Source organism: Arachis hypogaea, chromosome 13 (genome assembly GCF_003086295.3).
Source record: "Arachis hypogaea cultivar Tifrunner chromosome 13, arahy.Tifrunner.gnm2.J5K5, whole genome shotgun sequence".
In the NCBI taxonomy this organism is placed as follows: Eukaryota; Viridiplantae; Streptophyta; class Magnoliopsida; order Fabales; family Fabaceae; genus Arachis; species Arachis hypogaea.
Window position 1 is genome coordinate 22,637,311 of NC_092048.1, and position 72,089 is coordinate 22,709,399.

Consider the following 72,089-nt stretch of genomic DNA (forward strand, 5'->3'; position numbering starts at 1 on the left):
GTCATCGAAAGATGTTTCAGAGTTCTAAAGAAAAGATTCCCAATTATAGCCGGCGACACAGAATCTTATTATTCATTTGAAACTATGCGAGACATTTTTTTGGCATGTTGCATACTGCATAACTTTTTAATGGGTGTCGATGTTGATCAGTCTATAATTGATGCGGTTGATCGAAAGTTGCTACAAGAACAAAGCATAGATAGATCACAATCAAATCAACCACGTGATGAGGAATATAGGCATGCATCGTTGTTAAGAGATAACATTGCATTCGAAACATGGAATGTGTATCAATCATTATAGGTGATTATGTTTCTTATATGTGAATATGTATATATATGTATGTATAGTTTCCACTGAAAATTGTTTGATTGGATTTTTTATGGGATTGTTACAGGTTACATAATGCCAAATAAGGAAAATAAAACAGCAGAAACCAATCAACCTTCGAAAGACAATTTAAGATGGTCTGGTGATATGGATGAAGTTTTGCTAAATGCATTAGCAAAGGAAGCATCGAAAGGTAATAGGTACGATGGCTCGTGGACAACTGAAGCATATGCCAATGTTGTGAGGACTTTGAGCATAGCAATAGGCCCTCACATAACAAAGAATCACATAAAGAATAGAATGAAGACATTGAAAGATCATTTTGCTGAGGCATATGAATTATTTCATCACTTAAGTGGATTTGCATGGAATCCTATAACTAGAAAGTTTGAAGCTGAAGATCGAGGAAGTGTGGCAAGACTTCATTAAGGTATCTTAAACTTTGCTTTTATTACTTATACTATTGATGAAGTTAGTCAACGAGAAATCACAAGCAGAAAAATGGAAAAAAATGCAAATTAAGCATTATGATACTTTGAAGGAGTTGTTCGGAGCTGATAGAGCTACTGGTAAAGGGGCTGCTACGTCACGAGAAAGGATTTAAGAAATTGATAGAGATCACATTGATTTGAATGACTCATTTGGAAACATTGGATTTTCTGACATAGATGTTAATATGGGACATGATACCCCAACGTTTTTTGCTAATTTAGATTCACCAAGTGCTCCTCATAGTCAACCAAATCAATTAGGTGGGACTTCAACGTCAAGAGGAACAAAGCGCAAGTCTCCTATGAATAATTTTTTGGAGGCACAATATGAGAAAGTTGCTTTGGGAATTACTACCATGACCGATGCTGTCAAAGAGGGTACTTATCTGTCTAGCAAGCTACATGACGTAGCTCAGAGGCAAGTTGAATCAGCTGAGAGACAAACTTCTGTGGCTGAGAGGCAAGTTTCGGTTGCCGAAAAGCAAGTCTCGTTAATTGAAAGACAAGTTGCAATTGCTGAAAAGGGGTTGGCTATTATGCAACAAAGTAGGCCTCGCCTTTATAGCGAATCAGATGTGTGGGATATGTTGACTGAATTGGGTCTGATAGGTTTAGCTTGGATGCAGTGTTATCAGTTTTTATGTGAAAATGAACAGAAAAAGCGCCAAATTTTTGGGATCCCACCTGAAATGCGATTGGATGCTCTTTTTCATTTCATGACAGCTGCTGGTGTTCGCTTAGGAGATATGGTACTTTCATAAAATATTAACCATTACAGGTATAACTTTTATACGCACTTAATTTCTGATTAATTTGAGATTATTTCTTTCATTAATTGATTATGGGTTTCTGAGTGTCATATACTATGGGTATATCTTCATGTATTTAAAGAAGATATCATTTTCTATTTTATTTATGTTAACCATGGTTGGAAATCACTTTATGTATATATACTTTGAGATTGATTGGTTGTTTAAATAGAAAGTCATCGATATAATAGATTATCATGATCAAAGTTGATCTTTGAATTAATTTGTCTTTGTTGTATATGCTCGTGCAAGATTCATAATTTGAAAATGTTTGGGAACAAGAAGTACACTACTTAGTACAAGTAAAAATCGATCATGTGTTAATATTTTTGACTCGGAGAAACTTTATTTTTTTGACGTAAATGGATACAGATGGCTCAGACTATGTAGAATTGATTTTTTGGAAGTAGGCGATGTCGCTGACCATGAAGAATTACCCTTTTAAAAAGTGTTGGCTGATGATAAAATAGTACTCTTTAGGAGTTCTTTTAGTTATTACTTTTTTGGCGTTTTGTTAATGTTTATAAAAATTGTATATGATTTTTGATCGCACATACTTAAAAAGAAATGCTACCAACTTTTGATAATATTTTATTTTGTAAATACAATTTAGTGACTTTTTTTAAATATGCTTAAGGAGATTAATGATGTAAAGTATGAGTAGTTTTTATTATTCTTTTACGAGATTATTTATTTATATATTTTTTAAAAATATATATATATTTTTATTTATGACATTAAAAGATAATAGAAAAGAATAAATTCATAAAAATAAATTCAAAAAATATTAATTTTAATAAAGAAAACACGTTAAAATTTTGAATTATAATTTGGATAATTTATTTATTAAAAAAATAATTTAAATACATTGGTATATTATAATTTATATATAATATAAAGAAGGGTATTAATATAATTTCACTTGATTATGATTTTCTCTCATTTTACTTTTCCTTTCATCCAAACACAAGAAAAAATTTTTTCTATTTTTTTTTTCATCCATTTTCTTTTTATCTAAACAACATAAAAGAAAATCAACTTTTTCTTTCATTTTCTTTCCTTCCATTTTCTTTTCTTTCATTTTCTTTTCTCTCATTTTCCATCTTCCATCTAAACAAAGTGTAAAGTACCATTTGTCTGAGTCCTAAACATGTGTCAATCATAAATTACCCAAAAAAAAAAAATGATGACTCGTAATCTTACTAAACCTAGAAAACATATTATTAAATTTTTACATGATCTTAGAAATACAATTTTTTTTTTAATATTAGTTTTGGTCCGTAAAAATATACAATAATAAACCTCTACATTTAACACACTTTCCTCCAATATCTAAAATATTCAGTTTTATAATATTATTGCCCATCATTTAAAGTTTGTGAAACCATGTAAATTTGAGATAATACGTAAAAGATTGAAGTAATGCATGGTGTAATTTATATATTTATGTATAATTTTATACACTAAAAATATTTACAAATTGCATCCGTATTATAATGCAAGTTTATCTTTTGAAATTTAAATTTAATTTATTTGTTTAAATAAATTGTCGGAATGTAACCAATTTATGAAATTATTTTTAGTTGATAAAATAATCTATAAAATAAATATATTTATAATTTTATTGTTTAATAATAAAAATATAATTTTAATTTTTTATGCTGAAAATTAATTTAAAAATAAATCAACAAAAGATATATTCATTATTTTCTCTGTTTAAAAACAAATCCACTTCAACAAACTAATGGTATTTTCTAAAAGAATAAAAATAAAAATATTAAGATGCCCCTAATTTGTCCTAGAATAATAAAGTAAGAATGGTAATAGTTTTGCCAAAATGTATTTAGCATTTGAAAGATTTTATTGTCATTGACAAGATAATTTCTTATAGAATAAAATTTATGCAATATTCTAAATGCCAAATTTAATCCTTAAAATTTTACACTATAATCATCATCAAGATGGTTTTTGATTTTTTTTTTTTAATATAAAACTAGTATCCGAACTTTTCTCCATGAAACATAATAGTCCCTGCGAGTACTTCTGTTTCATAGTTATTAATGGCGTGTCGTGCCTCAGTGGAATGTTCAGGGGACATTATTGGAAGAAGATTTGAGAGGGAAGAAGGAGAAGCGTTGGAAGAGAATGCTTTGTTGTATTTGTTGGTAAACAGTAAGTGTGAAGTGTTAACAAAATGTAGGCTAAAAAGTTTTGATAACAATTTGATGTCAAACTTAAACAAATTTCGATGACCAACTAAATTTAAATGTGAAATTTATCAGGTACTAAAAAGTTGAACATTTATTTCTAAATTTATCGACAATTTAATAAAATAGCTAGTTCGAAAAAAAAACTATATTATCCATGAGACTCAAAAGTATTAATTATTTAATAAAATAGTCAAATATAAAAAAAATTAGAAAAATTAAGACATCAATGATGATGGTTTAGAAAACTAAGAATTTCTTAATTAAAAATGAGCTATTTATTGTTAATGAAAATAATCTATATTCGTTTAAATATTGTGAGATTATGATTTAATAATGCACCACATAATCCTTACTGTTAACAAGAATAAAAATGAGTTAATACTTAAACTATCTCGTTATTAAATGTTTATATTTTTTAGAATTCATGTTACTTTTATATAAGAATATTCAATTATATATTACTATATTAGTAAAAATAATAGTTTTTTTATTTATTATATAAATAATTATTTAAAAAATTAAATATAATAAAATATAAAAATATTATTTATACAATAAAATCAATTATTATGTATTTGTGTATAAATACATGTATAATTTAATTTAATTTAATTTATTTTTAGTTTATATTTTATATTTTAATGTATATTTTATTTTGATGATTAATTTTGGTGTATATCTAATAGAGTTGAATCGAATAGTACTTAAATAAATAATGTTATTATATCAAAATTAAAATCCAGTTTTCTTCCGTTATTTATTTTAGGTTGTGAGTAACTTGGATATATGATTCCCTGAATGAATTGAAAACGTACAGCGTAGCTAAGACACAACACGGAAATTCTCCTAAACGTCACGTTTGTATATTCCAAGGTTGAAAATTTCTAATGCGACGGCAAACGACTCGGTAGTAACTACTAAGTACTAACATAAACAAAACAAAAGAGAAGATGGATTCAAAAAAGTGACGTCTCCGAAGTGACGTTTAAATTTCTTTTCCATTCTCTTCTCTTTCTCCTGGCTTGTGTTGTGTTCTACGATTCCATTATATATTTTCTCACTTGCTTTTTACGATCACTGTACACTGTTCCATTTCCAAACTATTTTATTCCCTGAATGCCACGTCACAATCGCACACTCCATTTTTCTAAGCTTATAAATACCTCCTTCCAAGTCCCGCACACAAATGAATTCACTAGTTTTTCATTATATACCAATAATAATGGATCGTGGAAGTCAACCCTCATCTTCAACCACCAACAAGATTGAAAGAAGGCTCATTGAGAAAAACAGAAGGAACCACATGAAGATGCTTTACTCCAAACTCAACTCTCTTCTCCCTAACTATAACCCCAAGGTTTCCTTCATTTTCCAATTTCTCTTGTAAATCTCTATTTCATTTTTACAAATTCTCATATTTATTTGAATTTTTGGTGTGGATGATTACGAAGGAAGCGTTGCCACTGCCGGATCAAGTGGACGAAGCTATAAACTACATAAAGAGCTTAGAGGAGAAGGTGAAGACAGCGAAGGAAAAGAAAGAGGACTTATTGGAAAGAATGGGAAGGAAAAGGACACGTGGCAGTGGCGGTGGCGGCGATGGTAGTGGTTGCAGCAACACGAAACCGCCACAACTTGAAATTCATGAAACTGGTTCATGTCTTGAAATTGTAATGACATGCGGGTTAGACAACCAGTTCATATTCTATGAAATAATTCGCATACTCAATGAAGAGAACATCGATGTTAAGAGTGCTAATTCCTCACTCCTCGGAGATTCCATGCTCCATGTTCTCCATGCAGAGGTATATAAATATATCAACTATGTTATGTATACACAAAAAAAAAAAAAAAACATAAAATTAATTTTTTTTATAAAATAGTTATTAAAATATTGAATATATTAGTATTTTTGTAAATTTATATACTATCCACCACCTCCTTTATTTTCTCCTTTTTCGATTCCTCAAAATTGAAGGCCATGAATGCATCTTTCATGTTTAATTTCAATCTCAAATAACCCTAGAGTGTGTTTGGATGTAATTTTATCATTTTATCTTTTAAGTTGCGGTTGTAATTATAATTATGTGCGATTTAGTACAATTGTGACATAATTAAAGTTGCACACCCCAATTTAAAATTATTCAAACAACTTAAAACATAAAACAGTTAGGAGAATAACATACATGGATGATTTTTAATTTTTTATCCCTTAATTAACACTATTTTTGTTATTGTATATAATTAAGCAATAAAATAGTTATTTAATTGAATAAATTTTAATGATTTCTCTCTGGGTTTTGTGCAGATTCCTCAGCTATTGATTCAATTTGGGGCGACTAAAGTGAGTGAGAGATTGAAAAGGTTTGTGAATGGATCAGCCAGTGATATTGAATTATTGCAACCAGAGTTCTGGGATTTAGAGATTGACACTGATATCTGGAGCTTCTAGATCTCTTGCAAATTCAAATAAGCAAGGATTTAGTACCTATATCTAGATGCTATGTAAAACATGCTTACATAACCATAAGCATTTCATACCAATAATAATAATAGAGGTATCTTTAATTTCCTGACAAAAAATGACTTAATAATAAACAGCATATTTTAATTTCCAATGTAAATAATATAGATTTGAAGGTATTATTTTGACCTAGTTAGCTCCTAATGACTACAAAGCTAAGAGTTTTTTTGCTATGGTTTATGACTAATTATTCAGTTTCAACATTAATTCAGAAACATATATAAGACCCAAGAGATATATAGAGAAAGGAGTGAGAGAAGATCTGTTCATATCTTTTCAATTCAGAAGCTAGCTACTTTTTTTTTTTTTTTTGCTTAAAATTAAAGTAAATGACTTCCAAGTTCTAAAACAACTCTATATGTGTGAGTATTCGTTGCTGGATTAATCAATTTATAGTAATTAAGAAACATTTAGGGGAATATATGTTGATTCCCATTTTCATACTAATTAATTAGGGATTCCCTTAATTTCATAAACAAAATTTTGTCCTAGGTTTGCTTCAAATCATTATTGCATTAGGCAGTCTTTTGCCAACAGCATATTTAGCTAATTTAGTTTAATTAGGTAATATATATGTTATGTATATGCATGTATCCATCATGAACTCCTAAGCGAGATCATCAAATTATTGTTTAAATGAACGCAAAATTTGTATTTTATGTGGAGTTGCCTAGAACCTAGAAGGTCTATAATGATAGAGGAAAATATAGTTTTCATTGAATCTTTTTTCTTAGTAAATATATAGTAATTATATTATGAGTAATGTTAGGTAGATAAAATATTATAGATAATAAATAAAAATATATAATTAAAATATTTATATGTTAATTTTTTTTAATTATTTTTTTTATTTAGTTATACTAAAAGTTAATTCTAAATTTAATGTGAATTAAATTTTAAAAAATATTATTTTATTATTATTATATTTATAATTTTATAAATTTGTTCTCAAATAAAAATTTTGATATTTTAATCTTAAAAAAAATCTCAAATCACCTCAATATATTTTATTAAAAATAAAAATATTTTATATTTAATTAGTCTCTATTTATTAAAAATATCTGAAATTATTAATTTTTAACCTACAGAATAAAATAATAAGTAATAAATTAATACCAATTTATTAATTATAAATATTATGTGTTTAAAATTATACATGTTATACATATAAAATTATGGATGTTAAATTAAAAATTTTAACAACTTCTACTATAAAATTCATATTTTACATATAGACTATTAGAAAATAAAAAATAAAATATAAACTATAAACAAAAATTAAGAAATAAATTTTTAAAAATAATTATTAACTCATTAATTAAAATCAATAAATAAACTTATATATTAATATTAAATAAAAATATTAAAATAATTAAAATTATGATCTATTAATACACATATGAGATAATAATTTAAAAAATATAATAAGACACATAGTTTAAAATTTGGTAATATTAATTATAAAAATTTATTAATTATTGCCATCATATGTATGAAATTATGAATGCTATAAATATAAAATTGTTATTGATATGAAATTATATATGTTATGTGTATAAACTTATGAATGTTACGAGTAAATTTGTCATTGGATAAATTAATTTAAGTATTCGATATTTTTTTAAATCTAATTATGATAAAATTTAAAAATATTTGTATTGACAAATCAGAATAAATTATTATTCAATTTTAAAAAATATGAAACAAATATTATATAAGTGAAACAATAAATTAGTAATTACAAAAAATTAATTAAAATTAAAATTTAGATTACTCTAATTTTTACAATATTACGTAAGTACAGTAAAATAATAAAAAAAATCAATTAATGATTAAAAAAATCAATTAACATTAATAATATTCAAAGTATATTATATATTATGATTACTCTTTAATGCAATAGTATATATATGAAAATTAAATTATAAAATATCTCATTAATATATGGTATGTTATATTCTAATAATTAGAAATATAATATGATAAGTTGAATGATAAAAGAGTGAGATAAAAAGTTAAAATATAAAAAAATGATATAAATAAAATTAAATTAAAAAATTTTTAATTAATTATGGTTGAATTAATTTAGTCCCACATATTTTCGTTATATTATTTACACTATTGAAGAGAAAGAGCGATAGAGCGCCTTAGCTTGCATATTTTTCTTTTTTTGTTTTTTTTTTCATTTAACTCAAATAGAGTGGTAATAAGTTTAGTATATGCTTACATTTCCCTATTACATATTATCATCCTAAGCAAGTCATCATATTATACTTATTCACAAAATCATTATCACCTTATCTAATTCAGTATTTTATGAAAACAATCCTTTTGCTTGCATAATTATGAGAACAAAAATAATATTTATATGCTAAATTATTAGTCATTATATATTTATATATAAATACATGTAGTTTAATTTATTTTTAATATATATTTAATATATATCTTATATTATTAATTAATTTTAATAATTAATTTTAATATATATTTAACATGATTAAAATATATATATATATATATATATATATATAGACCGAGAGACACAATAAGTCTTAAAGATTTTTCACATGATTAGTAAATGGTTCAAAAACTTTTGGGTTTAACATTAAGTATTGAAGAAAATATTCAACATCATGTCCGTGTTGATTTCAATTAGAGTCATAATTTAAATATATGTACATTTCCGTTATGATATGTTTCCGTTCCAAAAAAAAAAAAATAGTCAAAAGCTAAAGTCTATTTGATTTTCGTTCTTATTTTTTAATTTTAATTTTATTATATATTTTTTTAACAAAAATATTATGAAAATTAATAAAATTCTTAACTTTTACACAGCTTTTTTTAAAAACAAAATTCTAAAAAATAAAATAAATAAAAATACTGGCAATATATATATATATATATATATATATATATAGACAGAAAATTAAATGTCTCCTCCTTGTGAGATATCATCTACATACTAAAGAGGAAGGGTAAAAAATCACCAGTCAAAATTGAATTTAGATCAACAACAATTTAATGGTTTCATTCCTTTTATAAATTCTCAGATAAAATGCTTCGACATTCTCGTCAACTCTTTTACTGGTCATTTTCTTTTTATCTTTACAAAGCCATCTTCAAGGCATTTTCCATTTTAATTCCCCTCATATATGAGATGATCTTACAAATCTATATTAAATAAATATTCTTCTCACAATAATATAGCTTTGCTATAATCATCAATTTTCAAGCATTTCCAATTTCCGAAATTTTGTTCCATATTGTGTATGTTATCACAAACCCTAAACAGAAAATATTTTGAAATTTATTATGTTATAGGAAGATTTAAGCTAATTTTCTTCTTATTGTTAATCATATAATCATTCATATTACCTCTTTCTATCAATTTAAATTTTTTGGATGAATGATTTCATAATACTCATCGCTCATCATGTCTGACGTTTATCTATTTTTTGCAAGTATTTTAATTTTAAAAAAAAAAAGAAAAATGGTGTAGAATATTTCATATTCAAAAGTTAGATTTCGCATTTTTGGTCAAGTTGTAGTCCGTAACTGTTCTTTTCCTTCTTTTTTGTTCTGTTTATTTTTGAAGTCTAATTTTTCCTTTTTGGTCAAGTCTTGTTTTGCTTTTATTTGCATTGCATTGGTAGTTTCCACTATGATACATGCATTGATATAAATAGTTGTATTCAGAAAAGAAAATGTTTAGGGATCAACTAGTGGTGCAATCAAGATAAATTAGATCCCAATAAAATTGTTTTATAAGAGTCCACTTAATTTTATTTTAATTTTATTGACAGTACACAATAAAAAATTAATCACACAAATTTTAATCTCTCTATTTTCATATTTACGTGAAAATTTTTAATCTCTCTCCATATTTTTGCCCACCACCACCGCAGGGTTTTTTTTTTTTTTTTTTTTGTCATCTCTCTCCATATTTGTCTGCTAGTCTTTGCTCATCTTTCTCTTTGTAAATCCACCAAAGAATTTTTGTGAGACTATTTACAGTTTTTTTTTTCCTTGTCCTATTATTTAACAACTTGTATGTGAAGATTTAAAGGGTTCGAAAAAAGCATTTTGAAAAGAAAATTATAAAATTAAGTCACTAGAAGTGGTCTGACAATTATTTATATAAAATTGATTATATATATAATTGATTGTACAACAAAAATATATAATATCTTTAAGAATTTAATTCTAATACATTTAAAATAATTTTATACATATATCTAATTACGTAATATTATATCAGTAAAAATAATTATTTTTTATATTAATTGCTGTCAATAATATCCGAAAAAACTAATATAATTAATTGATTATATAAAATATTTTACACTATTAATATATTAAAATTAGACTGTATTTTTTAAGTATGATTTTTATGTTCTAAACTGTTGAGCTAAGAATAAAATTAAGTCAAATGATAATGACAAACATTGAGTTATTGGGTTAATATCTAATTAGGTTTGAAATGTTTTATTTTAGTGTTGCAGGCCTAGGTGATAGAACAGAAGCCCAAACCAACTAGAAACAAACAAATTAATTGGGCTGAGCTGGAAGTCAAGCCAATCCAAACCCAAGTTGACACATTCAAGATAAATCAAACCAAAGCCAACGCTCACAAGCTTTCTTCGAACAAATTCAAGAAGAAAAAAAGAGAACAGTAAATAAAGAAAGCAAATGTCTAATCGTCCAAATCAATGCATGTTAAGCTAAGTCAGAAGATAAAAGTGATTTATTTCTTTTTGCATGCATGTTAATTTCTTCACTCCGCCTTCTCTAATTTTTTGCGATACCATTTTTGGATTAATAAAGAAAGAGGTGTCTGATTACTTCTGCTGAAAAATCAATGGCTTACAATATTATTTGGAGTCAAAGCACATTTATAAAGGTCTGAATTTGGTACTATCACTGAGGAAGATCATCTCTACCGCTTTGTTGACCTCAGTCAAGTAAGAAAATCAGATTTAAAATCCCTAATTTAGGGGTTAATTGAAGAAAGATAATGGATGATTTAACAAAACTCAAACTCCAAGAAGTTGACTTAAAAAACCTTAACTGAGACTTAGAATAAGGTACAAAAAGAAAAATATTTGGGACTTGGACTCAAGGAGAGAGAACCTGAATAGAGAGCTGTGTGTGAAACCTCACTACTGAGTTTGAAGTCTTGGAAGCATTGCACCTACACTAAAGAAAGCACTCCACCAAGATGAAGAATAAAGTCCTGAGAAATGTTGTTGGGTTCTGTTTATAGTATTAAAACTGTTATTCATCATCTCCTTCATGTTTTATAATTTTGTAACTCCAGTTTTAATGTATATCTTTTTGTAATTTTTTTAGAGAAAAAAGGCTAGAAAGAGAGGTATTGAGAAAAAGCCAAAGAGTTAAAAAGAGTGAGAGAAACACTTAAAAGAAAAGGCAAGAGTGATTTCAAATTTTCTTTGGTTGTAATTTTCTATCTTGTATCTTGTACCTGTGAGGTGTTCCATGCTAAGTTGGGTAAGCACGTAGTATAAAGAGTTTATGTATTAATATCACCAAGTCAAGTTTAGATTAAAACTTATGTGCCTATATAGGATTATGTGAGTCATTGGGATTGGTGTATGTAATACCGTGATTATAGTGAAAATTCCATCAATGTTGTGGTGGAGACTGGATATAGATTGTATTGCATAAGACAATCGAATCAAGATACATATAACTGTGTCATTTTCTTTCTTTCTGTTCTATTTTGTTTTCTAAATTTTATGAGACAAAAAAAAAATTATTTTCTAAATATTTCGCTATACAGTTCAGACAAAATTCTGATTTTAAAAGCTTAATAAATTAAAACAAAAGAATACCACAAATTCAACCAGTTTTTTTTAAGTCTTCTATAACCTTCCTAAACATATGGTAAAAATATCAAAATGATAGTCTTCTTAAGGATGTTGGGCAAATAAATATCACCTATAGAAGAAATACTCATGCATTATGTAACAGTCCGTTCTGCATGTTGTTTGTGTTAAAAAGTCAAACAATAATGTTTGAGAGATAATATAAATTCAACTCAAATAATATATTTTTGTCTTATTTAAATTTTTAACGTTTTAAAATTGTTTTAATTTTATTTCACTGTCAATTTTGTTAATAGATCACTAACGACAAGATAACATTAAGATGATTTAAAATATTAGTGACTTAAATAAAATAATTTAAATATTAGAGGCGACTTTAATATTTACACTAAATATTAGAGACAAACACAATATGTTTCTCACTACAAAGAATGTAAATAGTATTTGTTAGATTATAAAGGCAAGAAAAAAAGACAAAACATACACAAAACACTAACTAAAACAAATTTGAGTAAGGTTATATGTACAAGTATTTTTGTAACAAAATTCAATTAAGTTGATGCAAAGTTCAGCATAAAAAATTCGTGCATATGTTATTACTTTTTTTTCTACATTTTTGCAATACACATATTTTTGTTAGAGAACACAATAACTTATTGATATAGAACATAAATTTCAAAGCATAGCACAAAAAATTTTTGCACGTAACAAATTTAACGATATAGCACACAAATTTTTACACATAACACACAAATCTTTGTACATAGTACACAAATTTTTGTTGTGAATACATTTTGTTAGTTGGGTGAGTCAATATTCTGGCATCCGGGTATGTGGTCCTCTAAAATTTTTAGATTGTACATAAAAATTTCTATGCTATACACTAAAATTTTGTACTATATACCAAAATTTATGTATTGTATGTATTTCATTGGTATAATATATAGATTTTTGCATATAACACACAAATCTTTGTAATGGAACTCGAATTGCAAATGTATTTTGTTAGTTGGGTGGGTCAATGTTTTAAATATGTAATCCTCCAAAATTTTATATATTGCACATCAAAATTTGTGTACAATGCACTAAGATTTTTGTATTGTATAGTAAAATTTGTATGTTGTGCGTATTTTATTAGTACAACACACAAATTTTTGCACATAGTACATAAATTTTTACTGCAAATGTATTTTGTTATTTGAGTACTATGCATATTTTATTGATTAGGAGAATAAGATGAAAATGACGAAGATGATGATGATGATAATAAAAGAGAGTTAAAAAAAAAAAAAGACAAAGATACTCACCTATGTCCCAAAAAAAAGAGCGCCCAGCAGCGCAAGGACATGTAATTTAATTTAAAAAAATACTTTCTTTTTTATCCAAATAAAATTAAAAGTTCATTTAACATTTAAATCTTTTTTTAAAAATTTGTTCAAATATAAAATAATTTTTTTATTAAAAAACATTATTTTCAAAAAAGATAAAACTAATAATTTTTTTTCTAAAAACCAATCCAAACTTACACATTAACTGGTTTTTAGCTTAAAATTATTAGTTATGATTATGATCTATTTTAAAAGTTCTCCTTGAACATAATTTTCTTTCTAGCGAAAAGATTTCTTGCGAAAAAACTCTTTTTTCGTTTCCCAAATATACTATTAGTTTGGGTTTTAATATAAGAATTCTCACTCCTACTTACTAGTCACTATATTCAGATTGAGGATTAGGATTACTTTAGTTCAACAACAATAATAAGTGAATGAATATTGTCATTTCTAATTTTGATAATGCTACTTTTTTTTTTTTTTCATAAATCTATGTAACCACATACTACAAAAAAATAATGTATAAAGTAACGTTATAAAAAATAAGAGTGATAGTTTCATCATCTTAATAATAATAAATAAAAATAATGAAAAAGTGAAACTCCAATTAAGGTCCTAACAATTGTTGGAAGAGAGCCATGAAAGGCTATGCACTCTAAGCTATTATACAAAGAAATGTTCACGTAAAAGTTCATGAACACTTTCTCAATATATTTTCTTACAGTTTCTTTAATTAAACTTGACTTTGCTAGTGATATAAGGAAAGTGGATGAAATTTAAACTATGAAGTATGACTAAGCTTAATTTCTTGCTAGCATATAGAAGGAAACATGAGAAATATTCAACTCAAAACAGGTACATGTAGCTACACTTGCGTTCTTTCATGATCTTGCCACACAAATTCTTACTAGTTTACTCTGCAAAACTTAAGGTTCTTTCAGCCTGTAAAAGCAACAGGCAAATCTCAACAAATAAGATTCTTTTCCGAATTAAAAACTCAAGCATCAAAGTTCTTGTGAGCATGATCAATTGATCACCAGTAGGTGGAAATCAAGTTTACTTAAAAAAAGATTTTTAATGTTTACTTATATGTAGAAACACTAGGTAATTGAATCCATTCTTGTTTTGATAAGTCCATTTTACCATACATAAATTGTAAAGAAGATCAATTGAGTTCTTATCACCAATTCACCAAAATAATATTTTGACATAAATCAATGGAAGCACCAGAAATACTTCGTGACTAATTTATTTCAGCATTCTGGATGCTTCGATCTTGAAGGAAATAAATGGAAGTTTAATGAGTGTTTCTAGCCATTAGTAAAGCTAGCTGCTGAACAAAGTTATGCCTTTCACCGTTTCACGAATAGTAGCAGTAGCAGCGAACTCACTGATATGATATCAAGGTTCATCCTGAACTTGGTGAACCTGTCAAAATTAATGTAAATTACGTAGGAGTTAGTATGCAATCTGAATATAAACTACGATAATGAAGGCAGAAACATGCAGAATAAGGATAATGACTTGACATGAAAGGCCTGAATCATTGATATGAAAATGTCAAATTATGCCATATAATGAGCATAAAGCAAGACTTTTAAGGTATTCACTTCTAGCAAACAAGGTTTTATTTCGATTGCTTAATTTTAGAGGAACTGAACTTGGAGGGGGAAAAGGTGTAAAATCAAATATTTTGTTGTTTTTAATAAGGAAATATATCAATTCATTTAGCAATGACAATTGGTGTTAAGACTCAAAAATACTGCGTAAGTTCTTGGGATGTGACATTTCTCTCTGACTTCTGGAGCTTTTGAATTACTTTGTTCAAATTCTATGTCGTGTATGTGAAGACATTACGTAATATAGCTGCATCCATTTCTAGAACATTTCTAGAACATACTAATATAGCTGCATTTGACAAATATAGCTGCATCCATTTCTAGAACATACTAATACTAACAACTACTGCAGCAACAATAACAGCAACAATAAATTCTTTTTAGGCTTGAAAACATTGAAATTTTGGTATCTTTCAGGACAGGTTTCATTAATGAATCCCTTTTATCCTATCAATTAAAAGAACAGATGATTGCACACATAATATAAGGATGAATGAGCCGTGAAAGAACTTACTGGTGCTTGAAAGCTGAAACTCGAAGGTAGTGTGCTCGATGTACTATAATCCTTGCTTTCCTTCAGATCACCTTTTTGGACAGAAGGTTCTGCTAAGGACAGGAAAAACTGCGGAATAGGAGGAATACCTACATCAAGATTTCCTTCCAAAGCTTGAACAACCTCTTTCATTGTTGGTCTATCATTCTCATCATCTTGAATGCACCAACAACCAACCTTGCATGCTCTATTTACCTCTTCTGCGCTGAATTTGCCTTGTAGTTTGGAATCTACTAAAGGCAGAACATCCTCCCCATTGTTCAATGCATTGAAAACAATTGACGGGAAATAACTAGCTAGATCATCATTTACTAGATCCATGTTCCTTCTACCTGAAATGATCTCAAGAAGGACTTGACCATAGCTATATACATCAACTTTTGCAGTGATTGGAACGCCGGAGAACCACTCTGTTGCAAGATAGCCTCTTGTTCCTCTCATGGTAGTAAGAACTCGACTAAAGTCTCGGCCTAGAAGCTTTGCCAAGCCAAAGTCCGCGACTTGAGGATTAAACTCGGCATCCAACAAAATGTTCTCCGGCTTGATGTCGCAATGAATGATGCAGTCTCTACAATGCTCATGTAGGTAAGCTAAACCTTTGGCAGTGCCAAGAGCAATATTGTATCTAGTTCCCCAATCTAAGACATTAGAATCACTCTGGAACAAGTGAGATTCTAGAGAACCATTTGGCATGTAATCATAAATTATGAATCTCTGGGAACCTTGTAAGCAGAATCCAAGTAAGCGAACAAGATTTTTGTGCTGGATCAGCCCTACCGTATTGAGTTCTGCTCGAAGCTGTTTTTCTTCTTGAAAGTGTCCTCGAAGTTCCTTGACAGCTACGAAAGTTGAATCAGGGAATTCCCCTTTGTAAACAGTGCTGAAACCACCGTTTCCAAGCTTAATTGTGAAGTTTCTAGTTGCTTTTCTCAAATCTCTGTAGTTGTACTGCTTCAATGTATCTCCTCCCATTACCTTAGATGAAGTGGTGGTGCCTCTCTTCCATAGCCTTATCAGCAAAATGGCAATAGCAACCATCACACTAGTAAGCCCAATCGCCACCTCCACAACCACCCAAGTAGCATTCTTCCTTCCACTATGTTTGGCATTCACTCTTGTATCCTCATTACGACCGTGAAAGTCACATTTTTTGTGGTCCATGTTGATGGTAACCCATTCGTTTGACCACCCTAAAAGTTTGAGCTTTCCAGATCCATCTAAAACATATCTTGCAAGATTGTATGAGTTGCCATATGAAAACAAAACATACGAGTAAATGTCCACATATCCTATAAAGTGAAATTCAAAATCATACACGTAATCTTTAGTTTCATGAAACCGATTTATGCAGAATTTAGACTCAGTAAAACCATCATTTTGCAACAATTGAACCTCAGCTAAATCCACAGAAACTGTAGTTACCTCGGCAGAGAAGTTGCCAGTTGATGGATTACTTGTAGCTAGCCAAGATTTCAGAACCCTTTTAATACCTCTGTCGTTATCATATTCCAAATACGCATTAGGCAGCAAGGTATCAGTTGGGTAATCAAAGCTTTGCCAATCATATTTATCAAATGAGCTGCTTATAATAAAGTTTCCATCTTCCCGAAGCTTAGCAGCTTTCGAATCCAAAGGATCATCCAAACTAAAGGAAGAGTTCGCTGACCAAACTGCATGACCGGTGGAAGTATAGAGAGATAGATTGCCATGCTTGTCAAGTTCTAACCATGAAGAGTATGGATCAGATATAGGATGATCCCTGTTGGCTACCCACACCACTGTTCTTTCTGGCGTTGGTAACCCTTTGTACCATATCCCTAGGTAATAATTGCGAGAGTTGTTACCTGAACCTGATGGTGAGAAGAAACCCATTTCAAATATTTGTCCATAGGAAACTAGAGTTTGATTTCCTGAAAGTCTCTGCCCTGGAAAGATGCTATCAGATTCAATGGATACATGGAACTGGAATGACATGAGAAAGAGCAGAACAAGATCAAAATTGAACATCCATGACCCCATTCCTCCTCCTCTCTATGATTTAGTTATCTTCTTGTTGAATGCCAGAATAAAAATATGCATAGCATGCAAGTCATTGACTTGCTAGTTGACTTGTGTCGCCTAGTAGAATTACCCTAATATAAAATACAGAAAAGTCATGCATGCTGGCTTATTATTTCATACCTGGATGAGCATGCGTCATGTAGTTGTGGCCAAAACAACTGAGATTAATTTAAACATTTAATCAAACTAGAATGAAAATAAAAAAGAGAATGCAATTTGGACTTGTGGGAAGAAGAGAAAAGTCATACGCTGGACAGATATGATTATTTAAAGCAGAAGTGCAGCATGGAGCAGCGGCAACACCGAGTTTCGCCTCCAGCTGACGGCCCCTCCTGAGGCCGGTGGTCAGCGTTGTGCCTGTATATCGAGATGGGGTTCCCTTTCTCCATAAGTGGTTTGGGTGAGTGTGGAATAATGAGAACAGGTAGACGAATCCAACTACTGGTAATTGCTGACAGTTCCGTCGGGTCAGATTGCTGTCATGCACAGTTCAGTGAATGATAAACGGTGCATCGAGTAAGAGTATTCTTTGCCAGACAGAGACAGAGAGAGACAGGAATTAATAAATAAAAAAAGTGTCAGTATTATGTTTAGTGTAGAAGTGCACAGAATTAAATTATATCTCAATTTCATTTGAATTAAAATTAGAGGATGAAATAGTTAAATTTACAAAAATACCCTTAACTTCAATATGCAACTCTAACCCCAAACTCAAATTCAATTTTTCAAAAATGTAGCCCTAGCCCACTTCAGATCCCTTCTCGTCTCCTCTTTCCAAATCTTCCGGTCTTTTCCGTCGCCAGTAGAAACGCCAAGGACTACCAAGCGACGACGGCGCGTCTATCTTCAGTGGTTCACAATTGCATCTTCAAGCCTCTGACGGTCCTGTTGTAACTAGTAGAATAATTATTTTCTTAACTTTAAAGCGGCAAGTTGCAACTAGGGGTGTGCATGGTCCGGCCCGACCCGAAGACCCGACCCGGTCTCGAACACTTTAGGGACTAATTTGGTGTGATTTCATCGGGTGTAGAGTCGGGTATGAGTCTCAAAAATAGACTCGGTCATTATTTCGGGTCGAGTTCGGGCCATAGCTCGGGTCACCCGAAATCGGCCCGGTCATCATACATAATTAATATTTTGTATTATTAGTGATGGATGATGGCTATTATTATGTGAAATTTAAGTGTTGTAAACCTTAATATTTTGTGTTATTAGTCATTATATATAAAACTATAAGTTAATATTTTATGTTTAAAATGCATAAGACTTTAGACTAATGCATAATCTTGTATTATTTGTATTGATTTAAATATTTGGTGTTATTAGGCAATATTAGTATTGATTATGGTTATACTTTAATTTTAGAGAAGAGTTAGTTCTTATTATATTTTTCTAAGTGAATTTTACCATGTCAAAAATGATTGGAGTCTTGGAAATTTGGATATTTTTACATGCTAACTTACAAGAAAGTATCAAGGTAATATAATGTTAACGGCCCGATTTTCACCCGGTTTTTACCCGATATAAACGTGGCGCGAAAGTGTATAGGTTTCATCGGGTCTAGGGTCGGGTTCAGGTCTAACAAATATGCCCGGTATATATTTCGGGTCGGGTCTGGGTCACATCAAACTTGGTTTCACCCGTCCCATGCACACCCCTAATTGCAACACAGACCCGTCCGGATCAGCTGTTCAAGCGGTTAGGGTCGAAACGACCCATTGTTACTAAATTTTAAAATTTGTTTGGTTGCCATTAAAATTGTGAATTTTTTTTATTTTATATGTTTTGACAAAATTTTAATAGTAAAATTAAAAATATTTAAAAAAATTTAAAAATTATTATTTTTTAAAAGATTTTTTTATTTAAAAAAATATTTTTAACGTAATAAATAAACAAAAAATATTTTTATATTGTATCCAAATATAATTATTAGATAAAAATATATTTTATATGAGATATCAAAATATAAAATTATTTTTATTTTTTTAAAAGATCTTTAAAAAATAATCACTTAAAAAAGGATCTTTTTTATAGAAACTCATCCAAACAAAAATCACTTAAAAAAAAGATTTATTGCTATTAATTTTTTTTTATATTTTATTTAGATAAATTGGACAACCTTTAATTCTAGACATTATAAACTTATGTACAATGTATACTCACATATATAATACTTAAAGATTCTCATTCACTACTTAACCTTATTTTGAATCCCTATACACCATTTTAAGAAGCACCATAATTGTCACTTAAACTAAGCCTCAGATATGCTAATGATTGATTTAAATGCACTTTCCATCCAAATTTCAAACCAAATGGGCTAGATTATCAGTTCTTCGATTTTTTTTATTAAATTGACCGATTCAGTGTGATTTTAATAATATGAATTTATATTCTTAATTTCAATTTTCTCTCCAAATTTTAATTTTATCGTCACATTTATATTTATGAGAAGAAAAAGTATTGGAGAACAACTTATAATCAATCAAATTTTAACAACTATAATTAATATTTATTTTTTAATAAAATAATATGTTTAATATGTTAATAATCAACATTAATTACAGATTTGAAAAATAAGGAGTGCCAAATATTGCAGCTCCATATTCACGTCATCTGCGTCAAGAGGAACCCAACCCCAGGCCCGAGATCGCACCCCAACCCCTATTCAGGTGTTGTCACCGTTGGGGAGGTTGCATCGTCGTCATGCTGCCGTACAGTCCGATCAAACGCGTATCGCCAGTCCCCACTTCCATTTGTTATGCAACCTGTCCTGTCGAAGAGAAGCTCAACGTATACACCGCAATCGCATCCCAACCCCGCTCCAGTTGTTGTCGTCGTTGTGCATGTGTCGTCGTCTTGCCGCCAAACAGCCCGTCCAAATGCGCAACGACGTGATCAGGGAATTCTCGTGCAGCCATACCATTCTACCTCCAAAGGAGCAAGGTGCCGCTAAAGGCAGATTGAGAGTGTTGCATCAATAGAACCATCAATTAATGAAGAAGGATCGTGTGACACTTCCTATGATGTAAGTGATCACTCTAATTGCACCAAAGTCAATATCCTGTGTTTGAGTGATGATGAAACTCAACGTGTAGACAAGGTAAGTGGTGATTTAGTAGTATAATTGGTGTGATTTTTTTTATGTTAGTTTGATGGTACAACTTTGATATATGATGTGTTTTTAGTAGATTTTTGTTTTGCAAGTTACCTGTGTGTTTTGCAGTTTTGCTTTAATTTTTTTTACAGTATTAACAGGGATACTCTTGTGCATTATTTGATCTCTCGTAGTAATTTAGTGTATTTTTGTATGTAAACTATTAGACTTTTATTTGTTTATACATTGGTGTTCTCAGTGAATAAGTGGATGTTGGAAGAGGTTTTTTGGGTATTGAATAATGGATGCTTATCTCTTTATATGATGCGTTTTTTGTTTGATTCGCTTAGCTGTATTAGGGTGTTTTCAATTGCAAGTCGAAGAAGTTACAGACGTTATTAAGTTGGAAAATAATGATACAGAGTTGAGTCATAAGGTGTAAAGTGTATTTTATTATTGTCATAATACTAACGAGCTATTGGATTCCAATTTTTAAGTGTGTGCGGCATTGAAAATTTTTTTTGAATGGATTTGCAATTGCCGGATCATAGTGTCATTCAGCTAGAGAAAATCCTCTATGTAGGATTCCGATTTGATTCGTTACAACGTGCACAAGAATTCTATTCGAATATGCAAAGAAAGTTGGGTTCATCACTAAGATTAGGAACACCAATTTTGACAAGACAATGAAGGAATTAAGGATATCCATTAATCAATCAATACATTGCAATCGAGAAGGTTATCGGGAGTCTCGAGTGAAGGCAGCATCTGGTAAAAAAAATAACAACCACGAGATGTAGAGCAAAGATGTATGTGATGTTGGATAGGCAAAAGGACAATTAGATGGTGTCAAAATTAGAATTGAAGCACATCCACCAGTGTTCTGCTAAGAAATCGGTCCATTATCATGAGTACAGAAAATTGGCCATGCATGCCAAGTGTGTGATTGAGGACAACGATGAGACTAGCATATGGCCTAACAAGACCTACAGTTGTGCTGATAATAATGCAGATGTTAAGGAAATGTTGAGCTATTTCTTGCGAATGAAAGAGATCAACCCGGATTTCTTTTATGAAATAGATGTCGACAAAGCTAACAAGCTTAGGAATGCGCTCTAGGTTGATGCAATGTGCAGGGCATCGAACGAATATTATGGAGATATGGTGTCATTCGACACAACATACAGGAGAAACAAGTATGTGTGTGTTTGTGTCTCTAGTGGAAGCTTTTCTATTTTGAAATTACCGCAGGTTCTTACTTGTGGCTATTTTTCTTGTAGGCATAGACTACCGTTTGCATCTTTTGTTGGTGTCAACCATTACGGGAAGTCCACTCGGCTTGGCTATGCTTTGCTTGGGAATGAGAAAATTCCTAGCTTTGAGTGAGTCTTCACATAATGTGTTAAATGCATGGGAACTGCCCCATAGGGTGTCATCACCAACCAGTACAAGGTCATGTTTGGTGCTATTAGGAATGTCTTTCCAAATACTCGCTACCAATGGTGCATATGGCACATATTGAAGAAGATACCAGCTAAGCTCGGAGGATACGCTTGGTACAGAAAGATACATGCTAAAATGAATGACATTGTATGAAATGCTCGGCCTGTGGAATATTTCAAAAGATGATTGGGCTAGATTCATTTTAGAGTTCAATCTAAGGCACAACAGATGGCTATCAGGTTCATTACCACTAACCTATATCAAGTTTTAGTTTTTGTGTTACGTTTTGTCATGTGCCTGTATGTTCTTTTTGGAGAGTAAAGTTTTTTTTATTATATTGGATTTTTGGTTCCGTTCTTACTGGATTATGGTGGTGCTTTTCAAATTTTTGTTTTTGCAGACCTTCATGATGATCGACGAATGTGGGTTCCAATCTTTTTTCTTTGTGAATTTTGGACAGGTATGAGGAGTACTCAAAGAGGTGAAAGTATGCATGCTTTTTACAAGAGGTTTTTATATTGCAAGAGTAGATTGGTTCAATTCGTGTATGAGTATGACAATGTATTTGGAAACAAAGAACAAAAAGAACTGGAGGACGATACTGCAGACTCTAAAAAAGTTATCCTCTGTTCACCTAGCTTTACAATTGAAAGACAATTTTAACAGGAGTGCACAAGCTCTATGTTTAGGGAAGTCCAACAGGAATTCAAGAAAAAATGTGATTGTTTAATCTGTGGTGTGACACAAGATTGTGATTTGTTCCGTGTGAACGTGGACGAGCAATACCTACTTTATGGGGAGTCTAGGTATTGCACGTACGGCATTGATTTTGACCCTTTGACATACAAGGTTCGGTGCGGGTGTAACATGTTTGAATCAAGAGGTATATGGTGTTGTCATTGTCTTACTGTGTTTTCATATTAAAAAGTAGATAGAGTACCATCTTACTATGTTCTCTCTCGATGGAGCAAGAATGTACAACATAAGCACACTTACATCAAGAGCAACTATGACGTGAATCGATTATCGATCAGATGAAAGTCATAACTTATTCAGAGAATTGTGTTCATACTTCTTTAATGTTGCCCAGGTTTTCATGACCTGTGATGAAGAAGCAGCCATGTTGCATTCGGCTCTTGACGATGTAAGGGCCAAGCTAATTGATTATCGTGCCAACTTGGGGTCCAAGAATGTTGTTGGTACATATAACAACATGGCCACATAATATGAGTGCGTGGTTGGCCCAGACGGCATTTAAGGCCCTTCAAAGGTGGCAACGAAGGGTCAGCCGAGATCAAAGAGGCTTGGAGATGAATTGGATAGATCGATCAAAAAATCTATATGAAGAAGGAAGAGAAATACACATCTGGTATGTGTTTAGCCTCAGTTAATTTTGTACCCTTTGTTGAGATGGCTTTATGGATATAACTGACTTATTTTCTTTTTGCATGGTGATTTTTTTCAGAAAAATGATGTAGCAGCCACTCGAAATGTAGAGGTCAGTTCTACTGATAGAGCGAATTAATCGCAAGAACACGGCGAGTTCATGTCTTTGTTAAACTCATTGTAAGAAAGAATTTACCTTACTTTTTTTAATCTTAACTTATTTAATTTCAACTATTATTTTTTTTATATTCATATCTTATATTTTTTAAGAGTACTATGCCTTTCAAATAATTAATAATTTATTATTTATTTTTAAATAATTTTAATTAATAATTTTTTAATTAAATACGCTATAAATTTTTGGTATTTTATAATTTTATAATATATTATTGATATTGTTGTCTCTTTTATATAATTGTCATATTAAAATAATATTACAAAAAATAATTTTTAAGATTTTTTTCTTTATATCTGGATAAAATCAATTTAATAACTATATATTATTCCTAAATTGCTTTTATGTAATGAAAAATATAAAAAAAATTAAATTTTTTTTAAATTCAGTCCCTCCAATTATGATTAAAATATCTTTCACTATAATTATACATGAATATGCTAAAAAAATAGGAGTGATTCTTTTTGTTTCATATTTTTACGTTTTGTGTTTGTCAATGCCCATTTTTTCTTTAATTTTAAAACTTATATCATAGAATTAACAAATAATATGCATAATCATGAATATACAAATTAAGAAACAAAAAATTTTAGTTAAATAAAAATAACAAATTAATATCTTAAAAAAACATAAAAGTTGATAAAAACTAACAAATTTACTTCACAGGTCGTGGTGGTTTTGCAGGTTTTATATTTGTTTCTTTAAAATCTTGTACAAGGACCACATTTTATATAAATATTGAGAGGACAAAAAAATTATCAGTGTATTCAGTTTTAAGACAATTTAGTATGATTGATTTTCAACTAGTTTATTTAAGTAAATTATCGAAGATATGACATTATAAATTCAAGATTTGCGGATACCAGCTTTAGTGGATTCACAAAGTGAAAAAGTAAATCTTATTAATAAAACTATTATGAAGATTTTTAATAAGAACAATACTACATGACCAACAAGTATTATCATTTTTAACCAACACTTAGCCGGTAATAATTTGTACTCATATTTACAGAAGTTTTGCACACAATAAACATATAGTTTGCACCTATGTTTACCAAAATTTTGCACACATGAATCATTGTCATTTGCACTCAAATTCTTTAGAGTTTGAACACATAAATTAATAAAATTTATCTGTTAAAAATAATTTAATATTTATATTGACCAAAAGATGACCAAAACTACTAAAAATTACTAATTTTTAAGAATTTTTCTTTTAATAATAATAATATTAATAATAACAAGAACAAAAATAATAATAACTATGATAATATTAACAATACTGTTTAATATTTATTTTTATTCAAAATAATATTTTCTTATAAAATTTAAACACTTTATAAATTTATATTCTCATATAATTCATACCACAAATACATCAATAGTAGGAACTCACATAAATATCACATAATTTTGTTTTTGGATTACTCTCATTCATTAACAATTCATTACCTCTTTATTTTTTTTTTTTGGTGATTCAATTCATGACCTCTTATTGATCCAACATTGTAATAGATTTTCACACCAGGGCCCAACCATTGAAGTTTTGGAATTATCCACTCAAAAAAGACTAACAGAATTTTTTTCTTCAAATAAAAGACCCACACGATATACATATGGTTTTGGTTAGTTCATTTCTTTTTTGCCCTACTGGTATACAAAGGGTTACCAATGCCACAAAGAACAATTGTGTGGATATAGGGCTGGCAATTCATATCCTACCCGCGGATATCCAACCCGGTTCAACCCGTTTGGGTAGGGTAGGCTACCCGATCTGCCGCGGGTAGGATAGGGTATGGTCCGGATATGCCTGCGGGTAAGGTAGGGTACAAGTTTAGGGTGTATCCTACCCTACCCTACCCGCACCTCATATATAACACATATTTTATAAAAATTAGGTATATAGCGAAGGAAGTAAGAGTTGAACCCACAACCTCTTTTATGTAATGACTTACAATAAGTGAACAACCACTAAAACTAGTTAGTTAATTTAGTAATTTAGAGCATTAATTTTTTATTTTTTATGTTATTAATATATATAAAATTCGAAATGATTGAATTTTATATTTACTTTGAAAAAATTTGATATTTCTGCGGGTAGGGTAGGGTAGGGTTTAGAATTTTAGGGTGCGGGTAGGGTTAGGGTTGAGAGATTCTCAACCTGCGGGTAGGGTAGGGTAGAGTTTTAATAAAATTTTCAACCCACGGGTATGGTCAAACCCTACCTTACCCATTGCCAGCCCTATGTGGATAATAGTTTATATTAAGAAAATTACCAGCAAAGCGAACATGCAATTCCTACTGGACTTGTTGTTTTTACGTTAATACTTCTTGATTGTTTTGTTCTAATCACTTGAAAATATGAAATGGCCAACAAAATTTTCTCGAATCAGAAACATCTAGTATTGCATGGATGTGCCACGGCAAAATTATATGTTGCACTGTAGGACACAATAACATCTTTAGGACAAGTAGGATGAAATATTGACTGAACTCTATTCTGTCAGTTACGGTCTCCATAGAGCAGTTGTTGACGAAATCTCGAAGTTGTATGATTTTCATCCTGTGGAATTATTTTTTAATGGTCACATGAGCAGCATTATTGCCGTCAAAAGATGGGAAGTTGTCGTTTACAATATGGAGGTTTATTAGTTTAAAATCAATTGTACAATATGGATAAAAAAGAAAAAAAAAACATGAAAACCGAACGAATTTGTCCATGGAATGCTGCTTAATACGGAAAGGGATACTCACCATGGAAGGGATTTCAAAAACATGCTGAAATAGTTTGGGGTAAATAGTTAGATACTTTCGACGCTGGTTGGGAATGCAAACAAGTTTAACTGAAAAATGTAATCTGACACAAGCATCCAATTAATACTAAACTAAACACACATTAAAGCTCAAACAATAACACCCCACATCTAGTTTAGAGAAAACACTTTATTCATTAATCAAATTTTAACTACACGCACAGGAAAAAAGAGAGAGAGAGAGAAAAAAAAGAGAAAAGAAAACTCAACACGAGGAATGGTATATCAGTACCAAGAGCAACATCAAACATTTTTAAATAATTTAGACCATTGAATCTATAAATTACTAAATTATAAACTAACACCAATTTAGAAAAAAATTCCAAGATTCAACCTTTTGTTTTTCCAAAACTCCTAAACTACTGAGAAAGCATCAACTATATCCAAAATACAAGGATAACAAAACATAAAGTCATTCAATAGCAACCTCTGTTAATCAAACAAAAATTAAGAGAACATTGAACGAAACTAATTAAATTCAATTACTGACAACTATACATATAATCTGAACCATGGGATAGTGCAAAAAAAAAGATCAACTTTAATTAGAAGACACATCCAAAAAAATCACTCAGTTAATGGGATTACAACTACTATTTTTATTCAGAACTCCAAAAAATTACTCTTAGTTATAGGGATAACTAGTTATTTTTTCTCCCAAACAGTCCAACAATTACTACATAGACTATCTTACTGCTTCAAGTTTAAGTTGGCCATATTCAAATTCAATTTTAATCCAGAAAATAAAAAACAAACAAACTTATAACTCTGTTTTTATCCACACTTGCGAATTCTCTCAACAAAAACAATTACTAACGCATACAAGAGCTCTCTAGCAAAGTATAATAACCAGTATCATAGAAGATTCAGTTCAATTTATATAATCTAACGTCTAATATTACAAAAAAGTAACATCCACAAATTAAAAAAATGCATCTTATATGAATATCTAATCCTAATATATGAACCCTAAACAGATCAGCAACATCCTTTGATTATTGAAACCGTAAGTTACTACTAACCTGTTAGAGCAACGGCGCCGACGGAGGAGGAAGAGCCTGCAGGATGCATCTTGGAGGCAGTGTTGGTTGCGGCACTGACTAAGGTTGGTCAGGAAGAAGAGACGAAGTGGGATGGTGATGCTTCGGCGGGATAGGGAGAAGTCCGACGTGGCGTGCATGGAGGCTAAGCACATGGAGGTGTCATTGGGTGGTCCAACGGAGAAGGGGATGCATCTTCAATGAAATGGCGACGGTGACCTATAGCAGTAGTGGTTGCAATGCGTTGATCTTCTGAAGACCCGCAATCGGTCGTCAATGGAAGCGCGGGTGGTGCTGACTAGGGTTGACACCGGCGACGAAAACGCGTACGAAGAAGGAGGTTGGGTGGGGCTGCCGTCAGGTTTTGGGGGCCGTTGATGAACGGCGAAAGTTAGGGTTAGTTAGGTTTACAATAGGTAATTAGGGTGAATTAGGTTTTTTTTTTTCACGACTGCATGCACAAGACGGAATTCGAACCCCTGATACTTGTTTAAGCGGACTAGTGAGCTAACCCAATAGACCAACCCAATTTGGTTAGGGTGAATTAGGTTTACTATGAGTAATTGGGGATATGGCTTTTTTGATAAAATGGGAACTGGGATCCAGCCCAATGAAAATTGACAGAAGTTGGCTAGACCCCCTATTAGTTATTTAGCAGAATTGATAAATAAAAGATGTGTTATTCCTAAAAATATTTCCGGCATATAATTTTACATTGGGAAAGTATGGGGAGCCAATGGAATATTTGTACAATGCGTACAATGGACGTTTAGGGAGTATTAGAGATATAACCATTAGTGTTATCTTTTTCCATCCTTTTGGGATGAGTGGTATCATGACATGGTATTAGAGTTCTAGATTTGAAAGGTTAAGAGTTCGATCCTTGATGAACTCTAAAATCAATTTAAATTTTTGGGACGAGTGATTTTATGACGTGAGATATTTATTATCTCTATTACCCATCATTTTTTCAGACTACCAACATTTTTTTCTAAAGAAAAAACTTCTACTTCTACTGTATAACTTAACGGATATATTACTGAAAAAAAAAGTCTCTCTTTTCTCTCGTTATAAAGAGCAATGCTAGAGGGCTAGCAACTTTTGTAATTGGTAGCCATCAAATAGCCATCAATGATGATTTAATGGTGTGAGATTGGTGTGAGATTTCATCCAATGACTCACCTTTTTCTGCTGGTTACATGCTGGCCAAAATTCAACAAAACTGCTGGCCCCTAGACTTTTTCCGTTATAAAATTCAATGGAAATAAACTTCACTATTTATAAACGTGAGGTGAGGTGCTGAATTCATTCAAAGTGTTACATCGTATTTTGTCAAGTACACCGGAAATTTCTTTCACATTATTCGGCTTTCTTAGGTTGCATACTGAAACTATGCAACTTTTCAACATAAACACTAACCGAGTTACACGTATTTGAAACTCTTTTGATCTGTTTCGCCACAACTTCATGACACATGCTCATCCAGGTATGATATAATAAGCCACCATGCAAGACTTTTCTATCTTTTATATTAGATAGGCGTCACGAGTCAACTCATAAGTCAACGAATGCTATGCATATTTTGATTCTATCATTGGACAAGAAGATAACTGAATCATAGAGAAGAGAAATGGGGTCATGGGTGTTCAAGTTTGATCTTGTTCTGCTCTTTCTCATGTCGTTCTGGTTCCATGTATCCATTGAATCTGATAGCATCTTTCCAGGGCAGAGACTTTCAGGAAGCGAAACTCTAGTTTCCGATGGAGAAATGTTTGAAATGGGTTTCTTCTCAACATCAGGTTCAGGTAACAACTCTCGGAATTGTTACATAGGGATATGGTACAAAGGGTTACCAACGCCAGAAAGAACAGTGGTGTGGGTAGCCAACAGGGATCATCCTATATCTGATCCATACTCTTCATGGTTAGAACTTGACAAGCATGGCAATCTCTCTCTCTATACTTCCACCGGTGATGCAGTTTGGTCAACCAACTCTTCCTTTAGTTTGGGTCCTTTGGACTCGATAGCTGCTAATCTTCGGGAAGATGGAAACTTTATTATAAGCAGCTCACTTGACGACTACAGTTGGCAAAGCTTTGATTACCTAACTGATACCTTGCTGCCTTATGCGAAGTGGGGATATGATAACGACAGAGGTATTAAAAAGGTTCTGAAATCTTGGCTTCATGCACCTAATCCATCAACTGGCAACTTCTCTGCTGAGGTGAGTAGAGTTTCTGCGGATTTAGCTGAGGTCCAATTGTTACAAAATGATGGTTTTATGGAGTCTAAATTCTTCATAGATCGGTTTCAAGGAATCATATATTACACGTATGTTATTGAATTTAACTTTATAGGATACTCAGACAATTACTCGTATGTAACATTTTCATGTTACTCTCTCTCATCCTGTCTTGCTAGATATGTGTTAGATGGATCTGGAAACCTCAAACTTTTCTGGTGGTCGGATGATAAAAACGAATGGGTTACCATCCCCGTGGACCACAAAAAATGTGACCTTCACAGTGGAAATGAGGATACAAGAGTGAATGGCAAACATAGTGGAAGGAAGAATGTTACTTGGGTGATTGTGGTGGCAGCAATTGGGCTTGCTAGTGTGATGGTTGCTATTGCCATTTTGCTGATAAGGCTGTGGAAAAGAGGCACTACCACTTCATCTAATGCAATGGCAGGAGATACACTGAAGCCGTACAATTACAGAGATTTGAGAAAAGCAACTAGAAACTTCACAATTAAGCTTGGGAAAGGTGGTTTCAGCACTGTTTACAAAGGGGAATTCCCTGATTCAACTTTCATTGCTGTCAAGGAACTTCGAGGACACTTTCAAGAAGAAAAACAGCTTCGAGCAGAACTCAACACGGTAGGGCTGATCCAGCACAAAAATCTTGTTCGCTTACTTGGATTCTGCTTACAAGGTTCCCAGAGATTCATAATTTATGATTACATGCCAAATGGTTCTCTAGAATCTCACTTGTTCCAGAGTGATTCTAATGTCTTAGATTGGGGAACTAGATACAATATTGCTCTTGGCACTGCCAAAGGTTTAGCTTACCTACATGAGCATTGTAGAGACTGCATCATTCATTGCGACATCAAGCCGGAGAACATTTTGTTGGACGCTGAATTTAATCCTCAAGTTGCGGATTTTGGCTTGGCGAAGCTTCTAGGCCGAGACTTCAGCCGGGTTCTTACCACCATGAGAGGAACAAGAGGCTATCTAGCACCAGAGTGGTTCTCTGGTGTCCCAATCACTGCAAAAGTTGATGTGTATAGCTACGGCCAGGTCCTTCTTGAGATCATTTCAGGTAGAAGGAACATGGATATAGTAAATGACGATCTAGCTAGTTATTTCCCGGCAATTGTTTTCAATGCATTGAACAATGGGGAGGATGTTCTGCCTTTAGTAGATTCCAAACTACAAGGCAAATTCAGAGCAGAAGAGCTGATTAGAGCATGCAAGGTTGGTTGTTGGTGCATTCAAGATGATGAGAATGATAGACCAACAATGAAAGAGGTTGTTCAAGCTTTGGAAGGACATCTTGATGTTGGTATTCCTCCAATTCCACGGTTTTTCCTGTCCTTAGCAGAACCTTCTGTCCAAAACGGTGATCTGAAGGAAATCGAGGATTATAGCACATCGAGCACACTACCTTCAAGTTTCAGCTTTAGCTTTCGACCACCAGTAAGTTCTTTCAACGCTGATTTATCCTTGTATTATGTGAGCAATCATCTGTTCTTAAATTGATAGAAACTTGAAAAACAATATGGATAGAGCTTAATGATGATGTAGCATAGTACAGTTCTAATAGTAGGAATGCACAGTTTCTCACCTTTCTTCCTGAGAAGTGAGAATCATTACTTTTTATTTGGTTGCTCCTTCTGCCTTAGAGTGCATTATGCCTAGCACCATTCACTCTCAAGTGTTATGTTGCCTCCTGTTTAGGTCAGCCTAAGTCTAATCTGCCTAACCAAGAAAGAACCAAGCTGATTTTATGTCCTAAAAGGGGATTCATTATTGAAACCTGTCCTGAAAGATACCAAAATTTCAATTTTTTTTCAAGCCTAAAGAGAATTTATTGTTGTTGTTGTTACTTCTGGTGGTTGTTGTAGTAGTTAGAATTTGTATGTTCTAGAAATGGATGCAGCTCTAATTGTCAAATGTAGCAGTTTTATTGCATAATGTCTATTGTCTTCACATACATGGCATATAATTTGAACAAAGTAACTCAAGCTCTAGAAGTCAGAGAGAAATGTCACATTCCTAGAACTTAAGCAGTATTCTTGAGTCTTGACACTGTTGTCATTGGTAAATGAATTGATATATTTCTTAATTAAAAGCATTACACTTTTTGCCCCTCCAGATTCAGCTCCTTTAAAGTTAAGTATTCGAAATAAAACCTTATTGGCCAGAAGTGAATTACCTGAAGTCTTGCTTATGCTATTACTCATATAAACCCTTCAGATTGCATACTAATTCCTTTGTAATGTACATTAATTTCAGTCAGTTCAAGTTGAACTATGATATCATATCAGTGAGTTGAAAGCTCCTTCAAGATCAAAGCTTCCAGAATGCTGAAATAAATTAGTCAAGGATGTATCTGGTGCTTTCACTGACTTATGTCAAAATATTATTTTGGTGAATTAGTCCTATGAACTTATTTGATCTTCTTTACAATTTGTGTATAGTAGAATGGCATATGAGAACAAGAATGGATTCAATTTCCCAGTGCTTTTACATTGAATTAAAAATTAAAAATCTTTGAATAAGTAAACTTGATTTCACCTACTGATGTGTACCTTGTAGAAGCTAAACTCGGTGATGATCAATTGATCGTGCTCACAAGAACTTTGATGCTTGTTGAAGAAAAAGAACCTTAGTTGTTGAGATTTGACTGCTACTTTTGGAGAAAAAAAAGGACTGAATACTTTATTGACTGAAAGAAACTAAGTTATGCAGAGTAAACTTATGTTGTAAGAATTTGTGTGGCAAAATCATGAAAGAACATAAGTCCCCAGTATGCTGCACTATGATGCACAGACATGAGACACCACACGATACGAGACATGCCAACACACAAATTTTAAAATTTTATAAATTAATTTTTTTAATTATTTTTAATGTATTATTTTAATTATATCAAATATTTAAAATATTTTTTGTTTTAATAAATAATAATATATACTATATCTAAATTTATTTCAAAAATATATGTTATGAATAAGATTGGACACACTGACACGTGATAATATTTAGGTGTGTCCGGAGAAAATTTTTTTATTTTTTATTAAGACACGGTTGAATATCAGATGTGTCGGTGAATATTGTATCCTAAATGTCACGCGAACACAATAACGTAACAAAATGTCTGTTACGTCCTGTTGCTGCCGAGGTATGACAGTCCTTCCAGCGGGTCACAGTGTTCGGATGGAAAAGTGATACTTCGGCTGAGGAGAAACACGGCGGCGGGAGCACCTGCAAAAAGCACTCTGACGCTCAAGTAAGAATGTGAATTAAGAGAGAAAGTGATAATAAAATGAGAGTGAATATGTTCTGTAACCTGTCTTTCTTCGTAGTTACTTATCTGTTTATATAGACGTTAGGAGTGAGTTAGTTGGAGCTTGTTTAGGGATTTTCCGTGTTTGCCGAGAATATCCTAATAACGTTAACCCTAGTCAGTTGAGATTCTGCGTTCTGTTGGAGTTTCCAGATTCTTTGGCATTAGTTATTTACTTGGTTCTGTTTGGTGAGATATGATAGCTGACCGAGGTCTGTTTCGGCGAGATATGTTCTGTTGACCGAGTTTATAGGCTACGTATCATAGCCCCCAAGGTCGCCCTGTGTCCTTGAAGGGACAGGGGCGAGCTTTTTTACTCCTTTGGTCTTGGATTTGTTGTCGTGGCCTTTAGGTTTTGTTTTTTTGAATTAATTTCCTTGGGAAGGAGGAAAGTGGGCATTTAATTGCCGTTTCGTTTCCCGCGCTGAAATGATTGATGTGAGTTTCCCTGTGCAGTTTTCCGCGTGATCCTGGCCATTGATTTTTGTTGAAATTTTTGGACGGTTGAGATCGGGGCGGTTTTAACTTGTGTTATGGAGACCGTTTCACTACCCCATGTTTTATTACTGGGATTTGTTATAGGTAACTTCTACTTCCCTTATTTTCAATACTACTTTTGCTATCACAGGAGGAAGAAAAAATGAGTGCCAAAGGTTCGTTTTGAAGAATTTCAGTCTTCTCTTCTGTTTTCTTCCTATTTTTCGTTTGTTCAGTTCTTATGGAAAAGGGCAAGGTTATTGTGGCCGAGGACGATCCTTGTAGTTGGGTTAGTGAACAGGTAAAACAATGTGTGTCTAGGTTTAATGATCTTGAATCTGTGAAGGTGTTAGGCTCTGATGTGTGGGTTAGGGAGGGTCATAGGATTAGGATAGAGCTTTTGCCATGTGAGGAAGGGGATCGTGTGTGCGAGCGAGTTGAGGGTTGGTCGTACTTTTACGTTTACTCTTGCTTACTGACTGAGCTTGGTGTCAGGTTCCCTTTTACGGATTTTGAATGTGGTGTGTTGTTTTGGTTGAATTGTGCTCCTTCCCAGTTACGCCCTAACTCTTGGGGTTTTGTTCGTGCTTTTGAGATCTTGATGAGCATTCTGGAGCATCCTCCTTCCTTGAGGGTTTTCTTTTCCTTGTTTCAATCGAAAGGGGTCAGGCGTGATTTGTGGGTAAACCTTAATAGCCATCCGCGTCGGTCAGTGTTTTCCCTATATAAGTCGTCGTTCAAAGATTTTAAAACGATGTTTGTTAAGGTTAGAAGTGTCGAAGATGAGTTTCCTTTTTATTTGAATGAGTTCTTAGAGGAGAGATTTCCCCTTTCTTGGTCTCCCGAGCCTGCCCAGGTGCTTGACGTTGATGATAGGGTTTTTGATGACAATGTTGTATTGGAATTTTTATTAGAGGAGTCGGTAGGGTTGTTGTCTGTTGTGGATTTGTTGAAGTGGGACTCAGATAAGGAGGCTGTTTTGGATTATCTAGGTAAATAGTTTTAGCCTTGTTTCCTGGTATGGTGGCATGGTTATTACTGACGTTCTTTGTTTTTGTGGTTTTGTTTGCAGCTGAAAAAGCCCCCACTATCACCACTGCTGGACTGAAGTCATTTTTCAGTCAGAGGAAGAAAAACGAGAAAAAAAGGGTCAACGACTAATGCGGGTAAGGGTGGTGATGCTGTTGCTCAAACTGTGGCCAATCCTCGTCTGAAGGGAAAAAGGCCTAAGACTCGTGCAGAGAAGGCTGAGAGTAAGAGAATTCTCCTGCCCTTCCTATTGTGGAAGCGGCGTATGAGTCTCAGAAGAGGCTTCATTTCTACCGGGAGGGTGATAACATGAGGTCTTTATGGTCGAGGTTCTTTCCTTTCGCTACTCTTGCCGACGAGGTTTGTCGGTTCCCTGATGACTTTAAGATGATTGAAGAGGTTGGTCGCCCTGGGATGAGTCGTTTTCTTCAGGTAACTTTGGCCTCTTTGTTCGTGTTTACCTTTATGTGTAATGCTTCTGATTTTTATGGCTTTTGTCACAGGTTATTGGTGCTCGGGTTGTTGCTATTGGAAGGTTTTAAGAGCTTGCTGTTAAATCTGAAGTTAAGGATTCTGTTGATATCTCTGAGCTTTCTGCTGCCATTCAAGAGAAAGAGAAGAGGATTATTGAGCTTTCTTCTTCTCTGAAAGGGAAGGAGGAGGAACTTGCCGAGGAAAGGCGTCTTCATGGTGCGGTGGTTGAGGCTGGTAAAGTTTTGAAATCTGATAATGGTCGTTTGGCAGCTCGAGTGAAAGAGTTAGAAGGTGAGGTGTATGAAGCTTTTTCTCAGGGTTTCGAGCGAGCTTCAGATCAAGTCCGAGCTTTGTTCCCTGAGGTCGATGCATCCAAACTTGATGCGACGAAGATCATTGTTAATGGCGAGCTGATTGACGATGAAGCTGACAAACAAAGTGACAGTTCAAGTATCGGGGATAAGATAGAATAGTGCTTTTGGGGTTTGATTGTTTTGCTGACGTTTTGGAAGTTTGTTTTGCGTATTTTGACTGATTATGACTGTTTTGTTTGTTAAGACTTTTGCCGAGTATGGAGCTCGGCTGATCCGTTTTGACTTTATATGTATGTTTGTATATGCATATGTCTGGATACGTATTTGGTATTGCCGCGGATTTATGAATCATAGTCATAGTAGAGTATATCTGTTGTTTAGTGTTTGAATTTATCGCGTTGAATTGACTGGGTAAGGCGTCCGGCCTCATTAAAACCCTTTTGAGTAAAACCCTTTTTTATTGGGATAAAACCTCAAAATGGAAAAAAGAGTACCTTCATCCGCTTTGATGTACATTATGATTGATATTTCCTCAAGGAGGATACATTCCAGTTTCCTGATACAGGGTTAGCTAGTAATGTTTCTAGTTGATAAGCTCCTTTGCCGAGCACTTTAGAAATTCGGAACGGGCCCTCCCAATTTGCTGCTAACTTTCCATGTATTTGTGGTTTCCTTGCCTCTTCTGTCTTTCTGAGGACAAGTTCTCCTTCTTCAAACGTCCTCGGGTTGACCTTTTTGTTGTGTCGCTTTTGTATGAACTGCTTCATTGCTAGCTGTTTTATTGTTGCTATCTCCCTTTCTTCGTCAATTAGGTCTAGGTCTGCTAGTCGTTTGTTGTTGTTTTTGCTTGCATCATATAGCTCGGCTCTCAAGCTAGTCGTTCCGACTTCTACGGGTATGAGGGCCTCGGCCCCATACACTAGTTTGAATGGGGTTTCTCCTGTTGCTGACTGGATTGTCGTGTTGTACCCCCAGAGGACTTCTGGTACGAGGTCTGCCCATTCACTTTTTACGTCATCTAACTTCTTTTTTAGGGCCTGCAAAATAACTCTGTTAGCCGATTCTACCTGGCCATTTGTTTGAGGATGTTCAACCGAACTAAAATGGTGTTTAATGTTGAAGTTTTGTAAAAAAGTAGCGAGATTGTGGTCTGTGAACTGCCTTCCATTGTCGGAAATTATTTCCCTTGGTATGCCGTAACGGCATATGATGTTTTTCCAAAGGAAAGACCTTACCTTTTCGGCCGTGATACGTGCCAGGGGTTGTGCTTCAATCCATTTGGAATCTATTGATACCAAGAGAAACTTTACCTATCCTGGCGCTTTCGGGAAGGGGCCGAGGATATCTAGTCCCCATCTATCGAAAGGCCAACTTACCTCGAAGGTATGCAACTTCTCGGCGGGTGTCGTTGAGACATTAGCATGCTTCTGGCAGTTGTCGCATGTTCTTACTTTGGTCATGCAATCTCTTTTTATTGTTGGCCAGTAGTATCCTGTTCGCAATATCTTGGCTGATAGAGCTCGGCCACCAATATGGTTTCCGCATACTCCTTCGTGTGTTTCTGCCATTACTATTTCGGCATCGTCTTTGTTGAGGCACTTTAAGAGAGGTTGTGAGAATCCTCTTCTATATAGATTGTCTCCTATTGCCGTGTAGTAGCTTGCTCTTCTTCGGAAGAGTTGCGCGTTTTGTTCATCTTTTGGGATGGCTCCTGTCTTGATATACTGAAGAAAAGGTGTTCTCCAGTCCTTCACCTGTATAATACTCAACACACTATTTAGTTCAAAGCTCGGTTTTTCGAGTGTCAGTTGTGAAAGTGTTGATGTATGTGGTGTTAGCCTTGTTGTGGCTAATTTATAGAGAACATCAGCTCTTGTGTTTTGTTCTCTATTTATGTGTATAATTTCAAGCTTCTGAAATTTTGAAATGAGATCCTTTGTTATGAGCCAGTACTTCTCTAACAAAGGATCTTTTACCTGGAAGTCGCCTTTGATCTGCTAGACGACAAGTAGTGAGTTACAATATACAGTGAGCTGAGTTATTTCCAAATCCCGGGCGAGCTTTAGCCCTGCTAGGAGGGCTTCATATTCTGCCTGGTTATTGCTTGCTGGGAAAGAGAATTGTAGGGACTGCTCGGCTATAACCTATGGAGAATCCAGGAGAATCCAGCAACAAAGTAGGAAAAGACGACCTAATGGAGGGACAACAGAGGGGAGAGGAGTGTCTCCGAAGCATAGAGGAGGTGGCACAGGCCACTAATGTCAAGCCAATCGAGGCCTAGATTCCTGACTTCTTTCAGGGAGTTTTTTCTACCTTGTTTTTTAATGGTTATTATGAATATTTTAGCTTAGAATTGTAGAGGGGTTTCCTCCAAAGGATTTCCCATTATGATTAGAGACTTAACTTATCGTTATAATTTGAAATTGTGTATCCTTCTTGAAACTCATGTCTCAGGAACCAAAGTAGAGGGGATCATCCGCAAATTAGGTTTTGACTCTTGGTGCATTAGTGATGCAGAGGGCTTCTCGGGAGGGATTTGGTGTCTTTGGAACGGAAAAGATTGTCAGGTGGAGCCTGTTAATATCCAAAGACAGTTTATTCACCTAAAGATTAAAGATAATAATAACCAGTCTTGGCATTGCACGTGTATTTATGGCAGCCCCCAACCAGGACCGCGAAGTACCTTGTGGAGGGAGCTAGAAAGTATAGCAGCAACTAATCAAGGGCCTTGGTGTCTTGGTGGGGACTTTAATTCTATCATTTCTCTTAAGGAAACTGGGGGCAATCATAATTTATCTCAAGACTCAAACAGATTTCAAAAATGCATGCTTAATTGCGGTCTAAATGATCTAGGCTTTTCTGGTCCGCCGTTCACTTGGCAAAGAAATCAAATTAAACACAGGCTTGATAGATTCTTATGCAATTTGGAGTTCAATGTTTTATTTCCATCCGTTGGAGTGAAACATCTACCTAAATTGAAGTCTGACCATCTACCTATTCTCCTAGAATTTGACACCCTTGTGGAAAACAGGAGAGAGAGACCTTTCAAGCTGCTCGCGCCCTGGCTGCTCCATGAGGGCTACAATAATTTGGTGAGAAGTAACTGGTGCAAACAAGGTGATCTCATCAACAACATTCACCATTTCACAGAGAAAGCCAAAGAATGGAACAAAGAGGTCTTTGGGCACATCTTCAGGAAAAAGAAAAGAATTCTTCTCAGGCTTGAAGGCATCAACCAAAACCTTTCCTTTAATAATAATCCTTTTTTGGAAAAACTGCAAAGGGACCTTTGGAAGGAATATGAAATGATTGTGGTACAAGAAGAAAGCTATTGGATACAAATGGCTAAATGTAAAACCATTAATTTAGGGGACAAAAACTCTAAATACTTCCACCAGAAAGCTAACGGAAGGAGACGAAGGAACCACGTTAATGCTCTAAAAAATAGCGACGATGAATGGATTGATAACGTGGAAGAACTGAAGGAGCTCGGAGTATCCTTTTTCAAATCTTTATATGCTCCTAATAACTACAATTTATTTTTACCTGATTTTCCTGTCACAGATAAGTTCCCTAGGCTGACTGAGGCTGAGTTAAACCATTTGAGCAGAAATATTACCCATGAAGAAGTTAAACATGCTGTGTTCAATATGGGAAGCTGGAAGGCGCCAAGAAGCGATGGACTGCCAGCAAAATTTTTCCAGCATTCCTGGGACATTGTATCTGATTCGGTGGTGAATTGGGTGCATATGATCTTTAGAAATCCTGAGAATATAGCTGGAGCAAACCAAACCTTAATTTCTATCATTCCTAAAGTTCCCTCACCTGAAAACTTTGCACAGTTCAGACCTATCAGTCTTTGTAACGTCTGCTATAAAATTGTTACTAAAGTTATTGCAGAAAGAATAAAGCCGCACTTGGGGTACATTGTCTCTAACACCCAGGCCAGTTTCATCCCAGGAAGAATTAGTGCAGATAACATTCTGGTAGCACAAGAGGTGATCCATACTATGAGGATGAGAGCTAGTGGTAAAGGACTCATGGCAATCAAAATAGACTTGGAGAAGGCCTATGACCGTCTAAATTGGAATTTTATCATTGACACTCTCAAAGATATTGGCATCCCGGAGAATATTGTGAATGTTATTCACTTCTGCATCTCCTCCCCCACTATGAGTTTGCTTTGGAATGGTTCTCCATCAGAGACTTTCAACCCAACAAGAGACATTAGACAGGGAGACCCCTTATCCCCTTATCTTTTTGTTCTATGTATTGAAAGACTCTCTCAACTAATTAACTCCTTAATAGAGCAGAAAAAATGGAAACCTATCAAGTTAACTAGGAATGGTCCTCATCTATCTCATCTTTGTTTTGCAGATGATCTCGTTCTTTTCGCGGAAGCAAGCAAGGAGCAGGTTTGAGTAATCAAGGAAGCTTTGGAGACCTTTTGTAAAGCTTCTGGACAGAAAGTCAGCCCTAGCAAATCCTGCATCTTTTTCTCCAAGAATGTTAATCACAACAGAAGAGAGGAGCTCAGCAAAGATCTCGGTATTCCGCTAATCAGCAATTTAGGAAAGTACCTCGGCATACCGCTCATCCACGAGAAGTGCGGAAAATACCACTTTCAACCAATTCTAGACAAGATGCAGGCCAAATTGTCAAGTTGGAACATGAAAACCCTTTCTCTTGCCGGAAGATGCACCCTTGTTCAATCGATTTTGTCTACCATTCCGAGCTATACTATGCAAACAATGAAGATGCCTAAGGGGGTCTGTAATAAAATTGATAAAATGTGTAGAGACTTTCTCTGGGGATCTAATGTGGAGAACAAGAAAATTCATCTTTTGAATTGGGATACCATTTGCCAGCCAAAGGAATTAGGAGGGCTAGGATTGCGGAAGGCTCAAGAATCCAATGACCTTTTTCTCATGAAATTAGCTTGGGGGCTGGTGCATAATGAACAAGCTCTCTGGGTGAAAGTAATGAAAGCGAAGTATAGTTGTGGGGACAGCCTTATTCCAAAGGTTACTAAAAAAGCGAAGTGCTCTAATGCTTGGAGAGGTATTGTTAAAATTTGGGACCGATTTCAAAGCAATTTAATCTGAAGGATTGGAAATGGAAGAAGCATTAAATTCTGGAAAGATCACTGGATTCCTGGTATCTCAGATTTGAGCGAGTTATCGATGGAACAGATCGGGGAAGACAGAGCTGACGAGGATTTAGCAACCTATGCTACGGCAGAAGAATGTTGGGATTGGGAGAGGTTAGCTCAGCTAATCCCAGAGGAGATTATCGTTATGATTCGTACTGTTAAAGCTCCCCACCACTCCCTCAGACCGGATTCCCTGGGATGGCTACCAGAACCTCAGGGCATTTTCTCTATCAAATCAGCCTACAAAAGCTACTATGTTGAAGATAGGGACTCAGACCAAATTTATAGAATTTGCTGGAAAACCAGGGTTTCCCAGAGACTGAGAACCTTTGCTTGGCTCCTAAGCCATAACGCGCTGCTAACTAATCTAAAAAGAAGTGTTCGGGGGCTTACCGATAATGATTGCTACCCGAGATGCCCGAATCTTGAAGAGAGTCTGCTCCATGTGCTGAGGGACTGCCCATACGCCCAAGGCATTTGGATGAGCAACTCAAATAGAGACCTGCAGGACCCTTTCTTTAGCCAGAATCTCCAAGACTGGCTCTACGATAACCTGTCTAGGACCTCTCGCACTAGCTGTGGGACTTCATGGCCCACTTTCTTTCTCACTTCTTGTAATATTATCTGGCGAAAAAGAAATGAATTAATTTTCAATCAAGATAACATCCCTTTTGAAAGAGTAATCCCAGAAATTAGAGGGGTGGCCAGAAACTATGAGGAAGTGTTAGACCTTACAGAGAGAAGCATCAAAACCCTCAGAGTGACAAACTCGATCCTTATTGGTTGGAAGCCACCGGAAGCGGGCTGGAGCAAACTCAACGTTGATGGCTCGGTCCTGCAAACTTCAAATTCTGGCTCGTGTGGCGGCATTCTCAGAGATTCGAACGGCCTGGTTATGACAGGGTTCATGATGAACATTGGAAGGTAACCATTACTAAAGCAGAACTTTGGGCAATCTACACAGGTCTTAAAATTGCAATTGATATGGGAATGGAGAAGGTACAAGTAGAGACAGATTCTACCTGTGCAGTGAATCTGTTGCAGCATTCATCTACGGACCTCTATGATAGCACCTCCCTCATCCGTGCAATTAAAGAGCTCCAGGCAAATCCAGGTGACTTCCGAGTGAAACACGTCTTGAGAGAAGCCAATTTCAGTGCCGACGTTCTAGCCAAGCATGCCCATAATCTTCCGGCATGGCTCCACCGTTTTGTTTTGCCTCCCCCTTTCTTGTTCGAACAATTGAAGCTTATAGGAGGCAACGAGTATTTGCGAGAATAGTAAATGGCTAATTAGTTTTTTTGTTTTGGGCCTCTGGCCCTTCTCAATAAAAAAAAAATAACTAATAATTAACTATAACTTGGAAGATGATAAATCGTCTATGTCTAACTATTTGGGAAGTAAAATCGGAGTTTTTGAGAGATAGATGGAAATAAATTAATAAATACAAGTACAATTTAAATATCATATTATTGGAGCCCAATTTCTTTTATTATTTATTTATGTTTTAACTTATAATTAATTGATAAGATTGATTTGAGAAAACTATAACTACTTTTCAATTTACTTTTTATTTATTTTCTTGTGGTATCATGATCATGAAAGCGAAAATTCTGTTTTTCGTCTTTTTATTTTCAATCTACCAATAATTGTGAAAGTGATTTATCTTGACTTTTTGGTTTATATGTACTATTTCACAAAATTCTATAGGCATATATGAGATTAAATTATAATGGATTGGAGTATACATTTTTCTATTCACTGCAAGTCTGTTTCTATACTTTTAGGATGTCAATTTCAGTGGACGTATTTGAAATAGTGCCTATATTATATATGAGGTTATGATATTACAAATTTTTTTATGTGAATTGTTTTTTTGATGAGTTATTCTCATCATAAGATATTTGATAGCTTATTGTGATCTTTTTTCATGTATTAAAATAAATTATAAAAAATTAGTATCTTTTTTGTTACATATTTTTTAGAATCCAAAAATATATTTAATCATCAATTGGTTTTTTAGAACTTTTTAATACTCTTGAACCTAATTCTGAGTATTAGACTTATAGAAATATTTTAAATTAGTATGCAATATCTATCTATAAAAATTTGAATTTCAAAAATTAATTGTTGTTCTCTCATGCCATGCGAACAGATTAGAAACTAAATTACAGTAGAAAAAGAGACCAAAAAAAGAAAATATATCCTTCAATCATTCAATGAATTTGAATATGGTTGGGAGGATAGACTTCTGAATAATAATAAACAGCAAACCCTCTTTTAGAATTATAGTGTAGGATTCAATAATTAAATTGATAAAATGAACATTTCATGAAAAAGTTGTTGAAGATATAAGTTTGTCTTAGCTTATACATGCAGTTATCAGAATATACAATACAAAAATTAAAATACTTCTTTCAAAAGTTTAATTTAAGCTGATTGAAAAAATTAAATAAATAATTATATTTGTAATAATATATCTTTACGTATAAAAAAATTAAATTTACATAAATTTTTTTACATAGAATTTCTTTATTTTTTTGTTGGTCTTATGCAAAAAAAAAAATTAGAATCTAACAAGGATTAAATTCTAGAATTTTAAGTGATAAAAATTCTAAATTACAAAATTACTTATCCTATTAAGTTGATAGCTAAAAAAAGATATATAAATGATTATATCTATGTCATATAGAAGGGTGGATCTTTTAAGGAACAATGGGAGAACATGCCTTCAAGTATTTTATAAAATTATTAGTAGTATATCATCATAGATTACAAGTAACTCATTTGGTAAAAAATTTTCATTTCAAATTAAACACCATGAGTTCAACACTCCCCTTTTCTATTTACTTTTAATACCTTTTTATTTTAAATTCAGCATATGGGGTTACTTTGTTGCAAGTTCCAAACTTAAGTTATGATTTATTCATTTTATAAATTAAAAACAATAAGTATTGCTGTTATACTGTTATTATTGTTGAAGTCTAAATATCTTTATCTATTTAATTTAATATTATTTTATGTTAGTTTTTTTGATTGATTTTTTTATAAGAAAGATATTCAAATATTTAACAAGTACATATTGAAATTGTTAATATTCATCATTTTAACTATAATTTTTTATATATTTTATATTTTATATATTTTAATTTTTCTACTACTATAATGATAAAAAAAAATCAAAGAATTACGTTTTTAATTTCTAAGAAACAAACTAAGATTCAAGAAAGAAAAAATATGTCACAACATACAGAATGTATCTGAAAATAGTTTCATTATTCTAATGAATCATAAAAAAAATAAGATACTATTTTTAAAGGTTTAAAGAATTATTTAAGGAGTTTGATCTTAATTCTAAATTAGATCTTAGAAATAATTTCAATTTTAATAATATCATCTAAACTAGAAATATGAAGTTAAATAATTTAATTTTATGTTAAATAGGATTCATATAAAAAATATTTAGATAATTATTCTTTATCTAACATAAATTATCCAAAATATTTTTAATATGATTGATTTGATATTTTTTTATAATCAAAATATTCATCTTCTAAAAATATAATATATATATATATATATATATATATAATTTAATATTTTTTATCCTGTATATTGACCTTTAAAAATTTTCTTCAAGTTCCGTCACTGGTCATATACCCATCCTCTGTGATCAATAATCATTTGAATAAGGGCCAAAATTTCTGTGTTATTATGCATACATGCATGTCGTAGTTGACAGATAATAATAATAATATAAACGATGTTCCGATTAAATTGAAACATTATTCTGTACTTTTTAAATGTTTCATCTTATTGGGTTGAGCTTTTTGTTTAAAAAAAAAAATTGAAACATTATTCCACACTAACATAAAAGATAATGTAACGTGGCAATTGTGCAGCCGGATGAAGAGTAGCAACAAGTGCTTTTCAAAAGTCACAGAAATTTAATTTGTGCTAGAAAAGTTCAATTTCAATTTAAAATTATTAATGAGTATATATCCATTTATAATGAAACTCAACTACATCAATTAATTAAGATTAATTATCTGTCGTTGCCAAATTGGGTGATGACTAGTTCCTTTATGATAATATATCTTGATCATTCATTATAAATTTAATAATATCATCTCAAATGTCTGATCATCATTCTTTAATTTATTATGTACGTACAAAATGAGTATAATTGATTCATATCTGAACAGAGTAGTAGTTGAACTTTAAATTGTGTTGTGTTGGGTCTCTGACTTGGAATTAATTAAGTCTCCATAGCTGCTTTGAATATGACTTCAAAGGCTTTCTCCATGCAGTTTTTGAATTTTTGTTCATCTATGAACCCCTTCATTGTTCTCATGGTGATTCTTAATGTGTTCACATAACTCATAATTGTAATGTTTACATTCTGCAGACACAAAGGTATAAGCATGTTATAGATATTGAGACTAGTTTATGGTACAAAAGTCTTTGTTGAATTGAATTGAGAAAAAGTAATTTGTAAAAGGGAAAAAAAAAGCTATTCTCACGAGAAGGTAAGAAAATTTGTTAAAATTTAGTTAAATTAATCATCACTAGGACACTAGCTAATTAAATTAATAAATAATAAATTATACCCCTTTAAGTCTTCATTGTCAAATAATATAATTTTATTTTTCTAAAAATTATGGCTATATAGTATTATTCAATGAGAAAATTAAATATACGTGCTTATGCAGTTGAATTTGTTTATGATATATTATTGTATGGTTATATTAGTAAAAAAGAAAAAAATATAATCATATTTTAGTTATAAATTCTTTTTCTGATCTATTAATACATCAAAATTAAATTCTTTATAAATTTATCTATAATTATATTCAAAAATATCATTTACAGACCAAAAATTAATTAGACCAAATTAATCATTATGTATTTATATATAACTATATGTGTAATTTAATTTATTTTTAACATATATTTTATATTTTAATATATATTTTACATAAGTGAGTGATTTTGATAACTCATTTTAATATACACCTAACAAAATTGAATCATATTTTTTTTTTTAAAAATTGTATAAGTGTGCAACTCTCTTCCGCATAGGTGCTTACCACCAATACTTTTTTTTACCAGACATTATGCATGCATGTAATTATATATGTAATATACTAAAATGTATTATTATTATTATTATTATTAAGAAATGATAAGGACTACTTAACTGATGAAGAAAAGTAAACAAATGACACAAAGAAATTTAAAAAAAAAATGTATGAAAATGATATACCTCAGGGAGACCTGTCATGGTGAAGTACAAGCCATTCACTGGATGATTTGCCAATGCCATCTTCTCAACTGGCCCCATTAAGTTTGACACAACAACACTTGAATTCTCCAAAGTGTTATAAATGTTTTTGGCCACAGCCTGAAACATATATGATAAACGTTGAAACCTTAAGCACTTCTCATACACATATACACGACAAACCCTAATATGGTCCATTGCTCGGTGGTCCAACAAAATTGTAGATTTCCTAAGTAAGAAGTGTTTATGATCAAAATAAATGAAGTACTTCATTGCCTGCCCTCTCAATAATAACCACATGCCTGCAGCCTGCTAACACTCAATGCCATCCTTTTTTTTTTTTTTCTTCAAGCAATGGCAGTTCACATTAAAATATACTATTTATAAGTATCAATGATTAATGCAATTTTTTTTTATCATAAAAATTATAGGCCAATTCTATGGTGTCTATGAGTTGTTGTCTAAATTTTGTCTAATTTATTTTTTTGTAGTAAATTTTAATTTTTTTTAAATTATTTATTTTTATATCTTTTAAATTAAATATTAATTTTTAAATTTTTTTAGTAAATAAGCACTACTTTTTAAGCACTATAGCATTCATCAAAACTAACTAACTAACTATATATATATATATATCCCCTATAAACTTAAACTATTGGGTCAAATAATTTTATGATAAAATATTATAATTTTTATGACCTAAAAATATAAATTGGATCTTTATTATTAGAAGAAATGAATTTTAGCGTAATTAAAATAAATAAAAAGAGGAAAATACATACACAAAATTAAGGTAAATTTTACTAAACTAAATAAATTTAGAGATATAATTAGTTATCTATTTCTTTCTATTTGAACTTAAATTTTTAAGGAAAATAATTTTATGACATAGTATTTATATATTAAAAATATAATTATTCATGTATTTTTTTTATAAATTTAAAATTTTGAAAGAAACGATTTTATAACATGGTATCAAAGTTTTTATAACAAAAAGTATAGAGTTTAATCCTTATTGAATTAAAAAAAAATATTTATTTCAATATAAAATAAATAATAATAATAACATAGTAATGATAATATTCTAAAATAATAATAAATTTTAACAAAAAAAAAAAAAGAAATGTTGGGTTATGGTGTATACTGACCTCGGGCCCTCTTAACTTCATCTCAAAAGACAAGATGAAGCCAATGACATAAACACTGAATGAGCGTCTCTTCCTCTTGATTAATTTATGAGCTTCCCTAACAAACTCAATAGGATTCGAGATTCTTCCTTCACTTAGCTTTGGTATTGAAACTTGTAAGAAAGAAATTTGGTTGCCCCAAATACCCTTAGAATCAGGGTTTAGCATCTCCTTCACTGAACGGTACCCTCCAATGTTTCTTGTGTTCAGCATCACCACTGCTGTTGACTCTGCTCTTTTGCTTTTCTTCTTCATTTCTTGCATGTACAATCGAAGCCCGTAGAAGATCATCCCCGTAACCACATCATTTATTGTCTTCAAAATTAAATATAACTAACATCAATAATCTTAATCTTATCATTCATTCATCGTTTATTTTGAAAAAGAATTTTACTTCTCTAATATTGTTTCTATAAATTATACCATATTGATAGCCTTTTATGGTGTCTAAAAAATGGTATTTATTTATTAAAAAAGATTAAAAAATAATATTTAATTTAAAAATATAACAATAAATAATTTTTAAAAAATAAAAACTTATTACAAAAAGTAAGTTAGACAAAATTTAGACACTAACTCATAAGTATTATAGAATTGACTTTTATTATTTGGAGCTAAAAAATTGCCACGTCTTTCATTAACCAGTTATGATTATTAAATTTTTTATTTTGTAACAAAAAATCTCGGTCATCAATTATATAAAAAATATCGATATCCTAAACCCTTGTAGAATAATGTAACATATCTTTATAAATTTAGTCCATCTGGTATAGTTTTATTTTACTTTAATGTATTAATCCACGGAAAAGTCAAAGCGGCAACTAATATAGCTATTTGTATAGTAACGTTAAAGAGAAATTCTTGAGCCTAATAATTTTTAGTATTTTTTATTATAATTTGATTAATATAAATATTAAATTATTTTTAATAAATAAAATTTATTAATTTATGTGTATAAATTTTAAAAAAAATATTAATATAAATTATATTAATTTATGTATATAAATTAATAATAAATATATGTATAAATTATATATTTTTTATGTATAAAATTTTCGTTAATATATGTGTAAATTATTATTAATCAAGTGTTGATCATACAGAATTGTTCAACGTTAAATTTTATTTTATTTTTCAGTGTTTCTGCTGATTTAACCCACAAAATTATTAAATACTTCATGGAAAAAATGCCAAATAAATGGATTTTCTTTTTTTTTTATCAAAGATATGAAACTCGAACCTCTTAATTGAGTATGAGGAGTTTATGCCATTTGAACTATAACTCATTGGCAAATAAATGGATTTCTTTGGAAATGAAAATAGAGGTATAATTATAGGGAGAAAAAGTCAAAACATATTTAATTTAAAAAAAATGAATAGCTAACAAAATTTTGGATAAAAAGTGGCATATATAAGTAGATGGAATAAAGGTGTAATATATTAATTAATCTTACCACACCAAGTTTGGACTTGATCCCTTTGATATCATCAAGAGACAATGATATGTTTGATAAGGTAAAAGGCTTTAACTCACATGCTTCAAATCCAGACCTTATAGGAGTCTTATCATCTTTCAGTATTCTTGCCTTCATTATGCTCCATCCAGAATCAGATAAAGAATAAAAGAAAGATGACACAATTGAAGGCAACCTCTTCAACATGCACTTCTTTTCATTTCCTGATGACTCCGATGCCTTCCCCGCCGGTGTCTTCGACGGGAAAGACAACGGAAGAGAAGGGTCGTCAGCCCTTTGGAGACAAGAAAGAAGAGCACCCATGAGTGAATAACCATCACCAAGTGCATGGTGCAGTTTGAATATTATGGTTCCTTTTCCATTTGTTGTTGGATACTTTATGACGTGGATCTCCCATAGTGGTTTGTTTTGTGGTGTTTTTTCGTTTAGAATCATTGAAACATAGTCACTGAGGTATTGGTCATAGAATTCAATTGAAGGGTTTTCTGGGAATTTGGGAAACTTCAAATGCTCTTCTGGCTTCACTTCCACTCTTTTCCATATCTTTTTGCCATCTTTGGATGTAACCTGTATTACATTACATACACATACACTTCAAATTAAATTATTAATTAAGAGAAAAATATATCAATATCATAAAAGGTTAATATATAGTTGATTTATGGTGTCTAAAAGTGTTTATCTAATTTATTAAAAATTAATATTTAATTTTAAAAATATAAAATTAAATAATTATTAAATATTTAAAATTTGTCAAAAAAATAAATTAAACAAAAGTTAGATACTAAATTGTAAGTACTATAATATCTACCGTACATATATGTTATGATTTAGTTTGAAGTTGGGTTTAATTTGTTGAGGATGAATGTTTTTCTATTACTTATAAAAATAATAGGGATCGAATAAGAATATCCAAAAATAAAAGATATTTTAGTGAAATACTATATATAAATATTTGACGCGAATTTAGCGTCAAAGTTTATCAACGGTACCAATAATTAAACCGTTAATAATATCTGTTCTTAAAAATATAGTAAAAATTTGAATTAATGACGATTGTAAAATTTTACTGACGATCAGACCATCGGTAAATCTCGTGTCACAACACGCTATCGGATTCGGCATTCCAAGGGTCAGTGCTGTAGTAGTGCAGAGAAGAAATGTCCTTCCACAGTTCCACCATTTAAAATGACAGATTTAGAATCATAAGAAGAACTAGAAGATTGATTAATGACATTATAATTCCAATGTGTTGTTATTGTTTTATATTCTCATTTTTACCTTTCTAAAATATTATCATTTTAAATATTATTTATTATATTCAAGATACAAAGATATCTTTTTTTTTTTGTCTCTTTTATTATTGTTTATGCACCCTTGTCTTCATTATCACTAAGGCAATGATATTTGAAATATTTGAAATTATTAAAAAAATATATTTATAGTTGTTTTTTATTTTTAATATGATGATTAGATATGTGTAATACGCCAAAATAAAAGTTTAAGTGTGTAATGCATATGTACAAGATTAATAACAAATTCTACATAAATCGTTATACACGATTTAAATTAAATAATTGTAAATCACGTTTTGAGTAAAGAGAAAAAAAGAGAAGTAAAAAACCGTCGAATCAATAATTAATGATCGAGAGTTGTCGAAGAAAATGAAAATATCAATTTTTTTATGTTAGTAATTTCAAAACAAATTGTTACTCCTATTTTTATTTAGCATAAAATTTTGTCCTCCACCAAATAACTCACGTATTAAATATATTTTTTGCTACTAGTTCATATTATTAGTGATGATATATTCTGATAAATAATGTCAGTCTATTACATTAAATTTACATAATATTATCGTATTATACTCTTTATTTTATAATATCTAAAATAATAGCCAAATAGAAGCTAAGAGCATACTAGGCTTAATTGGTCCATTTGCTTATTATTATCTCAGTAGAAATTAATGGCGAAAGAAAAGTCAAATAGTGACAGGGACATTTACAAAAGAAGAGTAAAGCTAAGAAACACATAATATAGCAGCTAATTTATTTCAACTAACATTATAATAAATTATTAAACAAATTCAATATAAAACATATTAGGTAAATAAAGATAAATTTTTATTAAACTTAAATTTTAGAATTGTTTTATTAAATTTTAAATATTTTTAATTTTTAAAATTTTGAATCTCTTTTTTTATGTATATTAAATGTTGACTGTAATACTAACTGGAAATGTTAGCTTTTTCATTAAAAAAAAATTAATTATATGTATTATTTTTTGTGTACATTTTTTCTGGTATGCTTTTTATTTTTAGCATTAAATGTGATTATTAAGACGTAGGAGAATATAGAGCTTTTCAAAAAAAAAAGGTGGACAAGAAATATATATATCTAAAAAAGAATTTAAATTTAATGTATTAATATAGTGTAAAATTTTTTATATAGTCATTTTATATCTATTTGTTTAGACAATTATTTATAGAGTTAATATAAAATATAGTTATTTTACTAACTTAACGTTACATAATTAAATGTATGTATAAAATACATAGAAAATTAAAATTAAATTTTATAAAAATATATAGAGGAGAGAAAGGGATGGAACTGACCATGATAGAGGAGAAGCGTGGATTAATTGGAAGGAAGACATCTTTAATCAAAGTTATGGCCTGTGAGTCATCAATTGGAACTGCTATTTCAAGAAATCCAAAAACATATGAACATATCACTGAGCTGTTGAAATATTGCCCTGGAGGACTCACTGGCTGTTCAACCTCTTCATAGAAGCTTTCCATAATTGCTATATGCTATTAGAGAGAAAGAGAGAGAGAGAGATGGAGAGAGTGGTATATAACTATATATAAAGGACTACTTGCCTTAAAAGACTCAAACAATTGGACACATATATATGGGGATTTAAAATACTATACTCTTATGTATATATGGGATGAATGATGGCGACCCACAACCCCCATTATCGGGTACATTACCTTAATTTCTTAATTTCACATTTGACATAATGACAACCATGCATGCTTTGGATTATTCGAGCCTTAAGGAATAATAACTAGTGATGATGATAAATATAAATTAAATTGATCAACAATCAGTCTTTATCATGGTAGCAAGAGAGCTCAAATCAGATTCGGATACCATAATAAAATTAAAAGAAAAAATAAGAACGTATTATAAAATATTATATTTACTCTTATATTTTGCTTGATATTAATTTACAATGAATAAAGCTGCACTAAGTATATATATATATATATATATATATATAAAATCACTACAATAATATAGACTATTTTTTAGAATTATTATGTGTCAAAAAATAAAATTCGTCAAAAAATAAATTTTGACACTATTTTAACTATGAAAATATGTTAATAAAAATTTTGTCAAAAATAATATTTTTAACATATAAGTAATTGTAAAAAAAAGTTTAAATCTTATTTTGATAAATATTGGCCCTCAAAAATAATTTATTAGAAAAATTTGAGAATATATTTTTTATGATACTTATTAACCGTCAAAAATACTATTTATTTTGATACTTATTGACCATAAAAAATTCTCAACAAATATTTTTAACAAAGAATGAGATGAGATCTTGAAACTGAAGAATAAACTGAGATTTTGAAGATGAAGTATGAGTAGTATGATCCTAAACTGAGAGCAGTGTGATGCCAAAATTGACAGAGCTCAACAAAGAAAATGAATAATAGAGTAAGTTGAAAACAAATGAGTGTCAAAATTGAGAAATAATTTTCTACAATCAAATTATTCATCAAAAAATAGAGAATTTGACATTTATGATATTTGTCAAAATATATATTAATTTTTACATTTAACTATGGCTGATAAAAAAAATCATGTTAAAATAGTTCTATTTTCTTGTAGTGTATATATATGATTGAAGGCGGGCCACAGGTCCCAAAAAAAAAAACTAAAGACTACATTATAACAGGTCTAATAAACTTCATTCCATAAGTATTTGCGATGAGGTCGGTGCTGCAACAAGGGAAAAAGTTTTTCAAAGAACTGGATTCTTTGAGGATGATCTTACCCAACTTTTGTAAGGAAATCAGCGCAAAAATTTGCCTCTTTGAATATGTGCCTTACATCAATTCTCTCAAATTTTACCAGGAACTCTTGAATGGATTGAATCAGGGACGAACTTCCGTGTCTTTCCTACGACGCTTTCTAAATCAGCAACAACGCACACTGTGAGTCCGTTTCCACCACTATCTTGCTGATGCCCAATTCTTTAGCCAGCTTAACCCCAACATTGAAACCCCAAAGTTCTGCTTGGGTTATGGTGCAAACTCCTATATTCATACTAAAGCCTGCAATGGTGCGGCCTCTCCAGTCTCTAATAAGGTCACCGCAAGCTCCTTTATGACCGAGTTGTAGGACTGAACCATCGACATTAAGCTTGGCCCAACCCCAATTTGATGGTTCCCATCCTACAAGCTCATCTCTGGTAACCTTGAGAATACGACTACTATGCTTTGTAATCCTCATAATAAAATTGTAATATTCAGCTAACCTTCGTATCATCTGGTATAATTGTGCATTTTGTAGGTTCTCATTCTTGAAGATGAAGTTATTTTGGCATCTCCAAGGTGTATTACAAGCTGTTACAAAGATTATGGGCCAGGGAGTCTCATACTGCCTTTGAGAGACCAGGGTAAGATTCGTTCTTAGTGTAACAACCGCCCCTTCTAGAAACAAAATTAAATTTGAAGTTTGAAAATCAGTTAGGAGATAAGTTTAGAATTTTGAAATTTTGGATAGGAACCTGGTAACCACCCTCAGTTTGAAATTTAAAATATCCCAACCACCCCATCCCCAAATGTATATAAATAGGGGAGCACCCATAGGTAGAAAATCACTTCTCTCAAACACTTATCATCTCCCTTCTCTCTCTACAAAGAAATAACATTCTGTGGGCAAACACAAGAGGCAAACTCAAAGAAGCGTTAGAAAAGAAGGTAGGGAATTATGTTTTTAAAAACGCTTGGCATGTGTTATGTTCCATTCTTTATTATTATTTTCTTCCATGTTATCATGACATTAATTTTCTCTCACTCACCTTTCATTCATGATGATCATGTCTCTCCACCATGCCATTCACGTTTTCTTGAATCGTTATTATATGTCTCCGTATGATGTTCATTCAATTATTTACTATACCCATTTTGTGCTCTTTCATATAATTATGTTGTTAATATTCCCTTTAGGTCGAGAGTACATGCCCTCTTAAGATGCTTATTCAATATCCTATATTATTATATTGATATTCCCTTAGGGCCAAGAGTACATGCCTTCTTATGTCTTGTTCAACATATAGGTATATGTGTGATCTCTTACATGGTTATATTATTATTTATAATATTTTAATTCAATTATTTAAATTACCCTATTCCATCATGTGCATCCATGTAACCTATTATACCATTATGTTATCATCATTCCCTTAAAGTCAAGAGTACATGCTTTCTCAAATATTTTATTTAAAAATTTAATCCTATGTGCATCTATGTGATCTCTTCTATCATTATTCCTTTAAAGTCAAGAGTACATGTTTTTCTTCAAAATATTTAATATTCTTATAATGTGCACTTATATGATTTTTCCCTTGTGTACGTTTAAAACAACCTAAATGTAAATTAAACTGAGGGAATGATCCTTCGGTAAGGGAAGGTGACCCCCAAAGACAAGATATCGATATGATCCTTCGGTAAGGGAAGGTGATCGATCGAGATGATCCTTCGGTAAGGGAAGGTGATCGAAAAACGTTTGGGATAAGAACCTTCGGTAAGGGAAGGGGACTATCCCATCAATTTTATATAATAATATATCTTTTTATATGACTCTCTTCTTGTGTATGTCTAAATAACCTTGATTGTAAATTAAACTGAGGGAATGATCATTCGGTAAGGGAAGGTGACCCCCAAAGACAAGATATCGATATGATCCTTCGGTAAGGGAAGGTGATCGATCGAGATGATCCTTCGGTAAGGGAAGGTGATCGAAAAACGTTTGGGATAAGAACCTTCGGTAAGGGAAGGGGACTATCCCATCAATTTTATATAATAATATATCTTTTTATATGACTCTCTTCTTGTGTATGTCTAAATAACCTTGATTGTAAATTAAACCGAGGGAATGATCCTTCGGTAAGGGAAGGTGACCCCCAAAGACAAGATATCGATATGATCCTTCGGTAAGGGAAGGTGATCGATCGAGATGATCCTTCGGTAAGGGAAGGTGATCGCTAAAACGTTTGGGATAAGAACCTTCGGTAAGGGAAGTGGACTCCCACTTATACCGGTTTGAGCTCAATACCCTCCATATAAGTTATAAATTAAGAAAGAAGAAGGCACGAATGAAAGCTTGAGTTCTATGTTTTCCTTAGATTTAATTATGATTATGTTGATGTTATCCTTCTATTTTCCTATATGTTTTCCCTTTCTTTTACACACATGTTTTACAAAAAAAGAAGATGCATATTACATGCCATGTTATACGCTTGTTTTAAAATCCCGCACGTGGGCTGGAGATGGATATGGAGGTGTTACATAGCACTCCTACTGAGACGTTAGGTTCTCACTCCCTTTCTTTTCCCATACTATCTCCAGAGGAACATGGCACAGCGGATAGAGACGACGCAGTGCCCCCGAGGGTAACTTTTGAGTATAACCCCTCAAGCACGCGTGGGTAGTTGCGACCACTACTACCGTGCTCCAGACTATCCACTTAGGTCGAGAACCCGTGGAAGAAGAACCCCAGCTGCCCGTCATAACCTTCCTAGATAGGAATGCTTCAACATCTAGAAAGCAGTCACCTAAGGTGGTACACCTCGAGTCCGACTCCGAGGCCGAGGAAGAGGTATCCGACGACCCTGGCCAGAAGGAAGACACCATGGAGGCGGATCCAGAGGAGAAGTTGAATCCTTGCGGAAGTCCAAAGGTGGGATACGTACCCTATTCCCCCACTTCGGCACCCCGTCGAGTTTTGGTTCATCCCACACAACGGAACCGGGTCTTCACTGTGCTAAAGGGTGTTGGAGGGAGACCCCTGGTACCTCAATTCGTGAATAACTAAAGACTCCTGATCAAGGATAGGATATGACGCAAGTAGGGGAGCCTCTTCGACGAGATTAGTTTAGGACGTAGTTAGCTTCTTTTCCTGTTTTAGTTTCCTATAAGTATTTTGAAACGTACTCATGGTTAAGATGTTTATTTCACTTTAATTCAAATTCCAACGTTTTAGCGCTACTCGTTTTCCGCTCTACACGTATTTACTCCTGCCTCGTGTAACGATTAAGTCATTCTTTTCCATGGATCAAGTGTGGCACCTTATTTTAAAAAAACCTCCACGATAGTATAAGAACTTAGGGTGTTACATTATTGGTATCAGAGCAAAGTCGATCCTAGGAGATATGACTAATGAAGCCTCTTCCTATGGTTATCCATAAACAGGGAATGTCCAACAGTTCCCCCACCCTCTGCCGATGCACCCCAACGTCAAGGACGAGTCTTTGCCCTCAGCAGGTCTGTCAGAGGGTTTGCATCCTCATTTTAGGTAGATCATACCTTGCTAACCTAGTGTGCCTCCCTTTAGTAGGATTAGACATCATCCTAGGGATGGAATGGCTCAACGAAAACCGAGTCTTGTTAGATTGTTTTGAGAGAAAAGTCATCTTCCCTTCTCAATCCATACGAGACACACGTGACCTTCCAAGATCCTCCGAAGACACCAGTACGAGGCAAGAATATGCCTTGCTAAATTCGGTAAAAGCAGACTCCCATCAAGAGTTCTGTGAGATACCAGTAGTACACGACTTTTCAGATGTCTTTCCCGAAGATATACCCTCGTTTCCCCCAACACGAGAGGTTGAGTTCTCCATAAAATTGATGCCTGGGACAGTGCCAATCTCCATAGCCCCTTACCGGATGGCTCCATTGGAACTCACTGAACTGAAGAACCAACTAGAGGAGCTGCTGCAAAAAGGATTCATCCGACCAAGTGCCTCTCCCTGGGGAGCTCCAATATTGTTTGTGAAGAAAAAGGACGGCAGCATGCGTCTCTGCGTGGACTATAGGCAACTCAACAAAATCACGGTGAAGAACAAGTATCCCCTCCCAAGAATAGATGACTTAATGGACCAACTACAAGGTGCAACAGTGTTCTCAAAAATCAACCTGAGATCAGGGTATCATCAAATAAGGGTAAGAGAGGAAGACATTTCAAAGACAGCATTTCGAACGAGATACGGACACTACGAGTTCACTGTAATGTCTTTTGGGTTGACCAATGCCCCGCCGTCTTTATGGACTACATGAATAGAATTTTTTGACCTTACCTCGACAGTTTCGTGGTGGTATTCATAGATGATATTTTGATTTTTCTCCAAGACAGAAGAAGAACACAGGGAGCACTTGCGTGTAATACTGGGAACCCTTCGAGAAAAAAAAGTTGTACGCAAAACTATCCAAGTGTGAGTTTTGGATGAAGGAGGTACAATTTCTTGGACACATGGTTTCCGGCAACGGAATATCAGTGGATCCCAGTAAGATAGACTCGGTACTAAACTGGGAAAGGCCGACGTCAGTCACAGAAATAAGGAGTTTTTTTAGGATTGGCGGGCTACTATAGAAGGTTCATACGAGGGTTTTCTCAACTAGCCCTGCCGTTAACCCGTTTAACCAGGAAGGATACCCCGTTTGCTTGGACGCCAGACTGCGAAAGAAGCTTCCAAGAGTTAAAGTGTCGCTTGACATCCGCCCCAGTACTAGCCTTACTTAACCCCGACATGGCCTTCGAAGTTTACTGCGATACCTCAGGACAAGGATTGGGTTGCGTACTAATGCAATGCAAAAAGGTAGTGGCGTATGCGTCAAGACAACTGAAGACCCACGAAGCCAACTATCCAACTCACGACCTTGAACTAGCCGCGATAGCATTTGCGCTGAAGACATGGAGGCATCATTTGTACGGAGTTGAGTATTCTCCGATCATAAGAGCTTAAAGTACCTGTTCGACCAGAAGGAACTCAACATGCGACAAAGGAGGTGGATGGAGTTTTATGACTTTGTTCTAAATTACCACCCAGGAAAGGCTAACTTGGTGGCTGACGCTCTGAGTCGGAAGGTACTCAAGGCATCATGGCTAATGATAAAAGAGGCAGAGTTGATAAAGAATTTCAGAGACATGAACCTACAAGTCACCCTCGCTCCAAAAAGCATACGTCTGAACCACCTAACAGTGGCAAGTCAATTCAAAGAACAAATAACTAAGGCGCAGAATTTCGATCCCGATTTTCAAGAAACCCTGAGCCTTGTCAAAGAAGGAAAATTGAAAGGCTTCACCGAAGGAGAGGACAAGGTGTGGAGATACCAAGGTCGAATCTGTGTCCCAAAGGAAGGCGATCTTCAAAGCAAGATTGCGGAAGAAGCCCACAAAGGAGATTTTACCATTCATCCTGGCTTGACAAAGATGTACCATGATTTGAAAAAGATGTTCTGGTGGCCAGGGATGAAAAAGGATTTAGCTACGGTCGTGAATAAATGAATGGTTTGTCAGAAGGTAAAAATTGAACATCAGAAACCATCAGGGGTATTGCAACCCCTTGGCATCCCAGAGTGGAAATGGGAGGACATATCGATGGATTTCGTCATGAGACTACCTCGTACTCAAACAGGGCGTGACGCTATATGGGTCATCATGGACCGACTTACAAAGACTGCCCACTTTCTACCAGTCAAGGCGACCGACTCATTAGAAAGACTAGCCACGCTATATATCAAAGAGATTGTGAGGTTACAACAACCATAGTCTCGGACAGAGACCCAAGATTTACCTCGAGGTTTTGGAACGCACTGTAGAAGGCATTTGGGACAAAATTGTGCCTGAGCACATCGTACCACCCGCAAACAGATGGACAAACGGAGAGGACCATCCAGACGTTGGAAGACATGTTACGAGCTTGTGTCCTGGACAGACCAGGAAAGTGGGAGAGTCACCTACCACTGATCGAGTTTGCTTATAACAACAGTTACCATGGTAGCATCGGGATGGAACCATATGAGGCACTGTACGGGCAAAGATGCCAATCTCCTTTATGCTGGTACGGACCAGAAGAGAAAGGCTACTTAGGACCGGAGTTAGTGAGACAAACCACGAAAGATATCAAGAGGATAAGAGAAGGAATGCGCACCGCCCAAAGTCGACAAAAGAGTTATGCAGATCAACGAAGGAAACCCCTCGAATTTCAGGAAGTCGATCACGTATTCCTAAAAATCACCCCCACCACCGGGGTAGGGAGGGCTCTTAAGGTACAAAAACTAAGCCCCCGGTACCTGGGTCCATTCCAAATCCTCCGGCGTATAGGAAAGTCGGCATACCATCTTGCCCTACCACCAAATCTATCAAGACTACATGACGTGTTCCATGTGTCCCAACTCCGAAAATACCAGCATGATCCAAGCCATGTGTTGCAGCAAGAGGATGTAACACTCAAAGACGACCTGACTTTTGAACTACCAGCCATAGAGATTGTAGACAGAAGTACGAAGCAACTAAGGAGCAAGACGATACGACTGGTAAAGGTGGCATGGGGTAGCGGCAATTCCAGAGAATACACATGGGAAAAAGAGGCAGACATGAGACAGAAGCTCCCGGACTTATTTATAGGTAACAATCGTGGTGAGGATCTCCTTTCTCCCCAACAGTAAGGAAATTTCAGTAGGACCCCTAAGTTATTTAAACGACCCTTATCGACAAGTTCAGACATGGAATTTGGGGACAAATTCTTTTCTTATGGGGTGATAATGTAACAACCGCCCCTTCTAGAAACAAAATTAAATTTGAAGTTTGAAAATCAGTTAGGAGATAAGTTTAGAATTTTGAAATTTTGGATAGGAACCTGATAACCACCCTCAGTTTGAAATTTAAAATATCCCAACCACCCCATCCCCAAATGTATATAAATAGGGGAGCACCCATAGGTAGAAAATCACTTCTCTCAAACACTTATCCTCTCCCTTCTCTCTCTACAAAGAAATAACATTCTGTGGGCAAACATAAGAGGCAAGCTCAAAGAAGCGTTAGAAAAGAAGGTAGGGAATTATGTTTTTAAAAACGCTTGGCATGTGTTATGTTCCATTCTTTATTATTATTTTCTTCCATGTTATCATGACATTAATTTTCTCTCACTCACCTTTCATTCATGATGATCATGTCTCTCCACCATGCCATTCACGTCTTCTTGAATCGTTATTATATGTCTCCGTATGATGTTCATTCAATTATTTACTATACCCATTTTGTGCTCTTTCATATAATTATGTTGTTAATATTCCCTTTAGGTCGAGAGTACATGCCCTCTTAAGATGCTTATTCAATATCCTATATTATTATATTGATATTCCCTTAGGGCCAAGAGTACATGCCTTCTTATGTCTTGTTCAACATATAGGTATATGTGTGATCTCTTACATGGTTATATTATTATTTATAATATTTTAATTCAATTATTTAAATTACCCTATTCCATCATGTGCATCCATGTAACCTATTATACCATTATGTTATCATCATTCCCTTAAAGTCAAGAGTACATGCTTTCTCAAATATTTTATTTAAAAATTTAATCCTATGTGCATCTATGTGATCTCTTCTATCATTATTCATTTAAAGTCAAGAGTACATGTTTTTCTTCAAAATATTTAATATTCTTATAATGTGCACTTATATGATTTTTCCCTTGTGTACGTTTAAAACAACCTAAATGTAAATTAAACTGAGGGAATGATCCTTCGGTAAGGGAAGGTGACCCCCAAAGACAAGATATCGATATGATCCTTCGGTAAGGGAAGGTGATCGATCGAGATGATCCTTCGGTAAGGGAAGGTGATCGAAAAACGTTTGGGATAAGAACCTTCGGTAAGGGAAGGGGACTATCCCATCAATTTTATATAATAATATATCTTTTTATATGACTCTCTTCTTGTGTATGTCTAAATAACCTTGATTGTAAATTAAACTGAGGGAATGATCCTTCGGTAAGGGAAGGTGACCCCCAAAGACAAGATATCGATATGATCCTTCGGTAAGGGAAGGTGATCGATCGAGATGATCCTTCGGTAAGGGAAGGTGATCGAAAAACGTTTGGGATAAGAACCTTCAGTAAGGGAAGGGGACTATCCCATCAATTTTATATAATAATATATCTTTTTATATGACTCTCTTCTTGTGTATGTCTAAATAACCTTGATTGTAAATTAAACCGAGGGAATGATCCTTCTGTAAGGGAAGGTGACCCCCAAAGACAAGATATCTATATGATCCTTCGGTAAGGGAAGGTGATCGATCGAGATGATCCTTCGGTAAGGGAAGGTGATCGCCAAAACGTTTGGGATAAGAACCTTCGGTAAGGGAAGGGGACTCCCACTTATACCGGTTTGAGCTCAATACCCTCCATATAAGTTATAAATTAAGAAAGAAGAAGGCACGAATGAAAGCTTGAGTTCTATGTTTTCCTTAGATTTAATTATGATTATGTTGATGTTATCCTTCTATTTTCCTATATGTTTTCCCTTTCTTTTACACACATGTTTTACAAAAAAAGAAGATGCATATTACATGCCATGTTATACGCTTGTTTTAAAATCCCGCACGTGGGCTGGAGATGGATATGGAGGTGTTACATAGCACTCCTACTGAGACGTTAGGTTCTCACTCCCTTTCTTTTCCCATACTATCTCCAGAGGAACATGGCACAGCGGATAGAGACGACGCAGTGCCCCCCGAGGGTAACTTCTGAGTATGACCCCTCAAGCACGCGTGGGTAGTTGCGACCACTACTACCGTGCTCCAGACTATCCACTTAGGTCGAGAACCCGTGGAAGAAGAACCCCAGCTGCCCGTCATAACCTTCCTAGATAGGAATGCTTCAACATCTAGAAAGCGGTCACCTAAGGTGGTACACCTCGAGTACGACTCCGAGGCCGAGGAAGAGGAATCCAACGACCCTGGCTAGAAGGAAGACACCATGGAGGCGGATCCAGAGGAGAAGTTGAATCCTTGCGGAAGTCCAAAGGTGGGATACGTACCCTATTCCCCCACTTCGGCACCCCGTCGAGTTTTGGTTCATCCCACACAACGGAACCGGGTCTTCACTGCGCGAAAGGGTGTTGGAGGGAGACCCCTGGTACCTCGATTCGTGAATAACTAAAGACTCCTGATCAAGGATAGGATAGGACGCAAGTAGGGGAGCCTCTTCGACGAGATTAGTTTAGGACGTAGTTAGCTTCTTTTCCTGTTTTAGTTTCCTATAAGTATTTTGAAACGTACTCATGGTTAAGATGTTTATTTCACTTTAATTCAAATTCCAACGTTTTAGCGCTACTCGTTTTCTGCTCTACACGTATTTACTTCTGCCTCGCGTAACGATTAAGTCATTCTTTTCCCTGGATCAAGTGTGGCACCTTATTTTTAAAAAACCTCCACGATAGTATAAGAACTTAGGGTGTTACACTTAGCCAATCTTAAAAGGATTGATTGAAAAACATATCATGTGCCTCTCTGTTTACGATGCTAATCCAAGTTGTACAGATGTAGGGGTAATCCCGCAGGACATAGAGTGACGTCTCTTCTTCTCCGCAACCTCTAGGGCAACTACTATCTTCTGTGAGATTCTTGTTCTTCCTTTTGCTATTTGTTAAAAGCGTCCCATTCATCATGAACAGCTAAAGGATTTGAGTCTTTGAGATAACTCGATCTTTTAAAGCTGCTTATAAATTTTGTTTGTATTTTTACTATTTCTGAAATAGACATCATAGGCTGATTTTATTGTGAAAATATCATCTGCTGATGGTAGCCACCCAATAACATCTTCTTCAATAGTTGGATTAGGAGCCTCTAGAACCTGAATGTGGTCAACGATCTCCTGCGGTAAAACTTGGGAGAGAGCTTCCCAGTTCCAAGACCCTAGATTATTTGTATAGTTACAAACCCGCTCATTGAGTTTCTCCCTATTAAGGTCCATTAGTGCATGCTCCCTTAAATTGAAAATATCTGGGATCTAGTGATCATCCCAAAAGTAGGTATTCTTCCCATCACCTATCCTCCATATTAGGTTTTCTTTGAATTTATCTCAAACTTTCAAGATACCAATCCATGCATTCGAGTTGCTGGCCTTCCTCTTTACCTTCGGAATAGTATCATCTCCACCCCCATACTTCGCTCACATGACTTTTACCCAAAGCGCCTTTCTATTATAGATTAGCCCCCAAGCAAGCTTCATAAGAAAGAGTTGGTTTGTCTCCTGGGCTTTTCGTATACCAAGCCCACCCTCCTCCTTAAGTTTATAAACTTTGTCCCAATTTAGAAGATGGACCTTTCTATCTTCTTCGCTGTTGCCCCATAAGAATTCCCTACAGATATTGTCAATTTTAGAGTATATGGTAGTCGGAATCTTCATAGTCTGCATATAGTAGCTAGGAATGGTTGATAATACAGATTGGATAAGAGTACATCGTCCTGCTAGATTAAAGCTCCACACCTAATTATAAGTGATTTAACCAACTAAGTCTAACAAAGTCTTTTAGATTCACGTGCTTCTTTTTCATACTTTCTTTCTTTCTTTCTTTCTTTCTTTCTTTCTTTCTTTCTTTCTTTCTTTCAAATTCACACATGCACATTCTTCTTCATCCTTGGTACTACGTCTTCTTATTCTTCTCCTCCTTTCTTTTCATCCTTCTCCTCCATCACTATCATCATCATCATCATCATCATCATCATCATCATTATCGTCATTGTCGTATTCTTCTAATACGTATCGTTGTTATCGTTATCATCATTATTGTTATCATTATCATCAAATTTTTGCCATATTGATGACATTGTCTGATCCAAAGTTGATTTGGATGTACTTTTGTTCAAAATTGACTTGGTCTGTGCTTGTTTTGAAACGAGTTTGTTTGTGTATCGTCATCATTAAGTAATTTTGGTTCATTCAAAATTTAATTTTTGGTACATTCTAAATGTAATATTGGTTTATTTTTTAGTGATTTTTTATCATTCAATTTTGTTTGTATGCTTGTTTTCAAACACAATCATTAAGTAAATTCGGTCCATTCTAGATTTAAATAAGGTGCACTTGGTCTGTGCTTGTTTTGAAACGAGTTTGTTTGTGTATCGTCATCATTAAGTAATTTTGGTTCATTCGGAATTTAATTTTTGGTTCATTCAGAATGTAATTTCGGTTCATTTCTAAGTGAATTTCTGATCATTCAATTTTGTTTGTGTGCTTATTTTTTAACGCAATCATTAAGTAAACTCGGTTCATTCTGGATTTAAATAAGGTGAACTTAGTCTGTGCTTGTTTTGAAACGAGTTTGTTTGTGTATCGTCATTATTAAGTAATTTCAGTTTGTACGGAATTTATTTTTTGGTTCATTCTGAATGTAATTTTGGTTCATTTCTGAGTAAATTTCTGATCATTCAATTTTGTTTGTGTGCTTGTTTTTAAACCCACTCATTAAGTAAATTTAGTTCATTCTGGATTTAAATAAGGTGCACTTGGTCTGTGCTTGTTTTGAAATGAGTTTGTTTGTGTATCGTCGTCATTAAGTTATTTCGATTCATTCAGAATTTAATCTTTAATTCATTTTGGATGTAATTTAGGTTCATTTCTAAGTAAATTAAGGTGCATTTGGTCTCGTTGTTCTGCATAATTCAAAAATTCTTCTTCCTCACATCCTATCTTGAGAGGAATAAAATTAAGAAAAAGAGAAGAAGAAAAAAAAGAAGAAACAAGAACTAAAAACTCCTCAAAACTCTTCATCATGTACTTCTTCTTCTTGACTTTTTCATCTTCTCCTTCTTGTTTTTCCTTCTCATAATTCTTCTTATTTTACCCTTTTAGCAATAATAAAAACATGAAAAAATTAAACAAAGAAGAAGAAATGCATAATGCTGCCAAATCATTTGATGGATTTGGATGTGATTTTGTTCATGATTTAATTTTATTTGTGTGCTTGTTTTTTAACACAATCATTAAGTAATTTTGGTTCATTCTGAATTTAAATAAGGTGCACTTGGTCTGTGCTTGTTTTGAAACGAGTTTGTTTGTGTATCGTCATCATTAAGTAATTTTAGTTCATTCGAAATTTAATTTTCGGTTCATTCTGGATGTAATTCTGGTTCATTCGAAATTCAATTTTGTTTGTGTGCTTATTTTCCAACGCAATCATTAAGTAATTTTGGTTCATTCTGGATTTAAATAAGGTACACTTGGTCTATGCTTGTTTTGAAACGAGTTTGTTTATTTATCGTCATCATTAAGTAATTTTAGTTCATTCGAAATTTTATTTTCAGTTCATTTTGGATGTATTTTTGGTTTATTTCTGAGTGAATTAAGGTGCATTTGATCTCGTTGTTCTGCATAATTTAAAGCTCTTTTTCCTCATCTTCTACTGCTTCTTCTTCTTCTTCTTCTTATTTTATCTTGTTATAATTCTTCTTGTTTCACTCTCGTGAGAGAAATAAAATCAAGAAAAAGAGAAAAAAATTAAACAAAGAAAAAAAAGAAACACATAATGTTGTAAAATCACCAAAGAGAGGAGGAGGAAAAAAATGCAGCAACAAAAGAATGACGATGAAGAGAAAACATGCGAAAAAAAAGGAGGAAAAGTACGAGGAGGAGGAATGCGAAGAAAAAGAAGATGACGACGACGATAACATAAAGCCCCGCACGTATAATCACGCTTTTTTAATGAGAGTAATTTTTGTTGGTGTTGAATCTACTTAATTGAATTTAAATGATAATAATGCTCGAATGTGTAACATATATGATATATATGAGTATTGATTATAACAACTAAATTTATAAAATTTACATAATTCATAAAAAGATTTTAATAGTTAGCTAAAGTAGTGAATCACCATAACTGAATTTGTTTCTAAAAGAATGAATAAAGTATAGAATGTGAGATAACATCTTTTTATTATTATTGGATTAGATAATCTTGTTTGGGTTAATTAAAAACTTTATTACTTTTATTTTGAGTTGTAGTTGATGAATTTAATACTACCTGTAATCCTCACTTTCCTTCATATATCACCATTTTGCAACGAAAATTCTATTATATATTATAACACAGCTCAACTGAATTATTTGTAGATCTACATTTTTATAAAATATATTGTGTCTCCTGCCTCCAATTAATGTGAGACTTTACATGTATTCACACGAAGATATCCTTACACATAAAGCTAGAATATTATGTTCATAAATGCTTTATTTAACTCTTACAAACTCAATTTGCCTTCTACTTTGGAATATACCAAAGTGTTATGAATCAAGAAATAGGATGCATGAATATGTAAGAAAAAGTGAAAAATGGGTAGTTAGAATAGTTTGAACTTGTATAGGTTATTATATAGATAGGTGGGAAAGTCTATACTAATCAAAGATCTAAACTCTAGTCCACTTAACCATAAATGATCCTACCTTGACCCTAACCCCATTACAACCTAATGAAAGACCTCATGATGAATGTATGCATGCATCGAATAGGTGTTGATTGTTAGAAGAAAATCAAATTTTGGAAAGCACGATTAGAAGAGAATTGAGTGGATTAACCCTTAAACACTTGAGTGAATAGAGCGGATACACATCCGGTGAGGGTTCAAAAAGTTCAAGTACATGTGTTCACCCATATTATTTATATTCTTGCAAGTTTGAACTCTTTTTGACAATTCAATACAATTGTGGATTGGACTTAACTCCTATTGCCTTAGCTATTGTGCCTATACATGTCTCTTGGGAATTGATTTGTTTGAATTAAGCATTTGCACTCACACTAGGTAGTTGCATTTAGATAGGACTCATATAGTTTAGTTGCATTTAATAAATGTCATACCCCTTAGTTCCTTCTTATCTTAGCATGAGGACATGCTAAGGTTTAAGTGTGGGGAGGTTGATAAACCCCATTTTTAGGGTTTATCCTGTATTGAATTTAGAGTATTTTGATGACCTTTTCTCGCATTTAACCTATGAATTAGCATGGTTTTGTTATCTCTCCTGTATTTGTGCTTAGGTGTAAAAACATGCTTTTTAGGCCTTATTTTGATGAATTTTGATTTCTCCTTGATTCCATAAGAGGCCTTGATGTGTTTGCTAGTAATTCCAGGATTGAAATAGGCCAGGCATGGATCAAAGGAAGCATGCAAGTGGAGAGAAGCACAAAAAAGCCAAAGAATTGATTACGGCCAAGCACGCGCACGCGCACAAGGCGCTCGCGCGCACATTGCGGAATCAGCCAAGGACGCGCACGCGTACCGTGCGCGCACGCGTACCGTGCGCGCACGCGTCGATGTCTGCACATGACTTCATTAAGGCAACACGTGCCTGGCGATTTTGAGGGGTTTCTGAACCCATTTTTGGCGCCAATTGCTGATAGAGAGGAATAAAAGGATCAAGGCCTAAAGGGGAGACATAACAATTGGAGAAGAAGGAAGTGATAGCTTTAGTTTTAAGTAGTTTTAGAGAGAGAAGCTTTCACTTCTCTCTAGGATTAGGATTAGGTTTAGGTTAATATCCCTTCTTAGATCTAGGTTTAATTCATGCCTTAATTCAATTCTCCTTTGCCAATTCTTAATCTTCTCCTCTTCCTCTCCCTAGTTATGTACTTTAGTTCTTGTAATTCTTCACTTTGTTTTAGATAGATTGTTGTTCCTTTTATTCCCTTTTAATAATGCAATTTGAGGTAATTCATGATAATTGTGATTTCCTTGATTGTTGTTGTTAATTCTTTACATTCAATTGTAGTTAGAATTCATTCTTGTTGTGATTGACTATACTTTTCTTTTGTGCCTTCCAAGTGTTTGATTAAATGCTTGGTTAGATTTTTGTATAGATTTTGTTCCTCTTGGCCTAGGTAGAGTGGTTAGTGACTCTTGAGTTATCTAATTCCTTTGTTGATTGATAATTAGAGATTACTAATTGATTTGAATGCCTCTAAAGCTAGTCTCTCCTTTAGGAGTTAATTAGGACTTGAGGAATCAAATTGATTCATCCACTTGACTTTCCTCCATGGTTAGAGGTTAACTAAGTGGGAGCAATGAACAATTCTCATCACAATTGAGAAGGATAACTAGGATAGGATTTCTAGTTCTCATATCTTGCCAAGAGCTTTTATAGTTGTTAGTTTATTTTCATTGCCATTTACTTTTCATGCTTCTTATCCAAAACCCCAAAATAACTCACAACCAATAGCAAGACACTTTATTGTAATTCCTAGGGAGAACGACCCGAGGTCCAATACTTCGGTTTATAAATTTTAGGGGTTTGTACTAGTGACAAACAACTTTTTGTATGAAAGGATTATTGCTTGGTTTAGAAACTATACTTTACAACGAGATTTCATTAGTGAAATTCTAAACCGTCAAAAATCCAATCATCAAAATGGCGCCATTGCCGGGGATTTGCAATGGTGTTATGTTATTGGTTATTGTACATATGTGAATAGTGTAAATAGTTTGTCTTTTGCTTGTTTACTAGATTTTGTTAGTTTTATTTTGTTTTTCCATAATGAATTCTCACTTTGGCTATGAGTTTGGCTCTAATTGTGTTGTAGGGAATGTGAACTTCAATGCTAACATGTACCAAGGATGGAACACTCCAAGATGGGAGGAGGCTCAAGGAATTGATCACTCCTATTGGCATCAACCTCCGGACACTTATAGGTATAATTCTCATCCTAATGCATGTCAATTCAATGGCTATGGTGACTCCTTTTATGACAATCAACCACCACCATATGCCTATGAATCTTATCCTCAACATGATGCTCAACCATACTCACAAGCCCCTTTCTACCAAGTACCTTTATGTGACCCTTATCCATCATATAACCAATCACCCATACCACATCCTTGTGATCATTATGAGCAAGAACCTTTAGAACCACCACAACCCTATCAAGATTACTACCATGAACCACCTCAACCCTCATCATCTCCATACCCTTACCAAGAAGAACCACCTTCCTACTATGAACCCTCTCTCCAAAATAATGAACCTTCCTATTCACCCCAAGCCCCAATAGACGATCCTCTCACTTTGTTACTTCAAGGACAAGAAGCTATGAAGCAGGATACACTTGAGTTTGTGACCAATTTGACTAAGGTGGTGCACACTTTAGCCCACCAATGTTTGAATACTCAAGGTGCTCCCATAGCCACATGTGGAATCACAAAAGAAGAGCAAAGCATGAAGGAGAGATTGGAAACTCCGGTGGGGGATGAGAAATGCCATTTTGTATTGGAGCAACTAGAGGAAGCTATAATCATTGAAGAAAAGGAAGAAGTGGTTGAAGATTTAGGAGATGTTGAAAGTTCAAGGGAATGTAGCCTCATGGAGCACTCTTCCAAGGAGCTCGATATTGAAGTTGAAGAAGGTGCGCAACCCCCAAGGCATATCATCGTTGGAGACTTGGAAGAAGTTTATCAAGAGATGGATTCAATCATGGATGAATTCCTCTCTACAATGGAATCCTCTCCCATTGGACATGGAGTTGAAAGTATAAAAGAGTGTGCACAACCTCCCATACCCTTGGTGAGCAATGAGAAAGAGAGCTACCAAGAGGAAAACGTCGGCATGGTGTACATTGAAATTGAAGAATATGAAGAGGTTGACCAAGAAATGGATTTATTCATCAATGAATTTCTATCCAAAATTGAACCACCTCCCATTAGGCAAGAAATCAAAGTTCTTGAAGACAACACCAAGCTATGTGATAAAAGGGGAAAGGTTGAAATCAAGGAAGCTCGCAAAGAGGTGGAAATACACAAAGAAGAGCACAAGGAAGTAGACCTTGCATTGTCTAAGTGTGGGGAGGTCTCCCTTCCCGAGTCACCACCCAACACAACATTCAAGTGGGTAAAACTCTTATCCATAAGCTTTACTTTCTCTCTTGAATATGGTTTGATTGAAATGGATGGACAACTTAGAGCTCTTTGTGGAATTAAAAGCAAGAATGAGTTGTGTAGTGGTTGCAAGTTAGGAATCAGGCCAATTAAGGTCAAAGCTTCAAGGTATAGGAACGATGATTGGAAGAATGCCACTTTACAAGGGTCTCGACGGAAGGCTTGGTATGTTAAAGAGAATTCTATATGTCAACCACCCGGAAAGAGAGAGTATGAAGACCAAATCGAAGACGGGTGCGAAAACAAGATATGGGATCCCGGTTCGCTATGTGAAGACCAACTATGGGGACTCATATCTTGGGTAGAACTGTGCCCAAGCTTGACGAAAATGGTTAGAAATTCTGTCAACCAATTGAGAAGCAAAGATCCTTGGAGATTCAAGGACGAGTACAAACACAAGCCACCATGACAATAGGCCTCTCAACATGTCCAACTTAAGGACTTAAACTAAAAGTGCTAGGTGGGAGACACCCCACCATGGTAAACTCTTTCCATTCTCTTTTAAATTTGCCTAATAAGTGATTTGAGTTACCATTGTAGGTAGATGTTTCACATAATTTGTTTGTACAACTTAATTGTTAGCCTAGTCACGTGTATGTTGTGTTTAGTAGTAGATGAATAATATCAAATTGCATTTTTGTGAATTGTATGATGGTTGATTGAATAAAGAGTTGTGAGCAGTCTAGGGAGTACCTGAGCATAATTTTTCTGCTTGAAAAAAAAAAGGGGAGAGAGAAGAAGGGTGGGAAGGACGCGTGCGCACACCATACGCGCACGCGCCCCTGAGCGGACGCCTCCTCACCCATTTTCCAGAGAGTTGGGCCTCTCTTAGGCCAGCCTTGTGCCTCGAGCCCAATTCATTCCACGCTGACGCGCACCACGTGCGTGCGCGCCTATAAAGCTATCAGGAAACGCACGCGTGCGCGCACCTGCCGCATACGCGTCGATCCGCTGCTACGACTTCTGGGCCAATATCCAGAGAGTTGCGATGGATCTGGGCCAACTTTAAGCCCCCAGCTCAACTCAACTCACGCGAACGCACGCTGTACGCGTCTGCACCCCCTCTGTTTCGCTGTCCACGCGTTGGCGTACTTCACGCCTCCGCACCTATCCAATAAGATCGAGCAGCTCACGCGAACGCGCACAGTGCGCGTGCACGTCGATGCGTATTAGCATCACCAAGGCCAAAGGACCCGAGAGTTGTGCCAACTCTGGGCCTCTTTTAAGCCTCCAGCCCAGCACATCCGCGCCGAGGCGCGCCTTGCGCGCCCGCGTCCATCCCGATTCCTTCACATACGCGCCTGCGTGCATGGCGCTTCCGCGCCGTTCTTCCATTCCCTCCACTCATGCGAACGCGCACAGTGCGCGCGCGGATTCGAATTTTCACTTACCCCAGAGACGCGAACCCTAGCGCATTCGCGCACCACACTTCTTCCCCTCTAACGTTCCATTTCTCTTCTCCCACCACTCAACTCCCAGCAACCTCCGGCGAGCGCTACGTCGACGCCGCCGCCGTCATTGCCTCGCCCTTCTCCCTTCATCGACCCCTCTCTTCCACTCACCCTTCCTCTCTGTCTCTACCCATCTGCCTCTCAGCGTCCCAGTGCCGCCCAGCGCCACTCGCCGCGACCGCCGCTGCCACCAGCGTAAGCTCAACCGCGCTGCCCCGGCCAGTTCTTCTTTTCACCACTCCACTTCACCTTCTTTCCCTTTGCTCCGCTCAGTTTCCAGCACGCCAGGTTCCATACCCCCCCTGTTCTGTTTCCCTTTACTGCCTCTTCTTGTTTTTGTTAATGTAGTTAGAATTAGGTTAGTTAGTTAGTTTAGTTTGATTTAGGTGGTTAGCGAATCTGGGCTGAGTGGTGGATTTAGGCATTGTTTGCTTTCCTGTCACTGTGGAGTTGCTCTGTTTCGTTGCTGTTTGTGCTGCATTACTAGCTTGTTTTCTGATTCCTTAATGAATCCGTATGGAATCTGCTTCGACCGTTTAATTTTGGGGATTAGCCAATTTGCTGCTGAAATGCTGCCGGATTTTCATTAACCACAGTTTTTATATTGAACTTATTTGATGAATGTAACAGCCCTAGTTGATGAATTCTATTCAATTAGTGCTCTGTTGCTTACATGGTTTTTGAAAACTCCTCAAGAACAAGTTCTTTGGTCATGTTTCCATATTCCTGCTTGTTATTCATGTTGATTTGCTTCTATGCATTGCATGGTTGAATAAGCTTTTCGATTGACCATGGCTTGCAGTTCTCTGGAAGTTATACATTACTAGTGATCCTTCACATTGATTGATGTTTTGTTTCATAGTAGTTGCTTTCTAGCAATATCATATTTCATCATCAATGACTTGTTGCAATTCATGATTGTGAACGTGCT

General features: G+C 33.9%; 4 protein-coding genes across 10 annotated transcripts; 2 read left to right on the forward strand and 2 right to left on the reverse strand.

Annotated features, from left to right (window-relative positions):
* The first annotated feature begins 4,984 nt into the window (after positions 1 to 4,984).
* LOC112735810 (transcription factor bHLH162) lies at positions 4,985 to 6,633 on the forward strand. Its single transcript, XM_025785298.3, has 3 exons — positions 4,985 to 5,197; positions 5,292 to 5,645; positions 6,149 to 6,633. The coding sequence occupies exons 1-3, from the start codon at positions 5,027 to 5,029 to the stop codon at positions 6,290 to 6,292; spliced, it is 669 nt and encodes a 222-aa protein (XP_025641083.1). The 5' UTR covers positions 4,985 to 5,026; the 3' UTR covers positions 6,293 to 6,633.
* An 8,009-nt stretch (positions 6,634 to 14,642) lies between these two features.
* LOC112737677 (G-type lectin S-receptor-like serine/threonine-protein kinase At2g19130) lies at positions 14,643 to 18,366 on the reverse strand. Of its 5 annotated transcripts, XM_072211446.1 has the most exons (4): positions 18,023 to 18,349; positions 17,558 to 17,638; positions 15,675 to 17,434; positions 14,643 to 14,969 (listed from the first exon to the last, which is right to left on the reverse strand). In XM_072211446.1, exons 2-4 carry the CDS (start codon positions 17,583 to 17,585, stop codon positions 14,943 to 14,945), a joined length of 1,815 nt encoding a protein of 604 aa, XP_072067547.1. In that variant the 5' UTR covers positions 17,586 to 17,638; positions 18,023 to 18,349; the 3' UTR covers positions 14,643 to 14,942. The 5 variants fall into 5 exon arrangements, with proteins under 5 accessions (XP_072067547.1, XP_025643460.1, XP_072067546.1 ...); XM_025787675.3 differs by having other exon boundaries at positions 15,675 to 17,845; positions 18,023 to 18,366; XM_072211445.1 differs by having other exon boundaries at positions 15,675 to 17,638.
* Positions 18,367 to 29,008: 10,642 nt separating this feature from the next.
* Positions 29,009 to 35,929, forward strand: LOC112737678 (G-type lectin S-receptor-like serine/threonine-protein kinase At2g19130). Of its 3 annotated transcripts, XM_072211448.1 has the most exons (4): positions 29,777 to 29,952; positions 30,150 to 31,431; positions 34,854 to 35,242; positions 35,314 to 35,929. In XM_072211448.1, exons 1-3 carry the CDS (start codon positions 29,915 to 29,917, stop codon positions 34,887 to 34,889), a joined length of 1,356 nt encoding a protein of 451 aa, XP_072067549.1. In that variant the 5' UTR covers positions 29,777 to 29,914; the 3' UTR covers positions 34,890 to 35,242; positions 35,314 to 35,929. The 3 variants fall into 3 exon arrangements, with proteins under 3 accessions (XP_025643471.1, XP_072067548.1, XP_072067549.1); XM_072211447.1 differs by having other exon boundaries at positions 29,059 to 31,431; XM_025787686.3 differs by lacking the exons at positions 34,854 to 35,242; positions 35,314 to 35,929 and adding an exon at positions 32,251 to 32,535 and having other exon boundaries at positions 29,009 to 31,431.
* An 8,903-nt stretch (positions 35,930 to 44,832) lies between these two features.
* On the reverse strand, positions 44,833 to 51,884 carry LOC112737680 (wax ester synthase/diacylglycerol acyltransferase 4). Its single transcript, XM_025787688.3, has 5 exons — positions 51,311 to 51,884; positions 48,676 to 49,263; positions 47,183 to 47,536; positions 46,017 to 46,154; positions 44,833 to 45,152 (listed from the first exon to the last, which is right to left on the reverse strand). Exons 1-5 carry the CDS (start codon positions 51,494 to 51,496, stop codon positions 45,009 to 45,011), a joined length of 1,410 nt encoding a protein of 469 aa, XP_025643473.1. The 5' UTR covers positions 51,497 to 51,884; the 3' UTR covers positions 44,833 to 45,008.
* Positions 51,885 to 72,089: the final 20,205 nt, after the last annotated feature.

What these genes read in the sequence shown, in the direction of transcription:
- LOC112737678 (XM_072211447.1), top strand. Translation starts at nt 29,359, where the DNA reads ATGGGGTCATGGGTGTTCAAGTTTGATCTTGTTCTGCTCTTTCTCATG. An exon ending in GCTTTAGCTTTCGACCACCA is followed by an intron (nt 31,432 to 34,853) that starts GTAAGTTCTTTC and finishes TTTTGTTTGCAG; the next exon opens with CTGAAAAAGCCCCCACTATC.
- LOC112735810 (XM_025785298.3), top strand. Translation starts at nt 5,027, where the DNA reads ATGAATTCACTAGTTTTTCATTATATACCAATAATAATGGATCGTGGA. An exon ending in TCCCTAACTATAACCCCAAG is followed by an intron (nt 5,198 to 5,291) that starts GTTTCCTTCATT and finishes ATGATTACGAAG; the next exon opens with GAAGCGTTGCCACTGCCGGA. An exon ending in TCCATGTTCTCCATGCAGAG is followed by an intron (nt 5,646 to 6,148) that starts GTATATAAATAT and finishes GGTTTTGTGCAG; the next exon opens with ATTCCTCAGCTATTGATTCA.
- LOC112737680 (XM_025787688.3), bottom strand. Translation starts at nt 51,496, where the DNA reads ATGGAAAGCTTCTATGAAGAGGTTGAACAGCCAGTGAGTCCTCCAGGG. An exon ending in CACGCTTCTCCTCTATCATG is followed by an intron (nt 49,264 to 51,310) that starts GTCAGTTCCATC and finishes AATGTAATACAG; the next exon opens with GTTACATCCAAAGATGGCAA. An exon ending in TCAAGTCCAAACTTGGTGTG is followed by an intron (nt 47,537 to 48,675) that starts GTAAGATTAATT and finishes TTAATTTTGAAG; the next exon opens with ACAATAAATGATGTGGTTAC.
- LOC112737677 (XM_025787675.3), bottom strand. Translation starts at nt 17,732, where the DNA reads ATGGGGTCATGGATGTTCAATTTTGATCTTGTTCTGCTCTTTCTCATG. An exon ending in GTTTCAGCTTTCAAGCACCA is followed by an intron (nt 14,970 to 15,674) that starts GTAAGTTCTTTC and finishes TAATTTTGACAG; the next exon opens with GTTCACCAAGTTCAGGATGA.